The 70810-nt window shown below is 34.3% G+C and overlaps 10 protein-coding genes across 10 annotated transcripts; 5 read left to right on the top strand and 5 right to left on the bottom strand.

Moving 5' to 3' along the window:
* Window positions 1-21334: 21334 nt before the first annotated feature.
* Window positions 21335-23798, top strand: Ser7 (serine protease Ser7). The gene is made up of 3 exons (XM_020946402.2): window positions 21335-21610; window positions 21679-21827; window positions 22753-23798. Exons 1-3 carry the CDS (start codon window positions 21553-21555, stop codon window positions 23737-23739), a joined length of 1194 nt encoding a protein of 397 aa, XP_020802061.2. The 5' UTR covers window positions 21335-21552; the 3' UTR covers window positions 23740-23798.
* A 1458-nt stretch (window positions 23799-25256) lies between these two features.
* LOC110179056 (uncharacterized) lies at window positions 25257-26519 on the bottom strand. The gene has a single exon (XM_020946416.2). It carries the CDS (start codon window positions 25673-25675, stop codon window positions 25445-25447), a length of 231 nt encoding a protein of 76 aa, XP_020802075.2. The 5' UTR covers window positions 25676-26519; the 3' UTR covers window positions 25257-25444.
* A 2204-nt stretch (window positions 26520-28723) lies between these two features.
* On the bottom strand, window positions 28724-29648 carry LOC110179055 (uncharacterized). The gene is made up of 2 exons (XM_020946415.2): window positions 29411-29648; window positions 28724-29270 (listed from the first exon to the last, which is right to left on the bottom strand). Exons 1-2 carry the CDS (start codon window positions 29628-29630, stop codon window positions 29254-29256), a joined length of 237 nt encoding a protein of 78 aa, XP_020802074.1. The 5' UTR covers window positions 29631-29648; the 3' UTR covers window positions 28724-29253.
* A 3636-nt stretch (window positions 29649-33284) lies between these two features.
* LOC110179050 (uncharacterized) lies at window positions 33285-33855 on the bottom strand. Its single transcript, XM_020946409.2, has 2 exons — window positions 33467-33855; window positions 33285-33388 (listed from the first exon to the last, which is right to left on the bottom strand). The coding sequence occupies exons 1-2, from the start codon at window positions 33695-33697 to the stop codon at window positions 33380-33382; spliced, it is 240 nt and encodes a 79-aa protein (XP_020802068.2). The 5' UTR covers window positions 33698-33855; the 3' UTR covers window positions 33285-33379.
* Window positions 33856-34478: 623 nt separating this feature from the next.
* On the bottom strand, window positions 34479-37538 carry LOC110179048 (uncharacterized). Its single transcript, XM_020946404.2, has 2 exons — window positions 35476-37538; window positions 34479-34728 (listed from the first exon to the last, which is right to left on the bottom strand). The coding sequence occupies exons 1-2, from the start codon at window positions 36512-36514 to the stop codon at window positions 34664-34666; spliced, it is 1104 nt and encodes a 367-aa protein (XP_020802063.2). The 5' UTR covers window positions 36515-37538; the 3' UTR covers window positions 34479-34663.
* Window positions 37539-39469: 1931 nt separating this feature from the next.
* On the top strand, window positions 39470-41032 carry LOC110179062 (uncharacterized). The gene is made up of 3 exons (XM_086838201.1): window positions 39470-40174; window positions 40381-40515; window positions 40578-41032. The coding sequence occupies exons 1-3, from the start codon at window positions 39826-39828 to the stop codon at window positions 40949-40951; spliced, it is 858 nt and encodes a 285-aa protein (XP_086694327.1). The 5' UTR covers window positions 39470-39825; the 3' UTR covers window positions 40952-41032.
* Window positions 41033-41833: 801 nt separating this feature from the next.
* On the top strand, window positions 41834-42705 carry LOC110179057 (uncharacterized). The gene has a single exon (XM_020946417.2). The coding sequence runs from the start codon at window positions 42096-42098 to the stop codon at window positions 42582-42584; it is 489 nt and encodes a 162-aa protein (XP_020802076.1). The 5' UTR covers window positions 41834-42095; the 3' UTR covers window positions 42585-42705.
* Window positions 42706-44162: 1457 nt separating this feature from the next.
* Window positions 44163-44892, top strand: LOC110179058 (uncharacterized). The gene has a single exon (XM_020946418.2). The coding sequence runs from the start codon at window positions 44256-44258 to the stop codon at window positions 44757-44759; it is 504 nt and encodes a 167-aa protein (XP_020802077.2). The 5' UTR covers window positions 44163-44255; the 3' UTR covers window positions 44760-44892.
* A 3242-nt stretch (window positions 44893-48134) lies between these two features.
* Window positions 48135-48651, top strand: LOC110179054 (uncharacterized). The gene has a single exon (XM_020946413.2). It carries the CDS (start codon window positions 48158-48160, stop codon window positions 48521-48523), a length of 366 nt encoding a protein of 121 aa, XP_020802072.2. The 5' UTR covers window positions 48135-48157; the 3' UTR covers window positions 48524-48651.
* A 3401-nt stretch (window positions 48652-52052) lies between these two features.
* LOC110179064 (uncharacterized) lies at window positions 52053-67846 on the bottom strand. Its single transcript, XM_020946426.2, has 5 exons — window positions 67585-67846; window positions 52843-53021; window positions 52658-52774; window positions 52449-52598; window positions 52053-52382 (listed from the first exon to the last, which is right to left on the bottom strand). Coding segments are annotated over exons 1-5 (552 nt in total). The 5' UTR covers window positions 67586-67846; the 3' UTR covers window positions 52053-52277.
* Window positions 67847-70810: the final 2964 nt, after the last annotated feature.

Genomic DNA, 70810 nt, shown 5'->3' with positions numbered 1-70810 from the left:
AAGCGGATGCTCACACAAAATTAACCCCAGAGAGAGAGAGAGACTTCTTAATTCATTTAAAACTCGGCGCAGAAAAAATAATATACCCTTTTATAGGGTAACTTTTATTCCATCAATTTCTGTGGACAGGAACTACCATTTTATCGCTGCCATAAAAATTGCGGCTAAAAGATTTATAGACACCGCTGTAGAATTGTATTTTTCTTTATTTTCATGCATATGCAGTGGCGATTGCAGTTGGTGGACATTTCGGCTATTGGCCATTTTGGTGATTATTTTTAATACATTGAAGTCGTGGGTGGTCCGGGGTTTTTCTTCCCGCTTTTCCGCTTTTCCTGACCCGGACACACCCGCAGATAAAAGACTACATCGATCATGGCCGTCGGAGCGAAAGCAAAACCCATTCGGACCAGACCTGCAAATATTGCACTTTGACAAAGTGACAAATTTCCAGCCATTCGTTTATGCTGAATAAGAAATGAGGAGTCGACCCAGGGAATATCCTGTAGAAAATAAATACTTAATTTTAGGTTTTGTGGATTTTTTTACTGGTCTAAATTAATAATTTTCAAGTGCTTTAGTTTTTGTTTTACATAAAATTATTTTATATGAGTATAAACTTTAACTTAACGTTCAGAATAAATACAAAAGAGTAGGTTTCTTAAATAATTTATTTGTCTGAATTTAAAATTTGAAGGTGTTTTAGTTTCTCACTTTACCAGAAATCCGTTTAACTGAGTTTAAACTTTAACTTAACGTTTAAAATAATTACAAAATTGTAGGTTTCGTTTTAGTTTCTGACCTTACAATTTTTTTTTATTATTTTATTTGAGTTTAAGCTTTAACTTAACCATATTTAAGTGTCAAAGAATAAATAATGCAGTTTTCCGTTTTATATTTTCTTGTCTTAATAATAATTTGTCTTATTTATATTTTAGGCATTTCTTTGATTCAAATTCTGCAAATATTCATATTTACAAATTCACCTTTTAATTTTCTTGCTACTTATTTTATGCTGCTAAAACTTTTATCTCCCAAATTTTATGTTATATATATTTTGAATCATATTTCCTTGCTCTAAATATTTGAATTCTGAGCTATCAAGTCCTAAAAATTAGATTAAAAACAATGAAAATTCCTATTCCCGATTACGTATGGATTATGGCTTATGATGTAATAATATTCTGTGAATATCGGAGGGGCGGATGACTTTCTCGCAGCATTATCATATCCGGTTCGTTGTTGTATTTCTTGTTTTCTCGAAACCCGAATCCCTTCCCCCCCCACCAAAAGGCAGATGAGCCTATGGACTCAACCGACGGGTTATGCAAATACAGCCCCCTGAGATGAAACCACCCCCTCAATGGGGGGAGATGGGATCCAAACACAAGAGACTAATTAAATTATGGAAATTAAATTGAATCGAGCATATTTGTTGTTTGCAGTTCATAAATTTCCGCTGCTAAACTGTCCAGAGCAGCTAATGTGATGCCGTGTAAATCATTTTACAATAAAACGCACAGCACAGCAGAGCAGCACCAGCAGCAGCAGCAGCAACATGCACACTTAATTATGACATCATTAATTTTTAATAATGACAATTTTGCGACAATAAATCACTTAACTAACACAAATGCGCCCAAGCGGCCATATGCATGAAATTAGTGAACTTTAAACAATGCGAAGAGCGCGCCCTCTCGCATTTGAGTGTGTGTGTGTGTGCGGTGTATTAAGGGGTGTGTCAAGGGTGTGTGTGTGTGTGCACTGTGGTGTGGCATGGTGTGGATGAGCAAATAAACAGATTGACTGTCCCCATTGCCTTGTCCTGGCATTGAGTGATGGCGTCCAGGATGGGTATAAAGATGAGAATGGGTAAGGGTATGGAGGATGTGCAATGTGCGATGTGCGATGTGCGATGTGCGATGTGCGATGTGCGATGTGCTGCATCCAGACCGTACCGAGTGCCTTGCATGGGATGAATTTAATTAATCTCGCTACCGTCAGTTGCACACAATTGCAATTAACTTGCAACACTCGCATAATTACAGACGACCTCATGTTTTGCTACTTATCAGCATCAACATTGACCCAGCGACAGTGCAGACAAAGCCACAGCCAGCGGGAAATGGTAAAGATATTGATAAGATCTAAGAATACCCTGTTAACTTGGTTTTGAAAATATAAAAATTCTAGGGATTAACATAATAAAAAAGTATGAGTTGAACTCTCTTATAGTTCTTATTTCAGCCTTAAAAGTAACTCAAATTCAAAGAAAATATAAAATAAATATATTTCAGTTTTTCTAGATCCCACTTTAGTCTCAATATATTTTTTTTTTACTTTAAAATCTAGTAACTAAATGAATTATTAAAGTCATATATAAACCCTTAGTCGCTTATACCCTCTGTGAATGATATCCAAGGGACATTACCAACGACAAGCTTACCCTGACACATCGTTCTCGTCCTATCTGCCTCTCTATCTGACCGATTGTGTGTGTGCCAGTGGGTGTGCGAGTGTGCCAGTATGTGGGCAGTGGTTGGCTCATTGGTCATTTGGTTGCAGCTCGGTTGGTGTTAGCGGTTGCTCGTCATCGTCATCATCAGGGGCTGATTGCTAGTGTTGTTGCAAATGCAGCTGTTTGTTAATGCGTATAGAGCACAAAGCTGCTGTTGCTGCTGCTGCTGCCACTGCTGCCACTCCTGCTGCTGCTGCTGCCACTGCTGCTGCTGCTGCTGCTGCTGCTGCTGCTGCTGCTGCTGCTACTGCTGCTACTGCTGTTGCTGCTGCTGCTGTTGCTGCAGCTGCTGTTGCTGCTGCTGCTGCCACTGCTGCCACTCCTGCTGCTGCTGCTGCCACTGCTGCTGCTGCTGCTGCTGCTGCTGCTGCTGCTACTGCTGCTACTGCTGTTGCTGCTGCTGCAGTTGCTGCTGTTGCTGCTGCTGCTGCTGCTGCTGCTGCTGTTGCTATTGCTGCTGCTCCTACTGCTGCTGCTGCCTTGCGGTCAAGTGAGGCAGCTGCTGCAGCATCCTCACAGTCATCCCACCTTTCAATCAACCCCCCGTTTTCCGCCAATGTCGCTGCAAATTAACATTTTGTAACGCGTTTCGGTTTCTGCCGTGTTTTCATTTCACACTGGGAGTGTGTGTTCCTCAATGTGTGTGTGCGACATGCATTTGACACAGGAACTGGACAAGGCAATTGCCCAGACCACGCCCCCCTCTCGACCGAGACCAAAAACTATCCATCGCCGCCTTCCCTCAATCCATGCCAGTGGCAAATTTGTTGTATTTGTGCCTGATTGCCAAATCAAATATTTGGCCCATACACTGGCAGATATAAATTTTAATTACAGAAAATATTAAGGGATAATATACAAATATAAGAATCTAAAATTGATCAAAATCAATAAAAAGATATTTAAATGTATTTTATATGTAATATATAATACAAATATTATATGAACTCTTTAAAGATGTAATCTTGGTATTTGAAGTACGTTTTCTTTTTTAAGCTTTAAATATTTCATTTAAAATGCATTCAAATTCTATTAAATATAGAATTTAAATATGTTTTAAATATTGAAAGCACTTCTTCTTAATCTGTTGATACCTTAAATTTTAAATATTAATTTTAAAATGTGTTCAAATATCTTAATCTTCTTCATAATCATTCAATACGTTAATCATAAAATGTTATTTTTAAAAAATGTTCAAATTTCCTTAAATATTACATTAAAAAATATTGTCAATATTCCAGGTACTTAAAAATTTTCAAATGAGCTTAAAATGATTGATTTAGAATAAAATGAATTCAAATAGAACTTTTACTTCTTGACTTAAGTTCTTAAACCTTTTCCTAAACAAGTAGGCATTTTTAAAATATTAGTCCAGTGCTCTAATTTATATAAAAATTTCAATTTATTTTAATTTATACCATTTTTCTTACCGTGCACCCATCGCAAAGGTCAGCAAATAGGAAAAGTGGACGATGAGGTTGGCTTCCATTTCACACATAAATAAATAATACAGTTCCGAGTTCCGAGCGAAGGGTCGCACATTTTTGGATTTCAATTTGCCAAAAACTGTTTAAATTGCACAAACAAATTTTGTGCTCACAATCCGCTGATTGTTGGGTAAATTCTGTTGATTTCTTGTTTGCACAAAGGCTCTGAGAAAGACCACAAAAAAGTAAAGGAAATAAAGGAAATATCAACACACTCACACACGATGGGGGAAGCCGGAAACAAAGGGGATTTAGTGAGTGGGGAAGAAGCACCCAATGATAACCTATCAAACTAGACGATATCTCTACTGTAACTAGGCAGAAAAAACATATAAAAATAAATAATAATGATAATATATAAATCCTTAGCTGAGTAGACAGTTGTACGGCATAATGTAAATTTTTTTGGAGCTGCAACTCCACCGAATAATCCTATACATAGTACATATAGTGTAATTAAAAATGTACGAGATATACATACATATATTCCTCACATAGTGAAACCAACTAATGCTTTGTATGTTTAACGATTTAAGTAGCAAAAAACCAAGGCGAACACCAAGTGTGTAGTGTATAAAAAAAAAAAAATTAAAAAGAATGCCGAAAGGATATGGATTATGGATATAACCGAATATATCTGGAGAATCAGCTTGACCCCTTGTTGTGTGTTTAAATCCCCTCGAATATAGTGCTATATATTATTGTAACGACATGTGTAAAAAGATTTGCAGGCCACAAATTATACATATATAATTATATACAAACAGCCCTAAAACAATATATATATATATAGATATATATATATATGTATATGAGGACAACAAATATACGACTATATATACAAAAGTATTCCGTTTTTCCACTCTTTTTGTCTCTGTTTTGGGGTCTAATCCTTGGCCCTGGAGGAAATTACCTGTAACAGAGCAACAATTACTTATTTCCGAAAGCCTTCACCCCGCCGCTTTAATGACAAAAGCCTAAGGAGGCACAGGATAATGGCTGGCGTAGGGGGTCGCCAAATCCTGGAAGCGTGGCACAAGCACAGGTAAGCGCAAACACACACACAAATACACACACTCCTCTGCAAAAGAATCAGCAGCAGAAAAAAAAACTAATTTCCGCCACGTCCACCGTACAACAATAAAGCTGCGTGGTCGCCATTAGAGGAACAAATTTAAAAAGAGATGCAGGTGAATAATAATGAGAGACCTGGAAATACCCTGGGAATTATATATATACTATACATATATTTGAAAGGTTTAAATATTTGAAGTTTGTTATCAGTAAATAACTATAATCATTAATTAACTATGATCAGTAAGTATTAATAAACATTAAGTAACTATGATCAGTAAATAACTATGATATGACCAGTAAGTAACGATGACCAGTTAGTATGCATGATCAGTAAGTAACTATGATTAGTAATTATCTATAACTAAAAAGTATGTATGTATGATCAGTCACTAACTTTAAACATTTGTAAACAATGACTTGCAACTTTTGTAACACAACACATATCTGAGACTGGGCTGGCAGCAGTCACTTCGTTTGGGGGATGTTAGAACCAGTTGGGGATTATAACATATGTCGCGTGTGCGAGATTTGTTTTGGAACAAATTTAAAGCTATTTGAATGAAACTATGGAACTAATTCGTCCAAATAATTTTACTAGTATATAAATCGGAGCATGGCGAATCGGTGGACTTTATATATATTTAAATATATATAGCTGTCATAAGAACGATCGAAATATATATAGAATTTATATTGTATTATTTCCTAGTAATCGAATTTCAATCTCCAAGGGTATACAAACTTGTTTCTTGTCATTTTTATATATTTTGAATTAAACATTTAACGAAATTAAATTTCTAAAATTTAAGTTATATGTAAAGTCAAAATATTTTGGCTGTAGGTTAATCTTTTACAAAAAGAAATACTTTTAATTAGATGGTTACAACGTAGTGATCTCGCCATATCCGGCAGAAAAACGAAATGTTCAAATTTTTTAAAATTTTATAAGGGGATATATATTATACGAGTATATACATTTCCATAAATTTTATTTTTTTGAATTTTAAATTATATATATATATGTATATATTTATTAACATAACAAGAAGGTTAGCTATCTTCTTCCTGGTTATCCACATCTATTTCATTGATCAGATGATATTTTTGAAGTCGAAGGGCAATCACTATCACTATTATTATCGATGTTAACACTAGGTACCCCTAGGACAGACTGAGGTCGCGGCGAACGAAGTGCCTCTATTTATAGTTCCCGAGTCAAGAGAACAGCGAAAGTGAGAGCAAGAGTGAAAAAGTTGGGGAGAGAGAGATAGAGAGCAAGAAATATCTCTAGAGATACGCAGGGAGGGATAGAGCGAGAGAAAAAGAGAGTCTGAGATAGACAGTATGGGAGAAAGAGAGAGGGAGAGTGGGAGAGAGAGAGAGAGTAAGTGGGAGAGATGGAAGGAGAGTCTGAGATAGAGAAGGGAAGAGAGAGAGAAGGAGAATCCGAGATAAAAAGGGGGAAAGAGAGAAAGTTAATCACTGCCATTACAATATTTTATTATTATAAGAAGCTAACTTCGCCAAGCCGAAGTTTTAGACTCCTATTTTAGCATTTTTCTCTAAATAAAATATTTTCCCCAGATATATAACATTCGATTTAATTTCAGATTCTTATACCAATATCACATAAATTTATCAGGTTAATTATATAAAAGAATGGTCCCCAAACTGGAAGGCTGGCCTGTAATCAAAGCAAACAACATTTTATTTAATAGTTTGCTTTGGCTGGTGTGTTTGGGAAAATAAATAAATATAATAATAAGATGATATAAAAAAATGGATTTTCGTGTTTGGCCAAGTTTATGCGTTATGCCACGACGACGATAAAAATCTCTTTCATTTCCCATTTGAATTTGCCGCGCGAGGCATACGCGTCTTATCAAGGCATAAAAAAAGAGGCCGAGGACGAGACAACGGAAAGTAGCGAAATAAATGCCGGATATCCTGGCTTCTGGTGCGCAGCTTCCTCCGGTTGCCAGTTAGCCCCTGCACACGGACACCGGCGAGGACATGGACACGAATCCGGATGCGTCGGATACGGGGGGGCAATGAGGGGATTCCCGGTTAGTACTTTCGAACAGCCGTGTTAATAGGCAGGCAGCAAATTTGTTAAGCAAACGCCCCTGGTGGAGCCGGGGACTCCCCCAAGGTCCCTAAGTCTTGGCTTTAATAGATTTTCCTGCATTTCTCGATTTCTCCGTTGGGTTCAATGGCCAATACCGGCCCGGACTATCGATTATTTTTGCACAGCCTCCGATTTCTCCCTCTAATTTGCGGCTGCCGTTTTCAATTTCACGGGCAAACACAAGAGCCGAAATAAAAAAAAAAAACGGATGAGAGCTAAGCAAAGAAACAATAAAAAACATAAAAAACAAAAACCCAAAAGGAGACGATGACGTTCCCAGACATTTCACTTTTCCTCGCCTGCAATCGGATTACACATGCAAAGCAAAAAAGAGGGGAAGTCCCTCTCCCCCCTCCAGGCAGGAAAAACAAACACAAACGAAACACACAATTTCGATACTAAAAAAAAAAGCGACGCAGAATCAAATCGGAAGCCGGCGGAAAAGTTTCGGAAAAGCCAAACTTTGAATGCACTTGGATCGAATTGCCTTTGGCGGAAGGATGCTTGAAGGAAAATCCCAGGAGTTCGACTTTCACTCGTTATGGTTTTTTATGGGTAACTAAAAAATATAAGAAACTTAATTGGGATACTTGTATGATTTTTATTTTATTTTTTAATATTTTTAATTAAGGCTTTAAGATGGAGGAAAAGGGAAAATGAGACTCTTGATAGTCTTAAATATGAAAGAGCAACTTTTGAAATTAATATCTAAGAGTAAGCATTTAACTGAGTCAAAAAAATAAACATATGGAAATGATGTGCAATATAATCTTTGTAATTTAAAATAAAGAATTTGTATATATAGCTTTAAAAGTAAATAAAAAATTGCTTAATTATTAACCATTTGATAAAGTTCTTCTTTAAGAGTATTTTTCTAGCTCTTTTAAATTTACACACAATTAAGCTTATTTGCCGAACTGCCAGCAAAAAATAAATATTTCTTTCAATTTACCTTCAAAAAATACATAAAAATAAAGGAGAAAGATAATCCTACTCCTAGACACAAAAATAGGAAAACCTAACCAAAAGTCATTACAAAATTGAAACAAGATTCTCCTATGCAATATTTGTGATTTTCTTGGATGATTAGTTTTGTGGTATTTCAATTTTTCAGCCTCACTTTCGATTAGGAGGGGGACACTTCCTCTAGTCCAAGCTAATGGACTCCGATTTGGGTTCGGAATGAAACTGGGTGTGGAGTTGGGGAGGGGGGGTGGTAGTCCGGCAAATTGGAAATATGAAAACTGCAAACTGAAAACCGAAAAACTGGAACTCGGGGAAGTGGGTATTCGGATTGCGATTTGGTAGACGAATCAACAAGGACTACCGACAGGTGCTGGACGCTGGACGCTGCTCCATGTTGCGGCCTCGGAAGCCGGATGTTGCAGCTGCATGCAGGAAGTGGCACGGATGGGGGGTTGGGGTCCCAACAAAAGAGGAAATTAAAATATGCAGACCGAAAACCGCGCGTTTTGAATTTTCGCGCGTTTTTGGGCCACGCTTTTGCATAAATTGCAAACGGTCCTTCTGTCCTTCCCCCGAATTCTCCCCCGAACCGCCCCTGATCCTGCCCCCAGAACCGCCCCAGAGCCCCGCCCCATTTTGTGGCAGCGAAGCGAGAGGGCCATGTATCATCAAAATATGCAAATCTCGGGCATTCGGATTCGGATTTTGGATGCGGACTATGGACTATGGCAATGGGTTAGGGATTTCAGGGGGTCAGGGGGTCAGGGGTCACGAGTCACATGCCACGGGTCAGGGGTCGTTTGCCCCCCCCCACCCTTCCTGGGGAAACTACTAACAGTAAATAATGCCGGGCAATACGGATGAATGGGGCGGCGCCCCATCGAAACCTGGCCAAGAGTCATTGCCTACGGCTACAGGAATTTATACTTACAGCAGCTACTCCACTCACTCTTTCTCTCTCCCAATGGAACCTGGCTTCCAATCGGTCACGTTCCCGGCTAATCAGTGGCGTTGCGGTCAACAGGGGTCATCAGGGAGGGAGGCAGATAGGTGGAAGCCCTGGCTGGAGTCCTGGCGAAGGGAAACCAGTGCATATATCTCACCAGGGGAAAGGCTTCAACCATGACCATTACACAAAAATATTTGTTTTTCAAAGGCTAATAAATATTTAAATTTAAATTTAAAGAAATAATTAAGATTTTTTTTAATAGAATTTGAAAAGGTAAAGGTATCTTAAAGAGAGATCTCTAAATCTTTAAAATATATAACTATATATGTATCTTAACTATAAAAAAAACTTCAACAATTTATTATTTTAAATGCTAAGTATTCATAGCTTGCTTGTTAATATTTCCTCTTAATTCATTGTTATTTTAAAAAATCTAATCTTACTCCCTTAATTCATAATCTCTAATTACCTTAACACTGCTAAAACAAGAAAAATAAATAAAAATTAAACCCTTAAGTATCATAAAACTCCAAACAACTGACCATAAAACTTGACTTCCGTTTACATAATTCCCACCCGGCAGCAAAACTCTTATTATATGGCCCAGCACTTGAGACATTCGCATTAAATTTTACCACAAATACAATTTCCTTATGGCCTGCCAGCTCTTGCACTACATATATATATATTATAAATATATATATTTATATATATATATAGGGCCAGATTCCCGCCACGATTTATGCACATGCTCGGATACAGTGTGGCCCTGCCTTGGGTTAAGGTGACCAGAGGGGCATGTGGCAAAACGATTTATGCGCTGCCAGATAGAAATCGATTGAACCGAAAGGACCCTGGCAGGATCCTGGACAGGATCCCGAACGGTGGGCAGTGGTGAGTGTTTAGATTGAATGTAAACTGCACTTATGACAATGAACAAGTGACCCCAACTGCAAATGCCGCGGGGCGAAAGTCGTGCAAGGACTCGCCTCGTTCGTGCTCGCATCCTGGCATCCTGTTTGTTCTACAGTGGTACTTCATTTTGAATGTTTTGTAAATTTATTATTAGTTTTAAATTATTATTTTTTATTTACTTTGGGTGCTTAAGGAGTGCTTAACTTACTTTCAGAAGAGAGTTTTTAAAGTCCTAGAAATAAGCCTTGTTCTGAAGTTGTTTTGGAAATTTGTTTGTCTTTAAAGGAATCTATAGCTCTCTGAGTTAGAGTTGGAGGTTAAAGGTGATATTTAATTAAATTAAAATTTAATTTGTCAACATATATTTCAGTTGTTAATATTTATTTTATATAAATTAAGATCTTTTACCAAGGATAATCATTTTGTGTATTAAATATTATTATTGTGTGTATAATTTGAACTCTTTCTTAAAACAATTTTTCAAATATTTTTCAGTAAAGAAAAAGGCTTAAAATGAAAGTGAAAGACTGCAAGGTGGAAGTGGAGTTTGTTATTTTATTAATATTTTTTAAATAATTAAAAATTTCTTGTAAACTAATAACAAGAATTGTTATTTTGAGGATTAAATATACTTATAATTTTAACTCTTTCCCAAAACAATTTTTCCAACATTTTTCTGGTGTCTTTGTGTCCCATGTTGCACCTGTGTTTTTAGCAACTGTTTTCCAGGTGAGGTTCCATTTCAGCCTGTTTGTAGTGTGCAACCTTTTGCACCTTTCTCGTCCTTACTTGCCCCAACCATTCCTTCCATTACCTTCCTTTTTTGATCCCATTGGGGAGCATCAGGAACAGGAGCAGTTCATGGCTGCAGCAATTTCTATTTCTTTTTATGATTTATGGCGCTGAAATATTAGTTTTGCTTATTTCATATAGCTCAGTTTCTTCTGTCCCCTGACCCTGGTTTAACCCTAGTTGCTCCTGCCTCCCGGTGGCAGGTGGCAGGTGGCAGGTGGCAAGTGAAGAAGCAGCCACGTCTGAGTTGCATAGCTCATTTTGTGTCTGTGTGTGTATTAGAGAAAGCGTTTATAATAATCGAAGGGGGAAAAAGGGGTGGGAAAAACAGCCTGGAAAAGTCAGCTCCGGTTGCGGTTCTCCAGATAAAATTGTTTCGACCGAGCTGCGTTGCCATCTTTGCAATTGATGCAAAAATCCTTTGTGCCGAGTATCTATGTGAGTGTGTGAGTGTGTTCGGTCCTTTCCGCTTTCCCGTTTTTCCGTTTCCCGTATCCTGTGTCCTGTGCGACCGTGTGCCAGTGTGCGTGAGTCCTTGTGCTGAATGTGTTAATAAATTGCCACTTGCAGCTATTTTGCAGCCATGGCAAATTGGCTTTTATGCAATTGCCAATCGCTTGGATGCCACAAAGTGTGCACAGCCCAGAAGTCACTCTCCAGCTATGTATTGGTAAGAGGGGGGAAGGAAGGTGGATTCAAGTGTTTGCCATAAAATTTGATTATGACCTTTGCCCCGGTACTCACTTCCTGGTACCTCAAAAACACTAACTGTCTAAGCCCAACTCCATTTGCCACTCAGTCATACGCAAATTGACACGGCGAGGCGAGGCACGCTTGGAGATGGCATCGTGATAGTTAAGGAAAAGGGAGTTAGGATAAGGGAAAATTCAGGGGAAAATTCCAGGAAAATTGGGGAAATAATAAGGATTAATAAATGTCTTATAAACGCTTCAGATGTATGGTTGTTCTCAAAGGAAAATGTAGCAAAATATTCCAAAAAATTAAAACAGCATGGATTCATTTTGTTACACTTTGTAATATTAATTTTGCTTAAATAGTTTTTTAATACAGTTTTTTTTTAATAAAATTTGTTCCTCTTCAAGAGGGAAATTCCAGGAAAATCGGGGAATTAATGAGGATTTTTTAAATAAATAATAAATGCTTAAGTTGTGTGGTTTTTAATAAGAGAAAATGTATCACAACATTTCAAGAGGTTAAAACAGCTTAGATTAATTTTGTTGTACTTTTTAATTTAATTTTGTTTTTATATATATTTAAGTCGTTTTATAATATTTGTTGTTTGTTTATAAAACTTAATCCGTTGAAAAGGGAAATTTTCAAAAAAGGGGAAAGTAATGAGGATCCGTAAAATATTATAAATGCTTAAGTTAAAAGATTTTTCTTAGAAGAAAATGTATCACAACTGTCCAAGAGGTTAACCAGCATGTATTAATTTTGTCAAACTTTTTAATTTAGTTTTGTTTTAATATTTATTTAAGTCAGTTTATGTTAATAAATTCTTGTTTGATTCAAGGGAAAAATTCCAGAAAAATCGGGACACTTATGTGGAATAAAATGGGTATAATAAAGCTGATTTTGAATGGTTTTTCTTTCAAGAAAAACAATATAAAAGCTTTCCAAAAACATCATGTTTTAATTTTGTCATACTTTTTAATTTAATTTTGTAGTATATAATAAATATATTTAAGACAGCTTTTTCTATAAAATTGTAACTGCGTAAAGGGAAAAATTCCTAGAAAATCAAAGAATTAAAGGGGAATTTATAGAAACTAATAAAGGCTTAATTTTTATAGTTTTTCCCAAAAGAATATATACAAAAGCGTTCAAAGGAGTTTAAACAGAATGTATTATTTTTCTTATAAATTGTTATTCAATTTTGCTAAAATATTTATTTTTGTTTATAAAATTTCTTTGCTTATGAAATAGTTTAGTTTTAATATAAGTTTATATGATTTTTCCTAAAGGAATGTTTATCAAAACTTTACAAAATGTTAAAACAACATCTATCATATTTATCATACCTGTTAATTTATAATTTTTTTATATATTTTTAAGGCACCTATATTTTTATTAATTGTTCCCCCTTAAATATTTTCAAATTATTTATAAAACAAAATTTTTTCCCATATATTATTTGCCACCTCTAAAGGCCTCTCTGTTTGCCTTTCAACTTGCATGTCAATTGTCGCTTTGAGCCATGACTTTTCCTTTTACGTGCCTCTCCTCTCCCTGACTTTTCCTTTCCGCTTTCTTCCTCGACGGCGACTCATTAAAAACGGCGAAAGTTTAAGGCCTACTAAACACTTTTCCCCCCAAGCCCCCCGGAAAAACGAACCAAAAAAAAAGAAAAGCACACACGCAAAGGGAGTGTTGGTTGTTATGCGTTTTCCGTCGCAGTTAACATATTCATTTTGTCACACCTCGAAATATGAGCAGAGTCTCTGGGGAAGGGGAAAAGCCGGAAAAGCGTAACGGAAACGCAGAAGGTGCGTGTCAATAGGTTGATGTGTTTATTTGCCAAGGAAAACAAAAAAAAGAAAGCTTCGGGCGACAGGAGATAATCGATGCGAGTGACAATTAGGGCCAGGCACAAGAAATTGCAGGAGGAAAATGGAAAAAACGAAAGTGGAAAGCAGACTTTTCACAAAAGATCATTTCTCTAGAGAGAAAAACTGAAGAAAACAAAGCTTAGGGAAAAATCGAAGTTGAAAATGAAATTTAATTTTATGACTCATTATTTTACACACGCACACACACCTTCTTGGGTACATAGCACATAAATATCGTTTTGCTTGGATATATAGAAGGCCGTTAAATGAGCTCCGTGAGACATTTTTGTGTTACCCCTCTATTGTCAACAACCCAGCCCAAGTATCCAAAGAAAAAAACAAGAAAGGAAGCTAACTTCGGCACGCCGAAGTTTATATACCCTTGCAGATAGAAATTCTATGACTTGGAATCCATACCATATAAATTATATATATTTGTATTAAAAAACAATGAAGTAATACCTGCTTTCTTTTCATTCACTTATACATATTATATTTGCAGTTTAACATTCACAGATTTGCATTTTTCCTCTACATCAAACGATCGTTTGTATGGCATCTATATAATATAGTCCTCCGATTTTTTTGAAGTTTAACACAAAGTTTTAGACTGAAATAAGGCTATACCTCAAATTTGATGAAAATCAGCTTAAAACTGATAAAGCTATAAATTTAATTGTATTTATTTCTTGATCGTTCTTATGGGAGCTATATGATATAGTTGTCCGATTTTCATAAAATTTTTCACAACATTTTAGAATAATATGAAATGATTATATCTTAAATTTGATTAAATTCTGTTGAAAACTGAAAAAGTAATAATTTTTTCTATAAAAATTTTCCTATCATTCCTATGGCAGCTATATGATATAGTCGTCCGATCCGGCCCGTTCCGACATATATACGAGTAAGAGTAGAATAGAAGACTAATTGCAATGTTTCACTCAGATAGCTTAAAAACTGAGAGAATAGTTTGCGTTGAAACGGACAGAATGACAGACGGACAGACGGACAAACGGACAGAAGGACAGAAAGACAGACGGACAGACGGACAGAAGGACAGACGGACATGGCTAGATCGACTCGCCTGTTGATCCTGATCAAGAATATAGATACTTTATATGGTCGGAGGTGCCTTCTTCAGTGCGTTGCAAACTTCTAACTAAAATAATAATACCCTGCAAGGGTGGGTACGAATATAAAGAGAAAAATAAAGTATCCAAAGAAAAACTTCCCCTAGAGGCTTCCCCTTCTCTCTCTTGATTTTAGCCTTGTTTATTTGGCTTATTTATTTCGTCGTTTTATGCACACTTTTACTTTTACTTGGCCTTAACAATTGCCGGCCTCCTTTGTGTCTACTCCAGTGAGTGTGTGTGTGTGTGTGACACTTGTGTGTGTTGTGTGTGCGTCATGCAGACAGGAGGTTAGGGAGGGATTGTGTGTCAGCCGGGGGGAGGGGGAAGCGTGTCTATTTAAATCGAAGCAAAATCAATTTCGGGATTCGCGTTTTATGCACAAAGGCAAACATAAAATGCGCGCATGAAGAGAGCTTAACCTTACCCACCATAACACATCCTTCTCTCACTCTCCTTTCTAGGAGGTTATCCTTCCCCCCCCCCCCCTGGCAGGATTCACCCACTCAAAAGGCAAGTGGAACGGCCTGAAGTGGTTTCAGTAGCTGATGCATTCACATTTGAGCACATTGTTGACAATTGAAATGTTTTGTGTGTGCGCTCGTGTTTGAACTGCTTAACGGGGGGAGAACGGGGGACCAGAGGCGTCGTTTTTCAAAGGGGGAATTTAAAAATATAATTATATTAAGTGGAGTGTTATTAAGTCTTTATACAAATATTTGAAATATTAGGGTCAATTAATGATTTTTTACATTTAAAAAAACTTTTATCAAGCTCTGGGTGGCCTTAGTCTTAACAAAGACTTTATAATAAATAAGATGAGTAGCGCTAGATGATATTTAAGGTACTTAAAATGTAAATGTTTTTAAAAAGGCTTATTTATTTAAACATATATCTTAAGATTAAAAAACAAGTAGCTTATGCATCTTTTTCATTTTAGTATATTATTTATATCTTATCTATTTTAATATATCTTATATAATGTTCTATAAATAAAAAGAAACTTTGTTCATAAAAAATTAAATTTATATATATACATATAAATTAAATCATATATATTTAAATTTTAAAATTAATCATATATGTATACCACAATATGGTATCATTAGTTATTTACCCTTAGAATCTCAGAATCTACTGTATTTTCGTATATTAAAATATCTGATCAATTTTAATATATTTTATATAATCTTCTAAAAATAAGGAAAAGCTTTTTCCTTAAAAAATTCGAATAGATATTTAAACATATGCCTTCAGTACAAAAAAAAGTTATATACCACAAAGTACCTTAAGTTATTTATTCTTAGAATCTCTATTAAGGGCGTTATGCAACTTATGCATTTAATTATAGTATTTAATATCTTATCAATCTTAATAATATTATTTAATTTTCTATAAATGAGAAGAAACTTTTATCCTAAAAAAAAGAAAAGTATATATAAATATAAAAACATCTTTATCTTTAGATTCCGATATATTTTTAAAAGTATGATGTATCCTAGAATCTCTGCTTGAATATGTTCTTTATGTATCTTATTTTATTACAAATAAAAAAAACAAGATTAATATAAATTATTATAATTATTAATTGTTGTTTATTTTAATAACTTAATCATCTTAAAATATATAATCTTTTATAATTTATTATAAATAAAAAAAATATATATATCAATATTAATTGTTGTTATTATAAATTGTTGTTTATTTTAATAACTTTTTCATCTCAAAATATATAACCTTATATTATTTATTATAAATAAAAAAAAAATATATATAAACATATATCTTTTTATTAAGGAAAAAATACTTGTCCTTATTGACTACTTATTCTTAAAATTTCTGCTCAGCTAAACCCCTTTTTTCCGTACCCCCCTGTGTCTGTGCCAGCTGTTTCACCTGTGCCTGTGTGTGACCTTTCTTATACTACTCCTTACCCCCCTGAAAATACCCCCCTTAAAACCCCCCCTTAAATGAGATCCCTCCTACTCCACCCATCTCTGTGCTTGCTTGTGCAAAAATAATCGCATTTCCGATTCGCGATTTGTGATTAGCGTGCGATAAACATTTCGCCTTCATCCTTTGTGCGATTTCTTTATGTTTGCCACCGATTTCTCCCGAAGCGGGTATATCCCAGATGTACCTTGGACTCCACTTTACTCCCCTCCCAACATTGCTTGTTCGAGCATAAATATTACGCGTTGATTTTAACTGAATTGGAAACTTTTATTTATTTACTTTTCTTGCGTTGGGTTTTTGTTCGATTTTTTGTTTATGCGGCGATAAAAGTGTTTCCGCTTACCGGCGCAGGCCTCGGCTCTCCCCCCTTTTTTTTTTGGCACGATGACGACTTGAATTTTCAATTAAAAAAACTTTGCATGGGGAGTCGCAGAAGTGGGGACATTTTTGAATGGTTATTCATAAGCACGGGGGCCATGAATCAATGCTGAAAAGTCCAAAGTCCAAAACCGAGAGGGGGGTTAATGGGGGGCAAAATGGTTGTCTGGCCAAGTGACAGTCATTGTAGCAGAAATTATTCCACTGGAATCTTATCAGAACTCTCGTGAACTTTGGCCCCTCACCCACGCACAAAAGGTTAAGGGGTTCGAGGTAGTGAGAGCGTGAGTCGGCAAAAAATAGCTAAAAATATCTAAAAACTATGAAAGATATTTTACCTGCACAATTAATAGAGTTAAGATAAAGATAATGGTAATGTAAGTATTTTTATGTCAAGGTTTTGGGCACTGAAATTACTTTATACGATAGTTTCTATTAGCCTCCCTTAAATAAATTGATCAATATTATTCTTAGAACTCTAAATATTCGTTTTTAATTAGTTTTTTTATTTTTTTGCAAGATAATGGTAATGTAAGTATTTTTATTTCAAGGTTTTGGGCACAGAAATTGCTTTATGTGAAAGTTTCTATTAGGATCCTTTAAATAAATTGTTGAATATTATTCTCCAAAAGGTATGATCTTCCAAGTTTTCTAAGAACTCTAAATATTCCGTTTTAATTATGTTTTGGGCACTGAAACTGCTTTATACGATAGTTTCTTTTAGGATTCCTTAAATAAATTGATCAATTTTAGTATCTTAATGGTTTGATCTTCCAAGTTTTTTTAGAACTCTAAATATTTTCTTGTAATTTGTAAATAAACTGAATTTTTCCTTTCCAAATTCCAGCTTTTTTCTAGCTCGACTTGATATATTTTCAAGTCGTGAGTCACGCTGCCATATCTAAGCCTCTGTGCATAGTTTCGTGTTGCTGACGGAGGCGGCAACATTATCACCAGCAACATTATTCATTATCGCTTACCAGCCGCTGCTCCACTCCCCCCTTGGCCCTTTTTGGTCATTTCAAGTCGGTGACATTGCAACAGATACTTCTGCTCTGCCTCAAAGTTGGCTTCCTGCTTTCTGCCTCCTCGTGGCCCCGCCTCGAGATCCTGTTCAGGACGCCACTGGCTTTCAAGGAGCTGAACTGCGGACCCATCCTTGGGGCGCTTTTGAGTCCGAGTGCCTGGACAAAGTTTTGCATGCTGCAGAAATAAGAAATAAAAAACTGAAATAGAATAATAATAAAAGGAAAGGAAGACTACTTAAAAAAGCCGAAATTTGTATACTCTTTCTCACATAGAAAAGATATGATATCAAACGTTATGGAAATTTATGTATTTCTGTTTAAACAAAAAAGAAAAATCCTCTGGAAGTAATTACATAATTTTAATGATCTTTAAATTCCTTCTCTTACTTTTCAAGTTATAAGTTACACTTATCCTTTCAACATCTGATTGTCAAACATCTAACGAAAATTATAATACCCTCTCCTAGGGTATCAAAACAGTTGGACAGGCGGGGGAAAAAGTGTATGCAAAAGGAAAAGCCAAGGAAAACGCATCTCGATGGGCAGAAAAACTTCCGTTTCGAGTTGTGGCCTGGAAATTGGCAACTCCAATCAAGCGGAAGGATCCATAGGAATTCGGCTTGAAGGTTTTATTTATTTTTTTCGAAAAAAGGTTCCATAAATACAAAATGCATGCTGGATGTATTTTAGCAGCTCATAATCCATAAAGATATAGTTTCTAAGAACTTGAAAAATCTAATAGGAACAATATATATTTGGAATTTATTTTAGTTGAGATATTTTTGTTGTTATTTCAAGGTTTTTGAAAAAGTAATTTACAAATTAATGCAAGTTAAGTTTAAGCATTTTGTATATTAATTTTTTTAGGTATAAATAAGTATAGGTAGGAATGAAAAATTAAACAAAATTAAATTCAATATAATAATAATATAGCATTTTTATAAAAATAATTAAATACAATATAGATACTGTACTATGAATTAAACTAAATTAAATTTAATAAATGTATAGAACTCGTATAAAAAAATATATATAATATAGATACAATACTGTAAATTAACCTAAGTTAAGTTTAATAAAAGTATAGAACTTGTATAAATAATAATTAAATATGAAAGCGAATGCTGATATTTATGTACAATTACATTGATATTTATTTAGCTTTCTTTATTTATTGGTCTTTCTTAACTTTTGTTATATTTTATTTTCCTTTATGAAAATGATGTTTTCCTATTCAATTAAACAATTTTTGTATTAGATTTAACATATTTTTAAATCTTTCTCCCATTTTCTTTTTTTTTCAGTTAATAAAAATTATGTTTTCATATTTATTTAAACATTATTTTCATTAGATTTATTTTTAGGTCTTTTATAGAGTTTCTTTTCCTTTTTTCCTTTATAAAAATAATATTTTCTTTTTAAACATTATTTGTATTAGATTCATTTCAAAAATTTTTCACATCTTCTCTTTTACTTTCTGAAACACATTTTCCTAATTGTTTAAACATTATATGTAATAGAAAAAATAAAAGTACTACTGGTATTCCAAACTTTTTGTCAGCCAATTAGAATATATTTAAATATTAAATAAATACTGGGATTTCTAAAAGTAAATTCTTAAATTTTTTAAATCTTATAATCTATTTATCTATAATTTAATAATCTAATCTATTGGTATAACATTATATCTTTATTATAATCTTATAATAAAAGTACACAAATATTAAGACCCTTACACAGACCTAATAAAATAAATACAATAAAAGTAACACTAAAATTCAAAATATATAGCAAGATTTATTTTTAATTCCATTAAATTTACACTATAAATAATTATTTATTTATTATATTATACTATCTTTCATTTGAAATATTAAATAATCAAATAAAGTATATTTTTCCGAGGTATTTACCAAGCGACTTCCTTGGACTTTTGCAATTATTATTGTGGCTGTTGACCGTGCAGCTGCAACATTTCAAATTTCGTATCCTGCGTGCGGACATATCGCCCCAGTTTTTCCGATCTACCTCACCCACCCCCCCCCCCCTTCTTCCACAACCATTTTCTTTTTCCCCCCTTCCATTTTCCCCATTCTCAACAGACAGACTTTTCTCATAGCTGGCACAGTTTGGAGCCTGGAATATTTTGCATTTATGCAAAAAGGCAACACAAAAACCGGGTCTCAAATGGAGCATAGAAGAAGCTGCCGAAGAAGAAGAAGAAGAGGCGCCATCTGCCACGCCCACAAGGGGCAAAAAAAAAAAAAGAAAACAAGTTGCAACTTTTGTGCGGTTTTTGCAGTGACATTTTCATAGATTTCACTGGGAAATCTGAAACCAAAAGTTATCAAATTTCTATATAAATATGTATATATATATATTTTATTTACTTTTTAGTTTTTTGTTATTATTATTTGAAGAATTTATTTCCGGCAAATGGAAAGCGAAAGTTTATAGTTATTATAAACACGACTTGTATGCAAAATAAAAACCACAGCAAAGCCACACTATTAATTACAAATTCCGATACGCACCAACTTAGTAGCTATATATCATCGATCGCATCGGGTATTATTCTATTGATTTCTCGATCTGGGGTTTTGCATCCGCCTTGGGGTTTTTTTTTCGCCAGAATTCTTCTCAAGTAATACGATGCCTTGGAAATGCCACAGCAAAAGATGCAACGCGAGTTATCAGGGGTTCAAAACTTGTTTCAAATGCAACAAACACAAAAATATAATAAATCAAGACGTTTATTTTATGCATTTTTATCAGCAGCACCAGAATATCGAAAGAGTATATATTTATAAATGTTTAATGGAAATATAAACAAATGTTGCTGCCTTGATGCATCTTCTTGTCATAATTTTTCATATAGCTGAATTTGATGGTTTTTATATATAAATATTTAATAAATAAAAGAAATATTTTAAAGTATAGCAAATGTAATTTAAATTTGATTAAAACTTTTACAATATATCATTTAAAATGCCTACAAATTGTCTTAAGAAATTCTTTTATAATAATCAATAAAGTATATTTAATATTTGTAAATTCTTTAAGACACTTCAATTTCTTTAACTTTATATTCAAAGATTTATTACTTTTACCTTTTAGAGTCTCTATAATTTACATAATTTTCCTTGAAACTCTAACCCCTAAAATTTCCCATATTTAATTACCTTATCAAACAAATTTATTGCATTTTTATTATTAAATTATTTTTGGCCCAACTTTTGATGGACTGATAACTGTGAGCTTTCAAAGAAAACAAGCATAAATCGAATTGCAATGACTGTTTGTGGATTAAATGGCTCACGTTGGCGAATAATTATTATATATTTATTATTATTTTTTTTTTTTTATTGAGAAGAAGGAGGGACTGGGGCGCGAAACGGGTTTTCCCAGCAGCGGCAATCAATGAGAATATAAGCTTTATACGTTTATAATGTGCGCCAGCTGGAAAAGCCTGAGATCTCGGAGCGATCTCTGAGGTCGCAGAGCGAGGCCGCCGATAGCCAATTGATCAGTTGATTGTTAGCCATCGGGGAGACTGCATCAAGTGAATCTAGAGAATCAATCAGAGCGGAAATCAGAGCTGGATTGGGAAAATCTCGAAAAAATATACAATCAAAAAACTAAATACTCCTCTAAAATGCTTTACATTCTCCTTGTGGCTTTTCTGGGCCTGGCTCAGGCTCAACGTGTGGGCAGTAAGTGCTTTATAAATCAAGAAAAAGTTTATAAACTAAAGTATTATTATATATTTAACCCTTTTCAGAGGCCATGATGCATTTTGGCAATTGCAATTCGGCGGAATATGGTCGTGGCACTTGCATTGAGAAAACAGACTGTGATTTTTATGCCGTGGACAAACTCACAGACTTTGAGAGTAAAAGGCAATGTTTCTCCCGCCAGCGACCCGATCTGGTAAGAATTATGGAACAATATGGTATATATAATATATATATATATATATTTCCCCAAACACGTTTTACCTCCCAAGAGAGATCTTCTTCACTTGAATGGGTTTATTTATAAGCATTCTTTAGTAATTGTTTAGGTTTTTTTATTTTTTAAAAGTCTTTGGTGGGTTTTAGTCTTTGCTTTAACTTAAATTTACAAACTTTAACTCTTGAAATATTCAATTTACAAGTGTATTTAGGTTTATAATAATTTCTAAAAGGTTTAAAACGATAAATGTTAAAAATGTAAAGAAAAAGACTAGGTAAGTCTTGGATAATATATTTGTTATCAAGAAAATTAACTTTAATCTTTAATCTTTCTCTGCATTTGTAATTTATATTCCTTTATCAAACGAAAGCCACATCCTTTAACTTAAATATACCTTTATTTTTCTTTCTATATATTATAAATTTAACTCCCAATCATTTCTTAAAACCAATTCAAAATCACTTTGCCTGGGTACATTTTTGGACATTCTCGTAATTGTTTAATTATTTATTTTAAAAATTGTTTGGTGGGTTTTAGTCTTTGGGTTAATTTGAATTTAGAGTCATCAAACTTTGAGATATTTAATCTAATAGTGCATCTAGGCTTGTTCTTTATATTACTTTAAGATTTAGTATGAATTCATTGTTTTAAATGTAAAGAAGAACTCTCGGAGGCTATGTAAGTCTTTGATAAAATATTTGTTATCAGGAAAATCAAGTTTATAGTTTAATCTTAAATCTAAGTCTGCATTTGTAGTTTCCTACTCTTTTATATTTATATTTCTTTCCATATATTAGACATTTCACTCCCAAATCAATACTTAAAACAGTTTCCTGAAATTTAAAAGAATTTCTTTCATATTTTCCTATTAATTTCTAATCCAAATTCCATCTCCTTTTAGGTCTGCTGTCCCCGTGAAACCAACTATATCCCCTCCTTTGGTGCCAGGATAAACAATGGCACAGCTGCCACACCTTTACCTCTAAGGACATCTCTCAGGCTAGTGCCTGCCCCTGCTGGTATGGATTCCCTGCCCCAGCATCCGCATTGTGGCACCTCCTTCTCATCGCGTGTTTATGGCGGGAAGGAGACAGGACTCTATGAATTTCCCTGGACCACACTCCTTGAGTACTCGGTGAGGGGAGGTGGGTTGGATTTTCCCTGCGGTGCTGCCTTTATTGCCCAACGTTGGCTTATCACGGCGGCGCACTGTGTCGATGCTCAGATAGTGGGATCGGGAAGAACCCTTGTGGCAGCTCGTTTGGGTGAATGGAATCGTGATGAGGATCCCGATTGTGAAACCAAATTGGATGGCACACGATTTTGTGCCCCAAAGCATGTCCGTGTGACCATCGATCGGATTCTACCACATGCAAATTTCCAAAGATCAAATCTCACGAATGATATAGCATTACTCCGGCTGTCACGTCCCGTGTTGTGGCATCAACCGGAAATGCAACATGTGGAGCCGGTGTGCCTGCCCCCAGAGCGTGGAGCACAGGCCAATCAGCTGGTGGGATCCGCTGCCGATGTCTCCGGTTGGGGCAGAACCGAGGTCAGTGAAAGTAGCAAGGTCAAGCGCAAGGCCATGGTGACCATTCAAGCGCTGGAACCATGCCAAGAAGCCTTTCGGGCCAAGAATGCGGCCGTGGATGAGAGGCAAGTGTGTGCCGGTGGCACTTTGGGTGTGGATTCCTGTGGCGGTGATTCCGGTGGACCACTTACAGTGGAGGCAAGTACACCGAGGGGTGATCGATATGTTTACCTGGCCGGTGTTGTCTCATTTGGATTGGATCAGTGTGGCAAGTCCGAGTATTCAGGGGTCTACACCCGAGTGAGCAGCTACATGGATTGGATTGAGGAAACTATCCGAGCGAATAGCCTGTAAAATAACATTATATTATATACACCTTTTTTTTGTGAAAAATAAATCAATTTAAATTAAAATTTGAAATTTGAAATTTTTATTTAAACTTCAATTTTGATTTCATCCTTATCACCGTCTTTAGTTTCAAAAGCACATCATCTTCGTGTGTGACTCGAGGATTTCCCTCCTTCCCGTCGTGAATCTTTTATGCTTTATTCATCGGAGGATCTATGGCGATCCTTGGATCCCTTTGGTTCCTCGAATTTCTCAGCCTCTTCGGGTGCTTTGGGCATAATCCGTCGTTGCATGCCACGAACATCGTCACGGACTTGCTTCAAAAGTCTTCCCATTTCGGTTACCAAATGCATCATGTAAGCCAAACGTGGTATCAATGATTGCTGCTTGGAGAACAGGAATTTGCCCTTCAACACGAGATTCTTTTTGCCACGAGGATTCGACATGCTTATGGTTTACTTTAAAATTCAAGCGGTACAAAATAATTCAGTTTGGGATATTATCGAAAAAATAATTTGAAAATTGATGCTCAAAGTACATGAAACAATTTGAAACTGACCTCTGTGGCAACTAAAACAAATAAACACTAAAGTCAAGGAGCATTAGTTTGAATTTTGGACAGCTAGACACAAGATCCGATAAAAGAAAAAATTAAATACATAATAAACAAAGACTGAGAAAGGGTTGATTTGGTAGGGTTTTCCCCTCCGAAGTGGAGGTTTTCCCTCTTCAATGTTACCCCGCTTACGGCGTCATAATGTCCACTGACGTCACTGATTTCCGGCAAGTAATTTAGCCAAACATGTTTCCAATCTTGATTTCTGCTTAGATTAAAACCATTTGCTCATGTCACCGAAAAGTTTTAAATTAATGAGGTCTTGGGGAGCCCTGAGATCATCACTCTCACTTGGTGGTTATTGATTTTCATTGTTATTAACATACAATGGTTTTTATGGGGAATAAATTATTGTTACTAAAGGTTTAGGTTTGCCAGAAAAATGAATAAGAATATAAAATATAGTTGTGAGGTTGTTTACTTAAGTAGAAGGCTTTAGAATTGCATTCCAGCAAGTTGGTATAAAGATTTAAATCAAAGTCAAAGGTTATAAGAAGTTAAACTGTGAAAGGAATTCAACTCTTCATGTTTTTGCTGTATCTATATATCTATCTGTATCCATAACAGTTTTCACTATATATAGTATATATATTAGTATATATATATTAGTATATATTAGTATATATTAGTATATATTAGTATATATAAGTATATATTAGTATATATTATTACAATATACATCCCTCTAAGGAATGTTCTTGATATTCCAACTTAACTTGTTGTCAACTGGCTTTTCCTACTACTCTCTCTTATAATATTCACAACTATCTGACTCTAATTATTATTTTTCTGGTGAAACTCCCTCTGATTGATCCAGAATATATAATTTAACATATATATATCTCCATACTTTCAAAGATACCTTTAAGATACCTCAGCACGTTTTCCAAGCAAAACATTACATGCAATTCTTATCTTTATCGACATTGGTTTTGTTTTATTATCACTTATCACTATTAGCAAACTATAAATAAATAATGTAATAAATACTTCGAGCGTTACATTGTGACGCAACTTAGACTAAAATAAATTAGCTTACAATAAAGTTTATTTATAAAAAAAAAGAATTAATAGAATTCGTGGAGATTTCACTGCTCAATTGCTGCGTCCGAAGATCAAGGCCCGGCGACAACGATCCCGATGATCTCGCATCTTTCCCGCGGGACAAGGTTTGGCCAGCTTCCGGGAAACAAGGAGTTGACTGGTTAAAGTGCGACTTTTGGGGCTATAAAACACCAATCGACGGGCTTCCGTGGTCCTAGAACTTTGACACAAGATCAAAGCAATGATCACAAAGGTGAGAATGAGCAGGCGTTGCAGTTGCATTTTGTATATCCTTGTTGAATTTAAGCTGGAATTTCCTTTGATTTTCGTCTTATATATCCGTGACTTTTCTGTGTTCTGGTTTTTGTTATATTTTTATAGGTCAATTCGCTGGGGAGTCGCTTTTATTACTGAGCCCGCTCACCGATATTGCGCCCGCCGATATTCAACGTCGATAGGTAAAGACGGCGACCGCCCGCCGGCCGCGCTTATTGATAAGATAAGTCCCCCAGCGAAAAAAAGGCATTCCGCTGGCATGCGATAAGATAGCTCACTCTCTATAGCCATAGCCCTCGGCCATATCATATGTATAGGTATTGTGTATGTCTCTATAGCTATAGGCTATAGTATTGTCTACGGATTGCCCCTGGATAGCCCCGATTTTCTTACTGGTTGCTATTTTGGTGCCTTACTACCACGCCGTGCCGTATGACGAAAGCGCGGGGGAATTTGTTTGTGGGCTCTCTCGTAACCATTTGAGTAGTAAAATTCCACTGTCATGATTCCCCACGTTTCTGGCGAACTCCAAGGAGGCACTGCGTCACCATGGATGGATCACTGACCAGCGCTCTATATATCAGTGACGCCGCTTCCGGTCGGTCGGTTGGTCGGTTGGAACGGGGGACTTGGTTATGATCTATGGCCTCTTGACAAGGTTCAGGTTCCCAAATCGCAGCCTGAAAATATGCCATATTATGTGGGTATAATTGTCAAGTAGATTTTTTGGTAGCATAAATCATTAGGGAATTTTACGTGAAGATAGTAAAAATACCAAAGGCTCATTAGACAGCATTTGTTCAGAATTTTTGTTAACCTTTTTGATAGTGCTAATGGGTCAAAAGCTAGCTTAGATCAGGATACATTATTTAAGACTTATTTCATCAGGCAAGGTAGCTATAAAGAGTGATTTCTCTGGAATACTTGAGAAGTTTCTTATTTGAATATATAAATACTGCCTAAAGCCATATAAAAATTTATAAAAATAGGAAACATACTTTAGATTAGTCCAGGATTTTTCTGGAATTTTTTTCTTTAACAATTTGGTTTAGTTAAACAACGAAGATTTGGATTAATATATATCCCATCTAAAACATTAATTTTGACTTAAAACAAATATATTTTAATATAATTTAATGTTAAAAATTTAACTGACCTAGGCAAAGCACTTAAAGGCTGCGTCAAGTAGCTAAAAATATCAATGGCTCATTAAGATTAAATTGATATTTGTTACCAAGCAATTAAAGGGAAACTATATTATCAGCGAATTCCCGTAAACAAAGTTAGTAATAAATGTGCTTGTAAAGCATAACAATTTCTTGGAGAATTTAAATTGTCATACACAAATTGTAATCTAAATTTATAAGTTAGTTACATTTTAAAGAAGTCAATATATGATAGTAAATAAAATTTCTAAAATTAAAGCTTGAAGGCTTTAGGATCTCTGGCTCTATTAATTGAAATAACGAATAAAATTCCTTATTTCAATTAATATAAATAATATAATATCATAATAAATATATATAATAATATATAATATTATATATTAACATATAATAACATATAATAATATATAATAATATATTGTTATATAAATAATTTTATTAGTAAATAAAAAATCGTATTATTAATAAATTAGGAATATTTTTTAAAAATATAATTTAATAATAAATTAATTATCCAGTTAAAATCAAAAAATAACAATATAAAACTTTCTTAAAATAAAGTTTAGAGGACATTTTATAATCTCCATGACTTTAATTTTAATTCTTTAAACACTAAAAAAAAAATAAATTTAATAAATGATTAAAATGTAAATAGGTTCAAGAATAATATTATTTAATAGTAAATAAAATAATGCACAATTAATTAATTATATTTCTTTAATATATTTTATGATCTAAAAAACCCACAAATTTTTATTTTCCCTTCTGGCAACATCGATGGCTCCTAATCCAGCAATTTCTGCCCATCCCTGAGCACATTTTGGCAGTTGTGAAATCGGAATTTCATTCAGTAATTAGCTCAGACTCCGTTGACATGTCGATAAGGCGCTTGATGAATTTGATTTGGAGCCGAATCACCTGCCAGGCTCTCCGATTACAATTAACGTGCTATTTTTTGGTGAGAGGCCTCTCCCCCTTCCAAAAGCTGACGTAGTGGTGCAAAGTTTGCCGGACGTCTGACCAGTGAACCTGGCTATAACCGCCAATAAATATATAATTCGGTAATACCATTCACGAGCGGCCCTTGGATTCGGATCGAGCGTAACGGCACATTCGAATGATCGATAGATTGACGTCTGACATTTATCGATACAAACTCTGACGCATGCAACATTGGGTTTATATACACCGAACATTGAGGGGATTACGATGAGGATTGATTGGGGTTCATATTTGGTGAGCAATTGGGCTATGAATATTTAGGAGAAAATATTTAAAAATTTAAGATTTTACTACTTTGGGTAATGAAGAAACAATATAAAATAAATACATATATGTATATATAAAAATATAGAAAAATATTTACAAATATATATGCAAATAATATATTAATTTAGGGCCAAATCGGGGCTCTGATCTAAAGACTGACATTAAGAGAAAATACATTTGGTGTCAATTATTTTAATGTATATCTTTATATTTTATTTAAACATATATAAAACAATTTATCAATATAGATTTTTATCTAAGTTATAAAGCAAATTATTGCTTATTTTATATTCTATTGTATTTGAATATCATAATTATGTGTTATGTTATTTAATATTTTCTATATTATATATTTTACAAAATTAAATCAATAAAAAATTTATATATTTCCTAAAACTTAAACTAGGCATAGAATTATATTTTATTGTTTTATATATATAATACAAATTTAAATCAATAAAAATGCTTAAATTGTTATTTCAGTAAATTTTATTATATTTCGTTTAACTTAAACTAGGCACATAATAAATGTAAATGTAGAATATACATAATTTAATTTTACTTTCAAGCAATTAAGTAGCAATTAATTATCAATTTAAAGCCAATAAATACACCCCTTTAAAAACCCCCATTTAAAATTAAAATTAAGATACAAAAAAATGACTTCCAGGTGTCTTAACAAGTAAACAATAACCAAGAATAACCACCTGCTAAGACCGATTAACGTACAGATAATAATAAGGCGTTTTGCGTCAAGTCGGCATTATAATTGTTAAATAAAAAATATTTCCGAATCCACTCGAGTAGCTGATATCTCACATATGAGCCATTATAGAAATCCCCCCATGCGGGCATTAATGCATTATTTAATTGATAAGATACTTTTTGGCTAAGACTGCGGATAATTGGCCAAGTTTCTGTGCCGCAATGCGACCTTCGTTGGAATGCCAGCAGAGTGAGAGAGAGAGAGTGTTGCAACTAGAATTATCAGTTTAAAATTGCATTCCATTTGCTTTTTGTTTGTATTTTATTGTTAGGCATTTTATGGCATGCGAGGCAGATAAATAGCATAAATAAATAGGGTTTTTGTTTGTGTTGAGAGAGTTGGAGATTCGTTCGATGGTGATGGAAATTCACTTCGATTCACATTCAGCAGTGCACACCATCTGCAAGATAGAGATAGAGAACGATTTTAGCGGGACGCGGCACATTTTCTTTAAGTTTTTTTTTGTAATCTAAGGTGACGCACTGTTAACGAGGCGTATACGTAATGCGTATACGTGATATGGTCATATATATCACCCACCTGCATTGTAGGCAATGATGCGACGACAATTACCCCGATGATCATGCATATGACACTTGGGGCAGGGCTTCTCCATCCCATGTGTGGCCAAAATCTGTCCACGATGGATCCCATTCGGTTTCAGGAAGATCACGCGACGCGATTCGGTCGGTGCCGGAGCACAAAACACAATGACAGCCCACAGGCAAAGCGAATAGAGCAACAGTTGGTGCATCGACATCTCTCCGGTTTTTATTTGTATTTTATTTCTCTTAGATTTCACGACCAGAAAGGCTCCGGATTTATCACAAAAAAAAATTATATAGTGTATATAATATATATAGCTAACCAGTGAGTGGCTTGCTCCAATGCCGGCAGTTAACTGATTTTATACGAGTTTGGGGTAGCACTTCTTAAGTGCTCTGCCCGCTTGTCTTTTCATTGAATTGATAAAACCGTCACAGGGTGTTCCAATTACCAAAACTCATTCGAGTTGGGTATATCAGTAATTGAAGTAGTGAACCAAATGAGTGAACAAGTGAACATTTTCACGAAATGAGTGAACAATTGAGAGAGTAGTTGAATAATGAAATAGGACAATGAGTGAACAAGTGAAGAGAATGTGTAAATTATGTAAATGTCATTAAATGAGTAATTAAATTAATGAGCAAAGGAATTAACAAATAACTGAACAAATTAGTGAACAAAAGGGTAATGAAATCAGTGAACAAGTTGGTGCAGAATGGGATGATCAAATCAATTAAAAAAATGCGTAACAAAAAATTAAATTCAATTCAATTAAATTAAATAGAAAACGGAGTGAACAAACAAGTAAAAAAATGATTAAATGGGTTAACAAAGGATTGAATAGAGAGAATAGTGCGTGAGTAGAATAGAGTGAATAAAAGAGTGAAAAAATTGCTTACAAATTAATGATAAACGGAGTGAACAAAAGTGTAAACAAATAAGTGAAAAAATGGGTGAAGAAATTATTCAATAAATGGGTGAACACGGGAGTCTACAAAAGATTGAATAAGTTAGTAAAAATAATAAGTTACAAATTAATGAATAACAGAGTGAACAAATAAGTGAAAAAATGGGTAAAGATATGAGTGAACAAATAAGAGATAAATGAGTAAGCAAATGAGTGAACAATTAGTGAACAAATGGGTGATAAATGAGTGAACAATTAGTGGGTTAACAAGAAAGTAAGTAAAGGATATAGGGAATGAATTGTAAGGATAAATAAATGGGTGAAAACATGGGCTATAAATTAATAATTAACAGAGTAAACAAATTAGTGAAGAAATAGTCAAACTTTTGAGTCAATTTGTATACAATTGAGTGAACAAGAGAGTGAACAATTAGGTGAACAAGTAAGTGAAGGAATTAGTGAAGAAAAAAACAAATCGGTGAATAAATAAAATATAATAACATATAAGTAAACAAATGAGAGAATATATGAGTGTACAAAAAAGTGATCAAGTGCTGAATAAAGAAGTGCATAATGCAGTGAACAAAAGAGTGAACAAAGAAGTGAACAAATGAGTTTAAGAAATATTCTAATTTTAGGGAATATGTGAGGTTCAACTCTTTTTCTGTCCACTCCACTCCAATACGTCAGTATTTGTCACCCTGTTTTTTCGGTTGGGGACTGCTTCTCGGCCTCTCGGTTTCTTCGGGGGGAAATCTTATCTTTTGCCCCCATGCCATTTGCAATCTGTGTAATTGAGTGCTCCGCCTTTGCCCAGCACTGATTTCGTTGCCGAGCGACAACGCTCGTTTTGGATATCTATTTGAGCACGGGTCCCGATAATACCCGATACAATACTATCATCATCATCATCATCACCATCATCAGGGGCAGACCTTACTGCATTTGCATAGGAAGTGGCGCAATTCGATGGGCTTAACCCTCTTTTGGGGGGTGGGATTTTCCGAGGAGGGGATTTTTCCCAGCTCTTCTCGGAAGCTTTTACTACCTTTTGGCGGAACTCTTAAATCACTTATGGAACTAACAACTATAAGCGGTTGAGGTAATTTAAGATAATAGAGCTTAAGAAAAATATATAGTGATTTTTTTATACGAAAAGGTAAAATAAGCTGATTTGAGCCTCAAGCAAAAATGGAATTTAGGTTTTAAGTAAAATAAGGTTTAATTTTAAGGGGAAAGAATTAACATTTATTGTAGATATTTTTAAATAACAAAGAAAAGAAATATAAACAATTAATAACAGAACTAATATAGAAAGGAATTTTTATAAAGCGTTCTACTAAATTGTTAATTAATTTGTAATATAAAAAATATGTAGAATGTAAGATATTTTAACAACCAAAAAATGATTTATTTTTAGGTTCTCCTAAAACACTTTTTCTATGTCATATTTTTTGGCTTCAAAAATATTTAAAAAACCTTTTCCTATTTTATTTATAAGCAGCAATATTAAATATTTAAAATTCCCTCTTTTTGGGGAAATCGCAAACCCCATAAACAGAAATAACCCTGTATTTTTTAGAAATGAGAAAGTATGCCCTTTTTCTGTGCCTTATTTTTAGCAATTAAAAATATTTAAAAAAAAAACCTTTTCCATTTTATTTATAAGCATCACTATTAAATTTTAAAATCCCCTTTTTTTTAATTGTTCAGTAATTATGTTAACTAACAAAACTCTTTTTTTTTGGTAAACCGCAAATCCCATGCCCAGAAATAACTCTGTATTTTAAGAGTTGAGTAAGAATACCCTTTTTCTGTCTCTATTTTAAGCAAATAAAAATATTAAAAAATAAGAAGCACTATTAAATATTTAAAATACCGTTTTTTTAAGTAGTTGCCAAATAGATTAACTAACAAAACTCTTTTTTTTTGTTTTGGGAAATCGCAAACCCCATGCCCAGAGATATCCCTGTATTTTTAGAGCTGAGTAAGATTTCCCTTTTTCTGTGCCTTATTTTAAGCAATAAAAAATATCCAATTAATAACCTTTTCTTTATTATATATAAGCCATATTTGGAATATTTAAAATTCCCTCTTTTTAAAGTATTCAGCAACCCTGTATTTTTCAGAGATAACCCTGTATTTTTAGAGCTGAGTAAGAACGTGGGTTAATTTGGCTCGTGTTCTGTATATTTTTTTCGGTGATTTAGCCACAATCACTGCCTGATCGTTGCAGATAACTGACTTGCCGCTGTGCCATGAACTTTGACAATTAGATCCTCGGTGACTTTTTTAGCTTCCGTAACGATCACCGAATGAGCCATACGAATTTCCGTGTAAAAGAGCCAACGTTTATGCTTCGTCATTGGGGGTAGGGAGTGTGATGATGACCACGCGACTCCCCTTTCATTGAGCATTTAACATTAAGACGTCACAGATTTATTTAACGATTTGTTGTTTTGTCTTATCGCAAAATAATGACACTCGTTGCGGTGAAATTTCCCGAAAATGTGACCGAATAAGGGTCGCCGAATATCTGGTCGCTTCTCTCTCTATAAATATGTGGCTGAGTCAGAGGGTTGAGGTTCCTGTTATCTCCCGGCAACCTATATCTTGTATCTTGTACTGTGTATCTATGTATCTCTGGCGTCTGCGGTATCTATGGGTGGGTGGTACACCAGAATTCGCAGAATTTCATCATAATACATGTGATGTGACGTAGTTTCAATTTCATGACAAGGTGCAAAGGGTTAACATTCCCTTGCATCTGGGGTTTTCTAGGGTTTCTAGGGAAAATACTAAGAGTCAGTAGACATAAGTTCAAAGTCCATCGGTTTACTGCGCATTTTACTCAAACCTCAACTCTCAATGATTTCATTTTGAGTTTAGAGTTTGAAATAGGAAAGTATCTTGTAGATGCAGGGGCAATCTTTTTGGTTCTTATCTATAAGATTTACAAAATTTGTTTTGTTTTCATTTCTCTTTAATCACAGACTTAACATAAACACACAAAAAAAAACCTAAAAATAAACTAAGCTAATCGGAATATTCCATTTTTAGACAATCTGCATGGAAGAGATTAAAAAAAAAAAACAAGATTTTGTAATTGTAAATAAAATTTGTTGACTTTAATTTCTACTCACCCTTCGGCAACGTCCATGATGATCACGAATGAAACCATGTCGACAGCGATTGCCTCGCGTGTCAAATAACATGGATTTGCCCAGCAAATCTGTCTCATTTTTGGCCGCCTTTTTTGATTGTGTGGCATTCAGGTGATTAAAATAAATCACTTTTCCGGTTCCGCTGCAGGGAGAATCCTGAAGGATCAGGAGCAGCACTAGCAGCGATAGAAGCGACAAAAGCGATCGCATCTCGAGCCAAGGGTTCCAATCGCACTGAGCTCTCTTTTGCGTTGAGAAATTCGCACTGGCCTCACCGATCCATCTTATCAGCCCTGATTAGGTTGTTTGTTTAGCCACAACGAGTGGCTGAATCTCGCCAATGGACACACTTCACTCCCAAATCTCTGAGGGTCTATTTGGATTGGATTTATTCAAGTTACTCCATAGGAAAATATGGCAGACTTTCAGGCAGTGCGAGAGATTTAATATCTAGAAGACTCTTGGGCTGATACTTTAGATACTCTTTCATTACGAAAAAATTAAGTATTTCTAGCAGGGAATCTAGTAATCATTAGATTAATTAATTTAAATATATTAAATATATTTGAATCACTTTTATTTCCAGCTGATTCTAAGACAAAGACAAAGATTCCCAATCTCAAATTTCCACCAAACCCTTAGCAAATATCAAGTAGTTTCTTCTGTCTTCTCTCTCCCTGAATCACTAATAAAATATTATAAGAACAAAAACCAAAAATACCCAGCCCTTTAAAGCATTTTCCTTGACTAAAAATACACTCACTTTTGATTGAAAAGGTTGACAGACCTTTTTGGCAAATGAGATTTCCACAAGTGCCTAGGAAATTTTTAATTGGAAAACTGTCAAACAAATGCCACTGACAATGTAAAAATTGCATTTCTAAATGGTTTTTTTCTTGGCACAATGAGAAACCCATTTGATTTAACGCCAACATTCATAATTTTTATCTTAATTAATTGCAAATTTGTATCAGATTAAGAGGCACTTGTCTGGTCTTCAAAATATTCTTTTTATTTTTCACATGTTCTATCGTCTTACATCACAAGGAGGAACTGTATTTTCTGTCTACTCTCGTACTGGTTTCGTTTTTTTTTCCTGAATTTTTGGTATTCTTCAGGATCAATTCTTCTGTGGCTTTCTTCTGGTCTTCTGGGGGAGGTCTCTTTTTCTCTCTTTTAACGAGCTGTGGCGCCCGGCGCTGCTCGGTAAACACAATTATCAGGATCCACGGTGATGAGCTCTGGAAACAGAAAGAGAAAAAATCTTAAAACTTGAATTTGGATAGCTTTATTTGTAATTTTTATTGATTTTTAAATATTTATAATGATCTTTTATTATATTTTTAAGTAGTAAGAGCTTAATTATTAATTCCAAGAGCTTGATTCAGGCTTTTTAGATCTTAGTTAAACTTTCTTTACTATTTTATATTTTACCATGCAGTTAGTGAAGAATTTAAGTACTTTAAATTCAACTTTTTTAATTTCCCTTTTTAATTTCCCTTAACCTTTACCTTAACTTAGCCTTAGCTACCTTATTTCCCTTAACCTTTACCTTGTCTTAGCTTTAGCCACCTTATTTCCCTTAACCTTTGTTTTAACTTAGCCTTAGCTACCTTATTTCCCTTAACCTTTGCCTTGTCTTAGCTTTAGCTACCTTAATTCCCTTAACCTTTACCTTGTCTTAGCTTAAGCTACCTTAATTCCCTTAACCTTTATCGTATGTAAGCCTTAGCTACTTTATTTCCCTTAACCTTTATTCCGAGAGATTTATTGAGGCTTTTCAAATATTTGTTAATGATTCCTTACTATTTTAAATTTTACCAAGAATTTTGTGAAGGATTTAAGTACTTTTAATCCTACTTTTCTAAAGGAATTTCCCTTTCTAAATTCCCTTAACCTTTACCTTATCTCAGCCTTAGCTAACTTATTTCCCTTAACCTTTAACTTATCATATCCCTAACCCATATAAAAAACCTTTTCCCACTCACCCTGAGCTGCATCCTTGCCACAACTGTTTTGTCCCTGATTCCTTGGCCTGCCACGTGATCTTCGTGGCTCCCGTTCCAGATCCCTTTGCTCCTCCTCCTCCGAGGTGGACACTGTCCTCTCTGGCACTCTCCTACGTGGTGTCGTGGCCTGCACGACTCTGCTACCCATTTGTGGCTGATCCTGTTCCTGTACCTGATGCTCCTGCAGGATATTCTCACTGGAAGAGTGCTTGGGTGGCCGGCGGCGTCGATTCCTCAATCGCTGTGAGCTAAAGCTCTCCTCACGGATGACCAGTGTCCCGGCCTTGCTGGTCCGTAGGTAATAACGCGGCGCCTTGGTCACCTCCTCCTCCTGGGCAAACTCTGGCGAGGAGTGGCGACCCTTGGAGAGGCTAAATCTTTCCAGGATCGAGCTATGAGAGCGACGGTAGCGTCTCTTTTCCCGGGGACCCGAACTGGAAGAGTTTAGCGTAGAGGTCGAAGGCGGTGTGGGATAGGTGGGTGTGGGTGTAGGAGTGGGTGTGGGTAGATCCTCCAGCACCTCCTCCTGGAAGCGAACACCACGCAATGAACTGGACCTCCGTGAACTGGAAGATGGCTCCCAATTGGGCAACTCGTGAGTGCTAAAGTCAATGCAACTGCCATGAGTTTTCCGCCGTCTCTCGCTTTCCCGACTCGAACTGGGCGTGGGCGTTATCGTGGGGGTGGGCGTGGGCGTGGCTTCGGCTATATGCAGTCCATGGAAATTCCTCTCCAAATTCGAGGTGGCCGAACGTTTGCGACGTCTCGGTGAATCCCCCGATCTGTAGGTTTCCTCTCGCAGACCTTGGGCATCCACCAAAAGGTTACCCGTATGATCATAGAGCAGGATCCGGGGCAGGGCTATGTTGCTGCAACTCCGGGAGGTGCTCAGCTCCCAGTTCCAGTGAGGTGGCTTCTTTAGCTTCAGACTCAGCAAATTGGCCAGAGGATCTTCCTCCTCATCGTCCTCCTTGAGAGCCTGAGTCTCCTCGTCTTCGCCTTCAGCTAGCTGGGACATGGCGGAACATGGGCCAAGGATGATTTTTTCCCTAATATATATTTATATATATATTTTTGATTTTTGATTTTCTGGTACTCCTTCCACCTGTTGGTTGAACGTTTCTGTTGCTGGTTCTGGCTCTTTACCCTTCTCCGGCGGCTGTGATCTTTTGGCTGCTTTTGGCCTTTGGCCAATTTATTGTTTATCTCAACTATGTGTGTACAGGTGGCGCTCGATAAGCTGTATTTGAACAGTCTTCAATCAGTCGTTATAATGTTTATTTATTTACGGAAATATATAGTGTTTTATGGGTGTTATTCAGTTAATTTAAATCAGCTTTCTTTTGGTTTAATTATTTACAAAGTAATGCCAGTTTTTTAAGTATTTTTAATTACTCTCTCTCTCTCTCTCTATAGAAAGAAATATATATTTTCTATAAATTTTTTTTAAGTTTACATTTTCACTTTTTTGTATTTATTATTAATTTAATATTTTCACTCCATTATAGCCCGTGCTCACTGTGGGTTTTCCTGCCCACGCTTTCAATTATTTTTGGCTTCTTTTTTTCAACATTCTCTTTATTCTCTTTTATGTTTTTTCTTTTGCTATTTTTAGGCGATCCGCTCCCAGAAACTGTCCGTTCCCGTTTGGATTTCCCAATTAACCAATTTTCCTTCGACTCCGAGAGTTTTCCCCACAGATCACACTGGTGACATTTGGGGCGCGGGGAGCGGAAAAAGACGTTGCAACACCGACACACTGTGCCACTTTTCTTTTATGTGGCACCAAAAAGAAAAGACACCGAAAAAAACAAGGGGCGGAGGGAGCGAATAAAAAACTATCTTTATGGGGCAGGCGGCAAACAAACAAACAAACAGCTGCCGTCCCGCTCCAACTGGCGTCGCGCGCCTTCCGTCTCTTTCGTTTCGGTGATTCCCCCGATCAGCTGCGCGATCTGAGAGATCTTTCGCTTGGATCTCTGGTGTTCCGCCCGCCAACGTGCCTCGCAGCCAACTGTTCGCAGCGGCAGCATCTTGCCTTTGGGCCCCCCAAAAATGAGGCACCTCCTCCACGGAGACCGCCTGCGCCTCCACCAAATATCGAGAGAAGGCTAACAGCCCCCCTTTTTAGCCCGGCCCCCTTCGGAAGCCCCACCACTGGCATTCCGCATATTTCACGCTCTCACACGGCGAGTGAGGTTACTAAGTTAGAGGGAATATCGGTAGTTAGATACCCTTAAAGATCGCAAAAATATATAAAATGTACTTAAAAATATATATTTCTTTTACATTTTGTACAACAAAAATATTCAATTAAACTTGTAGGTCAAGGTAAAGTATTTTTTATGGGATGGTAAATATTTTAATACTAAAAGTAAAGTTGGTTTCTAAAACAAAATAGTTTCTAGTTGTATTTATTATTTAAAAATTCATTTTTCGTTAAGTAAAAGATCCAAAAACTATAAAAATTACTTCAAAAACTATTTTTTAGACATTTTGTAAGCTTAAACATTACTTTGGAATAATCTACTTTGTGCTATTATTATATTATTATAATTATAATTTATAGATTCATTTTTCGTTAATTAAAAGATCCAAAAACTATCAAAAATACTATACAATTTTATCTTTATTTTTTTATGGGATAGATAATATTTTAAAACTAAAAGAAAACTTGGTTACTGGAATAATCTAGTTAACACTTAATTCATTGTTATTATTAATATGTAAAGATTACTTTTTTCTTTATTAAAAGATCCAAAAACTATAAAATTTACATTACAAAAAATATATTCCTTATACAATTTAAAACAATATTAACTTGGACTTGCAATTTTAGGAAAATTAGTTTTTATCGAGTGGAAATTATTTTAAAACCCATGGATACATTGGTTTTTTGAATAAAATGGTTTAAAATTGTTTCATTGTTATTATTATATAAAGATTAACTTTTCCTTATTTCAAAGATTGAAAATTATAAAAATTACTTAAAAAATAAACTATTTCCAATATTATATTTACTTAAACTTGTATCTCAAGTAAAAGTATTTTTTATTGGGTTGAAAATATGTTAAAGATCAAAGTAACTTTTGATTTGGAAATATGCAAGTTTATACCATCCTTTTAATTGTTATTATTAAAAGATTTAATTTTCCCTCAATTAAAATATCCAATAACTACAAAAATTACTTTAAAAATGATTTCTCACTATATAATATTAATATAAAATATTAATTATTCAAGAAAAATTATTTGTTTTCGGATAGAAATTTTTTTAAATCCTAAAGTTACTTTTGTTTCTGAAATAAGCTAGTTTATACTATTTTTGTTATTATTATTATTTAGAGAGAAATTTTCCTACATTAAAATATACTTAGATTAAGGTTAATAAGATTACTTTTAATTTTAATATTAAATAAAAATTCCCTCAGACTCATTCCCAAAAATCTACTACTACTCTTAGTCAGTTCTTTAGCCCGATCATAAATCTTAACCATAAGTCCATACTAACCGCAGATCAAAGTCTTAATGCCTGTCCCAAATTTCAGTGTGCTTCTTCACATAAAATAAAATAATAATAAAAAAGACAGAAAGAAAGAAAACAAATTGTTGTTTATCTATCTGGCCGAGTCGAGGAAAATACACGGTTTTCTGTTATGTTATTGGGAAATGACTGAAACATATGTGGCCGCCGTTGCTCGGCTAATTTGCACACACTCTCTTATAGACACACACACTCGGTTCATTTTGCCATTGAAAAATGACAAACAAACTGAAAAAAAGTCAAGAAAAAAAGAAAAAGAAAAGCAAATAAAGCAAAAGAAAATGACTTTTAGCATATTTTTCATCAGCTGAGGGATCCTGCTGACACTTGCAAAGTGATTCAGTTGCCGAGAATGCTTAGAAAGCAATGAGATACAATTGGGAAAGTATCAATTACATATCGGGTTAAAAGAATATATATAAATTTTCTTATTTTTAAAGAGTGTATATTATATATAATTTAATTTTAATATTATATTCGTTATATATTTTAAATAAATTCGAAGCTAATGCTGATATGCCCCATTGACTTCTCGACAGTGTGCCAAGTTCCTATACAATATTTTGTGCCATTTCCACAAGGCCTCTCTCCGGGACTTTTCCCTCCTTCATGGCAATTATGTTTGCGGCTAATTTGTTGGCCAAAAATCTAATTTATGCGGACATTGATGCATCGTCACGAGGCGTGAGCCGCAAATTAAGGGGGTCTAAGTCTGAAAGTATGCAACACACACGCGATGAGCTCTCACATACATATTGCCAGAAGAAACGAGATGTGATGAGAAGATGAAGGTCAGAAGGTTATCACAAACGATAAGCTTCCGCGACAGTCGAGCCAGAGTAGTTCCATTAGCTGGGAATAGTCGAGCTGCAGACAACACCATGAGCAGATCCCTCATCCTGATCCTTTTGCTGGCTCTCACCGGCCTGGAGGTCCTGCAGGCTCGCTCTCTGCCAGACAGGCCACACAGGAGGTACATAAGGAGACGTGTGTCACCCACAAATCCGGAGGTGGAAATTGTAGAGGTCAAGGATGTATATCTCATCCAGCGACCCAAGAAGGTAGTCACCACCATAGACGAGGATGAGATGGACTGGCGCATACGCTGTGACTTTAATCCAAGTCTCGATGAGTGTGGGTTTTTTATTATAACAATTATATCATATAGAATATTTAAATTGTATAATAATTGAGCAAGTGATTCATTTCATTTGCCAGTAATCCAAGTAATTCAGTATTTTATAAGATTAGATGAAGCTACAGCATCATGTTCTTGACGTAAACAAAAATTCCCACTTTAGAATTCGATTTCTAAATCAATATTTTCTTATTTTTTTCAGGCAAAGGCTTGGTCAAAAAAACAGTTCCAGCAACAAAAACCACCACCACTACTACTACACTGAGACCTAGAACCACAACCACCACTCCCAAGCCAATTTTAGATGATTGTGAATTTAATCCCACTCTTGAAAAATGTAAGAATCTTAGGGAAATATTTTTACAGAGTTTAAAAATTCTTATTTAAATCAAATTTCAGGTGCTCCTTCAACCACAACAACTTCAACAACAACTTCAACAACAACTTCAACAACAGATTCAACAACAACAACAACAACTACAACAACGGAAATGCCTGTGATACCGGAAACCACAGAACCCAAAGAAGAAGAAGAAGAGGAAGCCGAAACAGAAATGCAACCCGAACCTTTACCCGAACCCGAACAAAAGGAGCCTGGTTATGAAGCCACACCAAATCCAGAGGATGATATTGAACTGGCAGAGGATACTGGTGACGATGATTTCGATACTGAAATAGATTATACCGATGATACTGACGATGATGATACCGATATTAACAATGAGGAAGAAACTAGATCCATTGGCTACAATGATCCGTCCGATTGGAATTAATCCAAAAGTTTGTTTCCTAAATTAAATTGTAATAAAATGGGAAATTGCGGAAATAATATTGATGTTTTTTGTATTTCTAAATGCCTAAGGTAATCAAATTCTAAAAGGAAATAAACAGATCTTTATATGCTATGCAGGAACTATCTTAGTTCTTTATTATTTGTATGCCTCATCTCTCAGCTATTAGTAGCAAAAGTTGAATTACTTTCAGCCTCGCCAATTGTTATGCAATCACTTGTAGCTCGTGCCATTGTGGGTCAATTCCAGATCAGTGCGTTTGTGTGCAAATATCAATTGAATGAATACTATATACTATATTATATGTGTGTTCTATAATCTATTTATATTCCATATTTGTCAGAGCTTCCGGCTCGGTGAAAAAAAGTGCGTAATACGCTTCAAAATGTCAGAAGAAAACAAACTTGGGGAGATAATAATAATCGAGTGGAGAGAATTGAATAGGAATCAATAATAGTTTGGGCAGCCTTGACCTTTGCTAGATCAGTGTGACCAATGACCAATAATCTCCTTAAAATGCTTTTTTAAATAAGGTCACTTTATAATCAAAATCAAGTTAAAAACGATGAGGAATAAAACCCAAAGACAGGCTACTTAAAGAACCCTGATGTCAAGGACTAAGTGTGACCAAAGTGGTATATGTTTTTATGGCACCCTTGCGTTTTTTAGGTAAACTTAGGAATTATAGTTGAAGGACTTTAGACTCTTAAGGATCAGGGATATATACACTTAAGTGACAGCCTTGACCCGACTATCCCAGTGTGACCAGCTTGTCTCCGACAGCCAGAGATACTATATCTCTTGTCATATCTTTGTGCAAAATGATCTGTATCTTTATAGGGGTCTCTCCCTTTTGTCCAGATGAGATAAATCAGCGCACAATTGGGCACGATATGCTGATGATTGTTGTTGCTCGCAAATTGAATTACCGACGGCGACAAGTCGAGAAAATGCGAGGCAAGTGACAAGTGACACACAAAGGCGACGACCGAGGCGAATAAAATGCCTGAAAATCGGGGCGCGCAGGTCAGTCTCAACCGAGAAGTCAACGTTCAGTCTGGTTTTCAACAGGAGCCAAAGGAACCACAGCAGAAGAAGAATAACTTGGAAATTAAGAATCTAAAAGATGCATAACCTGCAAGGATCGTTCGTCCTCCTTCTCCTAGCTGGAGTTTTGCTCCAGGTTCAGGCAGGTCTCTTCGATTGCGAGGATAAAATACCTGGACTGAGCGATGTGGGTGACAAGATCTCTGAGATCACCGGCAGCAGCACCAGTTCCGAGCATGAAGTGAGGGATTTCTTCAAGAACGTGGGCTGTCACATCAAGGAGGGTGCCAAGAAGTTGGGCGAAAAGGCCAAGGATTTGGGTGCCGAGCTCAAGGAGGGAGCCCAGAAGCTCGGGGAGAAGGCCAAGGTGCTGGGCAGTGATCTCAAGGATCGCTTTGATGATTTCCGTGATAAGTTGGCCAAGGATTCGGCGGAGGAGATGAGCAAGGATCGTGGCTTTCTGGCCAATGTGGAGATCATTAATCCGGACATCCTTAAGGGCGAACAGCAATGCGGCCATGGACATATCCTGGATGCCTTGGGCAACTGCAGCAAGTTGAGGAAGTAGTCCTTGAAATTCCTGTCCCTCGTCCTGTAAATATTTAAGTTTGTATTATTTTTTTTTTGTTCTCTTGATTTCCTTCCATGTGCTTTTTTTTGTGTAAATAAAAAAATGAAAGTGAATTGAATTGTGCGTGATTAATTTTGGGAATGTGAGATGACAAAGCTTCGAGTTGTGCAACGGGGAAATGTAACATATTTTATTCTATAGCTACAATTGTACCTGAGAGAGGAATATATAAATACATGTATATCTTATGGAATAGCTTTTGTTTTCCTTCCTTTTTTTTTTGTTGTTTTTACTAGGCCTTTTATAAAGTTAAACAACATTTTGAATACTTTAGTAACCTGTTAAATATGAATTTAGGTATTTTTAATTAATTCGAATATTTTTTGTAATTCATTCTATTACTTATACAACATGTTACCTATAGCTCTATTTCATTCTAAGTACGAAATTTAATATTTATAAACAAAGTCTTTTGATTATGATTAAATATTATTATAAGCTCAAAAATCTGAATTATCTAAGCGTAAATAAAAGGTTTCTGAAAATGCATTTACATTATATTGGAATATAGAAATAATAATAATATTGCTAGAAAAGTAGGAATAATTAATAACAAATCATTTTTTATCGTATAAAACTCTCCAAAATCTTGAACAATTTTAACAAATTTTAATTTATAGGTATATTATTATTTAGTTAAAGCCCTGAATTAAAGGAAGCTCTGATTACGTTAGCCACTAGTTTTATGTTTTGGTGACTAATACCGAACTATTAGTCATCGATTTTTATTTATATTTATTTAATATTCATAATAGAGACCTTAATGTTAGTTTCTTATCTATTATGTAAAAATTTTGAATTTAATAAAATGTATAATAAAATAAATGTATACTAAATAAAACTCATATTTTATTAGCTGGATGTGATAATAATAATTGTAATGTTTGAATTAATTTAATTAATTTAATTTATTTATATAAATATATTTAAATGGTTTAAAAAAGTCTCCATTACAGAACTACAAACTTATAAGTAATTAAACTAATAAAAATTTAACTTTAAGCCAATAAATTAATTATATCTAAAAGGCTCTCATAACTTTAATATACCTCCAAATATTGTATCCATTAAAAATATCTTCCTAAATAAATGCATTTCCAAAAGAATAATAAATAAACAAGCAGTTTTATTGTGTTTCTTATGTAATTTTATTCCAATGACTAATCGCAAAAAAAAAAAAACTAAACCCCTTTAAGCTTCTAGTTCTAGTTTCTTATAAACATAAATAAATAATTTAATTCCCCAATTGAGGCAGACGTGACGAGTGATGATCCAGCCTGATGGATTAGTCACCATTGCAATTGCCTCAAGTGTTTCAAGTGTATCAGGTGCATACATTTCTCTATTCCAAATTCTGGAGAATTTCTCTATAAAATTCTCTGAGATCTCTTTGCTCTTCGAGAGAGTCGAAAAATGCATTTTACTTGCCCGACGACTTTCTCGCCAAGCCCAAAAAGACATCGATAGCGATACCCAAAGAACTTGGTCAAGTGGCGGCGGCTGCAAACGGGTTTCAGTTGCGTTTGGTGCCTCAACGGCGACGGACTTGTATACACGACAATCGAAAACCTATATCCAATATCTTGTTCAATTTGCATTATCCAAAAGATGACTAATTCCTTGGTGTTTTTAGCCCTTGTGGCCTGCCTCTGGCTAAGTCTTTTTGGCCAACTTCAAGCTGCCTCTATTGTCTGCGGTGGTGAGGCCAAGGCTTTGGAAGGTGGTGACCTGGAGACACTGACCACCACTCCAAGTCCCAGTGAGGTCAACAAATTTGTGCATAGTTTGCAATGTACACTGGAGAAGGCCAAACCCTGGATAGCCAACATTGAGAAGGAGGCCAAAATACTAGAGGAAAAGGCTCGAGATGTGACTAGATCGTTGTTCCAACGTTTCAATATGCTGGTCACTGTGCTCACTCTGCCAGCCAACTCACATACCGAAAAGGATAAGATCAAGGATCCCGAGGAAGTGTCCTCCAGCACCAGCACTACCATCGAGACAGAGCAACCTTCAAGTTCTATTAAAAATGAGCTCAAAGAAGAGATGACCACCTCTTCGCCACCCGTTAATATGGATTGGATGGAGGATCATGACAATGAAGTAGTGTAAATTTTGTGGTTAAATACATATATTAACAAAATATTTATATAAACTAAATAAAACTGCTAGCCCTGGGGCAAAGCCATTCCTATTTATTGTAATTATCAAGATAGTTGTCATTATTAAATGTCAGCAAAGTAAATATATAAAGAGATTATTATTCTAAAAGTCTGTGGAAATAATGCTGAAGATGTTTCCCTTAACCTTTTTAGATACTTTTTTGCTTAACTATAAAAAAATACTTATATTCTCAACATACAACATAACATTTTCTTCAACTTTTACCACTTTGTAATTGTTTACAAAACAAACAAAAGAAACACCTGATGAAGCATAACTTGATCTCTGAAACTCGTTTTCAAAAGCATTTTGGTTTATAGTTCTTTGAGCTTCATTTTCAGCGACAATGAGTCATTGTTAATATGAGATTCTTACCTGACTTTCTCCTCTGTTCTGGCCAAAAATAAACGGAAGCCCTGCTGCAATCTTCGTCAGTTGGAGGAAGCCGGTTTTAATGGTGATCTGCGGTCAAGTGATTCAGAGTTTTGCCTCTAGAGATTCACTTGCCAATCTCCAGTCGATGAAGATGCAGCTCCTGTTCAGATTCCTCCTCGTTGTGGTGCTTCTCCTGGTTTCCGTATCATCTCTCCAGGCAGTGGCCTGGTCAGGATGGGGTTGCTCGACGCGGGATCATCGGGGATGTTGCTTCAATGGGCAAAATTCCACTAAACTAAGACCACCCTGTGCCCCAAAATTAGAAAAGAAACTGGAAAGAGCTTCAATTTAAAAGAATTACTTGTTGTTTTTAATTTAAAAATAAAAAAGAGTGCCACAAATGTATTTAAATTATATTTACAAAAGTTTCTAGTTTATTTTTCCCTCGAAATTAAAGTTTTAATGTGGAATTATAAAGCCATAAATATAACAAAATTGTTCACGATAATCTCTCAGGTGCGAATATTATTTGATTGAGTGATGAAATTGTGTGAAATAATAATAGCACCTGCGTGACATTTGCATTATTATATAGTTCATGATTGTAATTTAAAATTTACAATTTGTAAAGTAATTTTTAGGAATTTTGTTGTAAAAAAAGTGCTATTGTTATTATAAATAAATATAATCTATTTATAATAATAATAATATTTTTAACAAGAAATAAAGAAACTTAATATAAACACATGGAAATATGCAGAGATCATGTTAATTAATGTTTTTGGTTCAATTTCTATTGCATAATAAATAATAATTTATCAAAGACAAAATTCCCACTGAGCTGTTCTAAGGCAGGAATTTAGCTAAAGTAAAACTTAAGTAAGTTAAAATTTTTTTTTATTATTTAAATGAATATGTTTCTTTATTTTCATAAGCTTTAGATTGACTTTAAACAAATATTTATACCCTTGCAGGGTATTATAATTATAATTTAACTAGAAGAGAAACGGTTGTTAAATGTAGAGGATCAATAAGTATGTTTCAACAGAAAGTAACTATGATCAATAAATAACTATGATCATTATGATCGGTATGAACATTAAGTAACTCTGATCAGTAAGTGACTCTGATCAGTAAGTAACTATGATCACTTATTAACTATGATCCGTAAGTATCAATGAACATTAAGTAACTATGAGCAGTAAGTAATTATAATCAGTAATTAACTCAGAACAGAAAGTATCTATACCAGTAAGTAACTCTGATCAGTAATTATCTATGACCACTGAGTATGTATGATCAGTTACTAACTTTGAACACCAATAAACAATGACTTGCAACTTTTGTAACACAACACATATCTGAGACTTGGCTGGCAGCAGTCACTTCGTTCCGGGGATGTTAGAACCAGTTGGGAATCATATGTCGCATGTGCGAGATTTGTTTTGGAACAAATTTAAAACTATTTGAATAAAACTATGGAATTATTCGTCTATATAATTTTACTTGGATATAAATCGGAGCATGCGGAATCGGTGGACTATATATATATGCATATATATATATAGCTGCCATAGCAACGATAGAGGATCATTGAGTATCTTTCAACTGCAAGTAACTATGAACATTAAGTAACTATGATCAGTGATTAACTATGAACAATAAGTATCTATGACCAGTAAGTATCTATGAACACTAAGTAACTCTGAACAGTAAGTATCTATGACCAGTAAGTAACTCTGATCAGTAATTATCTATGACCACTGAGTACGTATGATCAGTTACTAACTTTGAACACCAATAAACAATGACTTGCAACTTTTGTAACACAACACATTTCTGAGACTTGGCTGGCAGCAGTCACTTCGTTCCGGGGATGTTAGAACCAGTTGGGAATCATATGTCGCATGTGCGAGATTTGTTTTGGAACAAATTTAAGACTATTTGAATGAAACTATGGAATTATTCGTCTATATAATTTTACTAGGATATAAATCGGAGCATGCGGAATCGGTGGACTATATATATACATATATATTTATAGCTGCCATAGGAACGATCGGATAATTTTAAGAAAAAAATGTTATAACTTTTCCAGTTTTCAAAAGATTTTCATCAAATTTAATATTTATCCATTATATATTAATCCGGAATTTTGTGTAAATTTTTATAAAAATCGAAATACTATATCAGATAGCTTTCAAACAAAATCGATTTTATTTTTAAATTAAGAAAGGGTCTCTCTGAAAAATATATATGAAGTTCTTTTACGATTAAATTTTAAGATGACGCTAAAACTAATTTTTATTGTAATCGATTCCTTAGTGATCTCGCTTTTTTAAGTATTATTTAGCTACTTTTTTTAGAGTTATCATAGAGTAATATATGATTTCATTTTAAGATAATTCTTAAGGCTTGAACCACAATTAATTTGTATTGCAATTGATTCCTAAATGATCTTGTTTTATTAAGTATTTTGAGCTACTCATCTTACTTCTTATCAATTCATATAAGATTTTCTTTTAAGTTGAATTTTAAAGCTGAAACTACACGTATCATAATTTGTTTTAAAATTGATTCCTAAGTGATCTTGCTTTATGAAGTATTTTGAGCTATTTATTTTAGAGTTCTTTTTGAGTTATCTGAGTAATTCTTCCATAAAACTGAATGCATTGTTTTTTTGTCACTTTTTTTAGCTTCTATTACAACAAACCTAGGAGTAGTTTGCATTGAGTGAGGCCGGTCATTCGTTCGAAATTCGAATACTAAACAAAACATCGCACACGAACGCAACTTGATTGAGATTTATTACCGGAGGAGGGGCAGCTCGGAAGCGGAACCTGTTTCACACTGAGAGAAACCGGAGGTGGGGCGGGCAGGGGGGAGGAATAATGTTCGGATCAGAGAACGCTATCTGTGAGAGTTGCGACCCAACGACGATTCAGTCGTGAATTCAAACTGAAAGCGTCGAGATGAAATCGTTTGTGGTTTATTCTCTGATTGGACTTGTGCTCCTGGTTGCCATCGCCGGAGTGCGATGCGATTGTGACGATGAGAAGGCGCCCGATGAGAGTGGCTTTACGCATTTCTTCAAGAATTTGGGCTGCAAGGTCAATCAGGGGGCCAAGGATGTGGCGGATGCTGCCAAACCCTTCGCCGATAAGATTGGCGAGGGAGCCAAGGATTTTGGCAGTTCGGTGGCCCAGAAATATGATGAATTTAAGCACAAGTTGACGGATGAAGCCTCCACAACGCCAAAGGCGCCGGTTGCCTATGATGCTCCCACCGAGAAGGTGCCACTGGCCCCCATTGGTGGATCACCACCACCAGCCCTGTGAGGAGTCCTGAAATCCTGGAGGAGTCCTTCAGTCCCTCCCTCCCTTTGTTGCATAATATTTCATACTTTTGTTTTATATTTTTTTCTTGTGATCTATATGAATAAATGCGTAATCAAGTGATGTTGGAACTCGTGATCTGTATTTTGCGACTTAATTAAGAGCGCTGATAAGACGGGATTAGCTGGGAATCACAGATTTGCTAATTAATCAAGACAGACATAAGGCAAAAATAAAGAAAAACCCCCCAGGTCAAGGAATATATATTGGAATATATATTTATAGATAAGCAAAGTGATCAGAGTTTAGAGTTTAAAGAAATATAAACGAAAATATTCATGAAAACTAGTTCAAATATAGGAAAAGCACATATAACTTAAATAGAAAATGTTGAACTTATATATAAAAGTAAATCTACATATTACTCTCTTACTCTCTTATAGATTTAAAAACTAAAATAGCAAAGTTTATATTATTATAGTTCGATTTTCATTATTATTCCCACCAAATAAAATAAACCCAAACTTGAACAAAAAAGACCCCCCTCAAAAGTTCAATGTTCTTTTTAGCCTCTTAACAAAAAGAACAAATATATCACAAAAAATAAAAACAAGGAAATCAAACAAAAAAAAAACAAGTTGAGTTATTGGGAAAAATGAAAACAAAGGCGGTGACTTTTAGGGCAATAAATAAGTTGAAAAGAAAGCAAACCGTAAAGTGATTTACATTTGAATCGTAATTATTCAAAGTGATTCCGCTAAATACAACAACTTGTCTCGAATCGTGTGCAGAAATGTGAGACATTCATTTTGGGGATTGTGGATGGCAAAATAAAATAAAACTCTTCCCTTGAAACTCACTCTAAACCCTCAATCAACCGACATGAAAATTATATAGACGATGATGATCAGTCACCATGACGAATAGAATCTATAATTTTAAAGTGATTTCTCACAGATTGTTTACGATTCGTACAGAGATCGGAGGGAAGAGAAAGAGATCATTGGGAACCAATTGTTGAATAATGATATATATTTTAAAGTGAACTACATTTTAATGGAGGCGTTGGAGTTGGTATAATAAGGGTATATGATATGGTGAATCCATCACAATAATAGAGCTTTTTATTTAATTAAATATGATTTATTTCGTAGTAGATCTTGATGTAAATTTAAAATAAATTAGTGTAAATTATCAAAAATTTTTATTTTCAATTTGATAGATTTTTAAATAAACTTAGTTTTGTTTAATACAAAAACATATAAACATATTCAATTAAATAGATTTTTAAATAAACTTAGTTTTGCTTAGTGACAGAACATGTAACAAAAGCTTAAACTTAATAGATTTTTTAATCATCTTAGTTGTGTTTAATACAAAAATCATATAAAAATATTTAATTAAAAAGATTTTGAAATAAACTTAGTTTTGCTAAATGACAAAATATATAACAAAAGCTTAAAATAGACCTACTAAAACCATAAGATAAATAACATCTGATTCTCTCTTCTTAGAGACTTAATCTGGGATTTACTTAACTCTTCTCGCCTGTATTTATTTTATTTTTAATTACAGAATTCATTTACTAATTTTTCCAGGGTATTCTGTAATTCGTTACCATTTTATTTGTGTTTACTTGCCATTTGTCATTCGGCGCTTGTTTACCTTTTCGGTCAGTTTCTATTTGATCGACTTGCCTTCGTTTAGCTAATTTATTTATTCACTTATGAGTGCGGATGTCCCAATGACACTAAGTCGTATTTATTCGTCTGTATTTTGTTTGTATTTCTGTTTAATGAATGCCAAGACATTTCCCGAATGACAATGCTCGTAGAGAACTAAATTTCCCGATCGATTGATCGAATTAAGACCCACTAATTGAGTTTGATCGATTGGACCTTATATAAAACCCTGATTAGATTGGATATTACTCAGCTGATTTACTCAGAGCTTCCGCATTGCTATTGCTAAAGTTTATTATTATTTTTTGTCAGAGTTTAACTAAAACTGGAACGCCTCGTCGAGTTGTTAAACTAATTGTTCTATTGTGCAAATTACTCTTAATTGCAAATGCGTCGCAGTCCCGAAAAAAAGAAAATGTGAGACAATTAAAGCAATCAGCACTCGACTCACATGTCACAATCAACAGAATAATAAACATTTTATATATAAATCAGATTATCACTCTGGAAACTTTGAGTAAATGGAGATTTGTCTGCTTTGTATGTTATTTTATTTATATTTTTTCAAAGGGAAATAGGCAGAGAATATGCTGTTAAAGCAATTATTATTAATGCCCCGCAATGTGTCAGTTTACACAATTGTCTGAATCAATTATTTATTACAAAAATTTGATGCTTAAAGTTTGATCTATTTTTATTTATATTTCATATGTTTTGCATTGAATTTCCTCCTGCTTTTAAAAATACAAAACTTAATATGCATCTCCCAATTGGCTACAAGATAATCAAATTGTGGAATAAATATTAAAGTGCAGAGGTATCTGTTTATCTCAGAGATATTTTCCATTCCCATGAAATTTTCCAACCCCACGGCAGCTGCATTTTCGATAAGTTTTCCGGCTGGCAAACACTCTCTTGGTATTTTTTGGCTTTTCCGTTGTTTTTCCCCCGGCAGAACTTTGCAGACGGACCAAGGCAGGTTGCTCATACGCACAGTTGCACCACAAGGCTGTTTAGGGGGGAGTTTCCGGGTGGTTTTCCCAATGCTTTTTCCAGAGGGGGGATAAGGGGCTAGCAGGATCCGACAGTCATTACCGCCAAAGTTTTGTCGGCCAACGTACTTTCGAGACAGCCATCTCATGGGCATCGAATTATGACACTTTTAGTGGTTTCTGCTAACTATGCGGGCAGAGAGAGAGAGAGAGAGAGAGAGAAATGGCAAAAACAGGACACAGGACACAGGAGCAAGGAGCAGTGAGATCCTTGCTAAGGGCCAGACACAAAACCCCCAAAAACTGTCTTTGTATTTTAGCAAGTTTTGCCTTTTTGGATTTTGTTTGCAACTTTACTTCGATTTCAGGCAACACAAAACTTGCATTCACATAACAGAGTCATTCTGGGTTACAATTTCACTGGGAAATCATATGAAAATCATCTTAGATTTTGTAAATTTTATTATTATTATTAGTAATTAAAGATAGACACATCATATCTTAAATGATATGCAACTTTACTTCGGTTTCAGGCAACTCAAAACTTGCATTCACATAACAGAGCCATTCTGGGTTACAATTTCACTGGGAAATCATATGAAAACCATTTCAGATTTTGTAAATTTTATATAAATAATTAAAAATAGACAAATCATATCAAATATATATTTTATTAGGTCTTTAGTTTAGTTTAAGTTAAGTTTGCAAAACAAATCCTTGCAATTCGCTTTTAGTTTTTCTCTATTCCACACAATGTTTTCATTTCCCCATTTTCAGTTTTTGTTTTCTGCTCCGTGTTTTGTTTCTTTTCTCTCTTTTTTAATTTAAAAGTTTATCAATAAAATTATGACAGAAAACTTTTTAATTTGACGCACAATAGTCGTAGACATGAATCCCCATGCGTTTGGGGACAACACACCTCCACGACCTCATCCTTGTCCTCTCATAGTTTATTTCGTTTCAAAACAAATAAATAGGGGAAAAAATAATATATATATATATATATAGGGTAGTCATCAGCCTATCACAGAGATAACATTCAGGCACGGGGGGCGTACTGGAACACAAGGAGAGGGGCGTGGCTCAACCCTTAAGGCTTTTCAGTTTATTCTTCTTCTCAACGGCCAGACTATTGGCAAACTGTTTGTCCGCCTCGGCTTTGTACTCAGCCAGATTGTAGCTTGTGGCCTATAAAAGGATATTGGAAACAAATAGTACACAAAGAGAAAATCATGTATATAATATTTGATTTACATTTAGAGCGGTATTGAATTCCTTCATGGCCAGTTTCTGGAGTCCACGGAAGTTCCTGCCCAAAATGCGACCCAGTTCGTAGCGGGAAATTGAAAACGGGGTAGTGGTTTCCTCGCTATTACTGCCCGTGTCCTCTCCACTGAGCAAGGACTATGCAAATCATAAGGATATTTTTTATATATATAAATCTATTAAAGATCCCAACTCACATTCTTTTCTGTGGTGATCCTGGGACTACTGGTAGGCTTTTGAGGACCAGGATCACTAAATTGCTCATTTACTACATTGTATATATCATTCAGGGTATTGCGAGTGTCCGTGTATTGCTAAAAGTTTAGAAAATTAATTAAATTTAATTACTCTTAGTTAATTATAAAATTTCTTAGTTACTCACATCAACTATAAGATTCTTGGTAATGACCATCTTTTGAAAAAAGTCCCAAATGATGCCACGCTTATGTCTCACATGGGGCAAGTCCTTTGAGCCATGATCATAGTCCTCTCCATGCACCAGGACCAAACTCATCAGCAGGATGCTGCCTATTACCAAAAGTGACCTCAGTTTTTCACCCACTGAAAGAAAGAATAAAATATATTATTATAGTATATTTTCCATCATTGTAGTGCCTTTTTTAAGTGATTAATCCCTTTGCAAATTGCATCGATCAATGGCTGATTCTGTCATCGAACCAGAGAAATAGTGACAGCAATAGAAGGGACACGCCCCCACAGAGGCGGTGCATAAATCATGTTCGGTGACAGCTTTGGAAAAAAAAGGGAAAAACCGAAATTGAAATGGAAATTGGACCGACGGAAAGCGAGTCCCAATAGGAAGCAGAGTGTGGCGAAAACAAAAGTTAATAATAAAAGAGGTTGAGTTTTAAAATAAGGAAAAATGTAACATTACAATAACTTTTGCAACTTTTGTTATCAGAATATGATAATATATAAGATTTATTTTAAAGAAATGTAATAAAAAAACGATAAATAAATGCAGATAATCAAATGAATTGAAAAATAAATGCAGAGAATTAAGAAAATCAATACAATAAAAGGCAGACAATAAAATAAATCCTTAATAATAAAAAAATCAATACATAAATGCAAATAATCGAAACAAAATCAATATTTAAATGCAGATAATCAAATAAATCGATAATAAAATGCAGAAAATCAAATAAATTGATCAATAAATGCAGATTATTTAGTAAATCGATAAATAAATTTAAATAAGCATATAATAATATAATGTAAATAATAAAATAATATAAATAAATGCAGATAATTAAATGCTAATCTTAGCTAAGCAGATAATCAAATTAAACTGTAAATAAATACAAACAATCAAAAAAATCAATAAATAAATTCCGATAATCAAAAAATAATCGATAAAGAAATGCATTTAATAAAAAGAATCGATAAATAAATGCAGATAATTAAATAAATTGTAATAATCATATGAATCACTAATTAAATGCAGTAAATACAGAAAATCATATAAATAGATAAATAAATTCAGATAATCAAAAAATAATCGACAAAAAATGAATAAAATAAATAGAATCGATAAATAAATGCAGAAAATCAAATAAATCGATCAAAAAATCCAGATAATTAAGGGTTAATAAATCTCTTGTAAAAAGCATAACAAGACTCTCATTTTGTCTTGATTTTCCCACCCTTTCTGTGACTTCTAAGACGAATTTCCACACTCAATTTAAATACAGTACAAATTGAAAGCAATGGTAACGAGGGGAAAAGTGTTTTTCACTTTGCATGTCATTAAGTCGCCCAGCGCCAGAAAGTATGCAACAGCAAAGGCGGTACAATCGAATTTGCAATATTTTGTCAACTTTTGGGCGCCAACACACAATTCTCAGCAAATCGTGTAAAATTCCCATTTTCCCCAGTTTTCCCAATTTTACCCCCCTTTTTTGTTTTTAATGCACGTAATTAGGAAAATTGCACAAGTAGCTTAATAAATTTTTACATTTTAATTGCATTTTTGCCAGCATAAAACTGAAATATTCAAATGGAATTTAATGTGGCTCTCTATATCCGTATTATTGACACAATTTGGCCAACTGTGAGTGTGTGTGTGTGTATTTGCGTGTTATTTAAGCCCCTCTGGGCTAAAAGAGTTAATAGAAAACAGCAATTGGCCGCGGGTAAAGGCCAAAAACTGTCCGCTTAATTGTTTGCCCATAATTTCCAATGCAATGTGAAAATAATTTAAATTATTTCAATGCCAATATACCGATTCAGTTGTAGCAAAAACAATGATTATATTATTATTATATTTGCAACATTTTGCTGGATTTTGTGCCCGATTATGTTGCAATTGAAAATGCAATGGGGAGGAAAACCTGGAATGGGGGCCTTGATAAATTTATGTGCTAAATATAAATGGCACAAAATATGTAAAAATTTTATGGAAATTATTATTTGAATCTTTTGGGGTGTTTCCATTTCAATTTTTACGCTTTCACATCACTTTATTTTCTCCCAATTACCATAAATTATTTAGCCTCTTTATTGAAATGATTTATTCATTTTTCTTAGTGTTTTCCAGAGGGACAATAATGAACAAATGAATTCGATTGGATCGCCGATTATTTTCCCCTTGTTACTGTCCCACATTATAACGGGAAATGTGATTGATGACGTAATACACAAAGCGAAATAAAAGCTGCTAGAGCAAGACTAAACTTTCTAAGAAAATCCTTGATATCCTAAAATATATTAATAAGGTACAAAATGCATTTAAATATATATTTATTCATTTCATAATATAGATTTAATTAATTTTGTAACCGAAAAGGTTTAAAATTGCTTCTAGAAAAATATGTACTTATTTTTCTAAGCATTTTATAGGTATGTAGCTTAAATTACATTATTATAATTTTCCCAAAAATATGGAAAATCTTTAATTATAAATTTCTTTATTATTTGCCTAATTAAAAAGTGTACTTTAAACTTCGTATTTGCAATGTTTTCCCAAAGTATTAGCTCGTTACCTTGGCAACCAATTTCGGACTCTTCTTTCGTAACTACATCTACCCATCTTTTTCCCTCTCACACATACATATGTACATATGTTTGCATGCATGACCCGGTATTGCTGAGCGGGGAAGTCAATTGCCTTTGGTAGACAATCGTTTGATGCTTTAATGCTACTCAAGTGCTCAAACTCTTTTGCCAGGCGAATGATGATGCAACAACAACAACAACAGCAGCAACAACAAATGGTAACAAAAAAAAAATATAAAAGAAAAGAAAAACAACCCGAAGCAGAACGAAAAAAGCACTTGAAGTGAAAACTTTTGCTTTTTCGAGAGCGTTCTATGTTCTCCCCCTCTCTCTCACGCTCTTTCTCTGGCTCCCATCAAAAGCAGTGCCATGAAAATGCATATAACACACACACACACACACACACAGTCGAACATATGCATATCCTTATTCCCATAGATTGCCTGTTGTAGCGTACGGCAATCAGCAGGAAAAGCAGAAGGAGCTGTACTCCCGAAAAAATAGGGGAAAAAAAACTGTACATATAACAGACAAACATTTCATTGAGTTGAGTTTTGCGAAAGAGTGAGGGAGAGAGTGAGAGTGAGAGAAGTGGGGCCCAGGGGCTGCTCTTGAGCATCTTTGAAGTAAGAGTTCGGGCTCCCTGCTGCATCGCTGCTCCTCTCAACTTCTCTTAGCATATGAGTGAAGTGATTGCTTAATTGCCAAAATTCATTGCACAGATTGATGGGGAGGCGAAAAAAAGAGAGGTGGGGGAATAAGAGTACATAAATGGGAGTGAAAAGTGAGAAAATGGCAAATTAAATGCTTTATGGAGAGCGTTACTCAACGCAAAGCATAGATCAATGGAAACATATTCAATGAAAATATACAGTAAAGGAACATTGCTTAAATATTTAAATATTTAATAATCAAATTGAATATAAATAAAGTTATTTGGCTATCAATTTTTTAATTTTTTATCAATAGCCGCTTCTGATCAAGATTAAATATACTTTTTAATGTAGAAAATTTCTCTTTTACTGCATTGCAAACTTCTGACTAAAATGAAAATACCCTGCAAGGGTATAAAAAAAGAAAGCACTTAGCAAAGTTCGCCTGTAACAGTGAAAACGAAACCTAAAAGAAAGCCAAGCTTGAAATCTGTAACTGTTGTTCTTTGCCTTGGCTTTTGCTGTCTTTAGGAAAGGATACTCTATCTCCCTCGGCCTTAGCCCCTCTTCTGATAACCCTTTGCACTCATCCGTTTTATGACCCACCCTCCCTCCCTCCTTCCCTCTCTGGCAGTTGTTGTGCCTCCCACTAGGTTTTGTCGCCAAGTGCCATCTCGCTCTATCCAGCCGCTATTTGCTTTGACAACTTTGTCGTCCGCTTTATCTCTCTCTTTCTATCCCTCGTCTAAGCTCCCTCTCTTACCCTCTCACCTGAGCGATTCTTCTCCTTCGTTGTGTTGTCATTATCAGCGTCTTGGCTGTTATTGTTGTTGCACCCGCTGCTTGAGCATTTTAATTATGCCCTAATGGCGCATAATAGCTGTCCCATTCCCACACCCACATTTACTGCTGACTCTCATTACGCTCGGACTAACGGCGCATTGGCATTTTTTGGGGCGCCCCGCTTCCTTTGCTACCCAACTTTGTCCATTTTTCGACTAGATTTTCTGTTAAGTTTGCCTACTGCACCCTCCCCCCACGGTCTCTCTCTGGCTTTTACTATTTCTCTAGCTCTTGGTCTTCTTGAGCCACTCCCACTCTCTTCTTCACCTTCGCTCTTTGTCTTCAGGTAAATTTGCACTGGCCCGCAGCTGGGCAAACCCTTTTTTCGCTGTCCAGATGCCCTGTAAAGAGAGCAATCAAAGCCATATTGGTTTTCACTTGACGGTGGTTCATCTTAAATGAGGTTTTTAAAACACATATTTAAATTACAGACTCCCTAAACTCAATTTAAGTAGAATATTTTTTATATATGTATATAATGTAATAACTTTAATTCCTTAAGTGAAGGGTATCATTAAACGTTTATCCCTAATGCCGTATTCGCCCAATGCCTCTTGGCTTCTTCCACTATTTGGATGATGGCATTGCCAGCTCTCTCTCTCACAGTGCCGCTCTCTCTGGTCCCTTCTTCATTTTGCTTACTTTTGTTACCAGTTTTTCGGCAATTCTCATTGCACTTTTGTGCACGCTTTGATTATTTTATTGCCCATCCTCCCCACAAAAAACTTCACCCTCTCCTCCTTGTTCAAACTTCATTTGAAATTAAAACTTTTTCGGCTAAGAGGGAAAGGGAGAGAGGAGCAGCAGTGGGCGGCTATCGCATTCTTGATTATGTTTTCCAACTGGCTCATCAACTGGCCAACAAAACTTTGTAATTATATCAATGAGTGCCGGCCGCAGGGGAATTCGAAGGGGCGTCGACGAGAGGGGGGCGAAAGGGCCATTTAAATCGCACTTTCCGTTGGCTAGCCAAAAATCAATCAATTTTCGTCTCTGCTCTCAAAATATTTTTGCATGGCATTTCAATTAAATTTGATTTGATTTGATTTGATGCAATGCGATGCGATGCAACTGGATTCGATTCTCACAGCTCTCTCAAGCTATTGGTCTTGCACACTGTGAGAAATATTTTTGCGAAAATCCTATTAATGCGAAAAGTTATGAAAGAAATAATTTTATATTAGAGTTTTTTTCTTCTAATCGTAAATAAACTTGCGGAATATTATTATCTAGTCAAGTGAATAAACTTTTTCACATTTAAAATTTATTTACATTATAAAATGTATTTAATTTAATATAACAATTTAATAATTTGACTAAATTTAAATTTTTTATAATTTTAAAACTTTGTATGTAGAACTTTTAACCCTAACTAGCACAGAAAAACTATATGAATAGAAAATAATGCATATTTGGCTTAGTTATGATATTTAAAAGCTTTTATTTACTTATTTAAAAATTTCGCTTTAATACACATAGAATACACATATATTTTTCTAGATTTGAGATAAATCGCCATACAAACTAAAATTAAAAACATTTTTATAGAATTAATCAAAAGTTACATAAATTTAAGGAAAAAAAAACATATAATCAAGATAATCAGTCAAAAACACATTATATAGGAGTTAGTTTTTATACTTTTCTAAATTAATACTTATAAAAATAAGAATTTAATAAAAGTATTAAAATTTCGTATGCAGAATGCAAATAGAAATAAATACATTTTTGGCTTTGTTATGATATTTGAAAAATTTTGATTAATTAAATAGATTATTATATATTATTATATATATATTATATAAAAATATCAATTTAATATACCTAGAATACACAAATATTTTTTTGGACTTAAGAAAAATCGTCATATAAATTATTCGCCCGAAAACTAAGAAACTTTATATGTTCCTTAAATTAATACCAATAAAAATTTTACTTTATTAAAAGTATTAAAACTTTGTATGCAGAATTGTTAACTAGCACAGAAAAACAATCCGAATAAAAATCAATGCATTTTAGCCTATTTATGATGTTTGAAAGACATGATTATGAAAATAGATTATTATATATTATTATATATATTCTATAAAAATATCGAGATAATATGCATAGAATACACATATATTTTTGGATTTGAGAAAAGTCGTCATACAAAATAATCGACATAAAACTATGAACATTTTTCTAGAATTAAGAAAATATTTCCATTAATATACGAAAAGGAACCATAAAATCAAGACAAGCCGTTAAAAACACAATTTTTATGGATTAATTTATATATTTTCCTTAATTTAATACTTGTAGGTATAGTAGAGCCAACAAAACAATTAAAAAATGTCATATATGTACAAATGTCTGTATTATTCAATTTGCAATCAACATCATAAACCACAAAATATAAAACATTGAAAAAGGAAATTCGATGAAATTTTTAACCGAATTTATAGCTTATTTTATTGAGTAGAATTCAAATTGTCAAAATTTTATAGAAATTTAATATTTTTTAAAATTAAAGCCCAACATGCTAGTATTCTAATGAAAGGCAAGATAAAAATTTTCCATATTTAATTCATATTTAGCTTAGTTACATAGCTCGCAAACCACTGTGCAGCTGCAAATCACTGTGCAGCCGCAAAAGAACTGTTTTTTCACAGTTGAACACAGAATTTGCTAGCAAGAGTTGCATGACTCATACAAACTTTGCTCGCTAACAGTTTTTTTTTTCCTTCTCTCTCGCTCAGCTCAACCAGAAACCGTTTGATCGGCGACAAGCCTTTTGCGCATGCAGGTGTTGTTGCATTCGTATGCATACGAACAGTTCCGAAGTTCCTTCGTGTCACTTTGAGAAGACCCTTTCCGATGACGTATGCACTTAATCGGTTCTTTAATAAGTCTCTCTGAGCGAGCTGCACTCATTAAGCGGTGTTCGGTAAAAGAGTGCGCCTTACAAAGAGATCGCTTAACAGAAAACCAAAACAAAGAGAAACTATGCAGGATTTGTTGTTTTTCTCTTAAGCAGAGCGTAAGGCAAAACGGTTAAGCTATGCTTAATTATGAATCCTTGATCCGATGGGTAGTTTTCATGAAGTTAGCTTCCTTTCTTTTAATTTTATTTATTTATCTATCTGTTTTGGCTCCTTTTTAAAAGACCCAAAACCAGATTTCAAATAAATTCTCAACATTTTTACTGTACATTTTAAGATTTTCTATCTCCTTGATTTTTCTCAGTGTACGTTCCCCAATTTCTCCCTCTTCCAATCTCTCTCTCTCTCTCTCACTATCTTTGCCAATGTGAGTAAACACACTTGCACAAAGCCATACGATGAGAGCAAACGAGAAAGCAGGGAAGAAAGGAGAGAGGAGAAGGAGTTTGTGGGTGATGTGACGATGTGCCTGCCATATTGTTCATGTAACTAATGATACAATCACATACATACACGTCTGAGAGAGAGAGTGAGGGGGGGAGGCAGTGCGACAATTGCTGCCTTGGATCTCGCCTCATTTTGCATTTGCATGCTAAGTACCAATTAAACGAGACTTAAGAGCGATTTAAATGTCCTCGATATGTTGTCACTGTGTGTGAGTGGGTATCTGCGTGCGTGTGTGTGTGTGTGTGAGTGTGTCTCGAGTCCCCCGGGTGGTACAGTGGCGCCCACAAGTGGAGATGTTCTGAATAAATTAGCAGGCATTTTCACAGAAATTGGGAGCAAGCTGATTATTTAATTTGCTAATTTTATATTATATTATATTATTATAAATAATTATTAAATTAAATTATAAATAGAAATCTAAAACTTTGTTTTTTTTTTATACTGATTTTAATAATATTAATGCTTGTTTTGCATACAAATATTGTGGGTTAATTTTATAAATATTTTTAATAGATAATACTTTTTTACCACAAAATCTTAGCTTGGATACCACTGTGCTCCAGAACTGGCAGCATAAATTATGCGAATCGATGGCTCCTTATCAACATTTGTCACTGCAGCACACACACACACACACACACGCTCAGTTGTCCACCTGCGAAATGCATTTACCATTTTGCCCCTTTTGCCAATTTTCCCATTTTCCCAAAGCACCCCCCCCCCCCCCCTTTCTCACCACTTTTTGGCCCAAAAACATTTTCCTGCACCTGACTGCAATTCGATTTTCATTTTGGCAATTTCAGTTTCGGTTTCAGAGTTTCGATTTCTGTTTCTATTTCTGTTTTGGTTTCGTGCACAAAATTATCGAGTTACAATTTTTGGGAATTTGCGATGATTACACACACACACGCATCCTCTTTCTTCTTTCTCTTTTTTTGTGGACCATTACACCCTCTTCCTTACCCTCCCTTCTTCGTCGATTGATTCAACCCGTTGAGTTTTTGCTTGGCGTAATGTAATGAAAAATAAATAAATCCAATGTGGCCATAAACCTGAGCAGTCATAAAATGTGTGTTTATTGAAATTAAAAACCTGGCCAAAAGGAGGGAGGGCGAAGGGTTAGGTGTCGAGATCATAAAACTAAAACAGAGACACAAACTTGACCGAAACTCTTGCATAATAAATGCTAATAAAGCTTTACGATGATGTGGGGGAGGGGGACGGGGGAGGTGGCTGACCCAAGGACATGCACACACACACACACACACGGTACAAAAAAATAGCAACAACAACAAAAAATATGTTCCATTTGCCGCCCCCACGTAAAAGTTAAACAACACGAAATTCCATTAAGCGAATGGATTGCCATTCATAACTGTCCTCGGGAATGTGTGTGTGTGTCTGTCTATCTGTGCATGTGTGTGTGTGTGTGCGGGAAAGTGTGTTCGTGTAAACAAAAAAAAAAAAAAAACCCCAGGGCTACAAAAGTTGTCTGAAAATGTGTGGCAAACATTTATTGATATGCAAAGGGGATGGTTTAAAGGGAGGGGGAAAAAGGGGATTAAAAGGGAAATATATATAAAGGTTAGGAAAATTATGGAAAGTCTTAGGTAATTTTCTGTATATTATTAGACAAGAAACTGGGGATATTATTATTATTAAATTAAATCTCTTACAACAATTAAATTGGGTTATTTACCAATTAGTTAAGCCCTATAAATTTGTTTAATAAATTGTTGTTGTTTTTCAAATAAAACCATTGTTTAAATAAGCCTATGTAATTGTTTGTTACATCTATTATTGAAATAAACACACTGTCTAGTTTTAGTTTTTAGTTTTAACTAATATTTTAACAAAAAATAAGCTGCGTATTTAACCACACAGGAAACGGAAACAAAACAGATCGTGTGTAAGTCCAGTGTGACCAAAGCACATACTTAAGGATTTAAACATACCAAATATGGTCACGTTTTTTATGTTAGTTATGATATCTATGAAATGGGCACACTTAAAACACTTTAAAATGTTTATTATTATTAAATTCTGCATTTATACCATAATATATATAATTTCTTAAAATATAATAAAATCTAAGCTAAATAAGGCTTCAGCTGGATTCCAAGGAAAACCCAGAAACCAAACCACATGCCACCACTAAAACAGAACCGCCAGAAGCACACACAAAGGCACACACATACACACAGGGAGTGCACACACAAACAAACAAGGATACACCTCCATTTCGTTGCCCCTCCTCCCTCAATGCCCCCCTTTGGCTATCCCCCTTTTTGGTGTTCTCCCCCCTTCACTGGCGCATTGCTTTCATGTGTTTACTTTGGACATCGCATAAAGGTGACCAGACTCTGTGATATGTCATTTATTTCCAACGCCGGGCGCGCCCGCCATTTGTAAACTCAACCGGAAAATTGCTTTTCTCAGCGCGTAGTGTACGGCCACGCCAGTTTTCCCTGCTAATGGCCGGCTACAACAACAAAAACAAAAAATACAAGAGAAAAATTCCCAAAAAAAAATATGGCATACGTAACGAGATAAAAAGCAAACGACAAAAAATATAAACATAAGAATTTAAAGCTACATAGTATAGACAGAAAACTATTTACTATTGTAATTAAATTTTGCAATCGTTGTCTATTTAATTGTTTTGGCATCAATATTATACAACAAGGGTGAGTGTTCGTTCCGTCTGCTTTTCCGGCCACGGGGGCGTATACGTGACGTCCGTGGCGAGCTCATAACTCATAATACGTATACGCCCCATCGTCTTGGCCCGACTTTGTACGTGCCAACTGTCAAAAAAAGCGGCATCCCGCAGCGCCAGGATACAAGTCAAGTCAATAAATAAGCCATACATACATATTGATATTGGTGCTGGTGGAAAAAAAAAAAAACTTTAAGTTATCCTTATACGAAGTTTAGCGTATAATTTTTAATCCCACTCCACCCCACAGCTCTTATTTCTTCAATTGCAGCTGCATAAATACATTTGTTCGATTCTACTGATTCCATATGGCTCGATGATATTTATCCGGCAACTGTCGAGTTTCCCACAGCAAAATGGGTGGAAAAACAAGGCCAAAAGGGGTGGGGATGGTGGTGAATGAAAAACCGAAATTAGTTGAGATTTTCAGTCAAGTTGTGCATCGATTTAGTTGCCAAGAGAAAGGGTTTTTATGCAGAATGATACATTGAGTTTGAAAAGTAAATAAATTAATAGATTTTCATTTAGAAATATTTTCAATAAATTTATATTCATTTATAGTTAGTTAAAAAAGTTTCTCTGTTTATCTAAAAACTTTAATCAAAGTTAATTAACTTGTTAATGATTCGGTTTAACATTTTACATAAATTAAATACTATCACATGAGGGGATTTGAAATGTTTACAACATTTCTTTATTGAAAATTAGAAAAAAAAAAACAAACAAAAGCACTAAAAATAATTGGTTTTGGGTTTAAATAAATAATTTTTCATATAGAAATATTTTTAATAAATTTATACTCATTTATAGTCAGTTAATGATATTTTTCTGTTTATCTAAAAACCTTAATCAAACTTAATTAACTTGTTGATGATTTGGTTTCATATTTTACATAAATTAAATACTGTCACATGCGGGGATTTGAAATGTTTACAACATTTCTCCATCGAAAATAAAAAATAAACAAAAGCACTAAAAATAAAAATATTTTTTATCCACTGACATTTCAATATTTGCTATGACTGAATAAACAAACATTTCCCTTGGCTAATCAATTTGTATCTACCTGCATTTGGCGATGACACTCAGAAAATGTGATTGGATAAAAAAAGCAATAAAAATAAACCCTCAAAGTGGAATTGAGAAAAAATAACAACAATAATAGTAAATGCTAATCATGCAACAACTATCAGCGACAAAAAAAAAAAAACAAACCAAAAATAACAAGAAATCAAATAATAAAAAAACAAAAACGAATTCGACCTTGACTTTCATACCACAAAAACCCCGAGTAGCGACGACAAACCCCAAGGTCATACGCCGGCTCTTGGCCAACTCTGACTTGGTTTTCTCTGATTATTTTGGCCGGATTCTTTCGACCAATACCGTATATGCGTTTGGGAAGCCGGTGAAAAAAAAGCGAACGACATTGACAGGTGGTAATTGATGGGCGAGGGCCGGACCGAAGTTGGGTTTCTTTTTTAGTCAATTGTCTTCACGGCTTGTTTTTTTTTGGCTTTTGATTAGCATTCAATTGGCCAGCTCAAAAATTCGGGCTTAGAGAGTCTCTGTGGGTTTTCTCAAACGTATGATTAATGCGTACGTGAAGGTAATGGCATTTTTTTTGGCGGCCAAAAGGGAACGGTTGGGAAATTATTTAAGTTTATGTTAAGTGAATTGCCTTTCTTTTGGTGCTAAAATATGAATTTATGAATAAACTCTGTTTTTGAATGCTAAAATATTATAATTAAAAATTATTAATTTAAAACATTTTTGTTGATGGAAAATATATATTTCTATTACCTAACATAAAGTTAGGGGGTGTAAAAATGATCATATTTCTTTTGTTTTTTAAATATGAATTAAGTAATGAAGATTGTAGATTTTGTAGAATATTTTAATTTTTTCTTCTGTATGCTAAAATATTATTATTAATAATAGTAAACTTTTCTTGGTGGAAAATATATACTTTCTATTGCCCAACATATGGTTAAGTTATTTAAAAATGCTGTGTTTCTTTTTTTTTTACTTAAATATGAATTATATAATGAAGATTTTGTGGTTTTTAGAATATTTAAGCTTTGTTTTCTTGATGCTTAAATATTATCAATAATTATAGTATAATTTTCTTCCTGGAAAATATATACTTTCTATACCCTAACATAAACTAAAGGGGTTTAAACATGCTTGCCTCTCTTTTGTTGTTAAAGTATGAATTATCTAATGAACAATTTGGGTTTTTTGGAATATTTAAACTTAACTTTTTCGTGCTTAAAAATTATAAATAATTTTAATAAAATTTTGTGGATGCAAAGTATATATTTTCTTTTATCCAAAATATATTAAAGGGACTTAAAAATGCTTTTATTTCTTTTTTTTTGTTAAAATATAAATTATTTAATTTTGAGGTTGTAAGAATTTTTAAACTTTGCTTTTTAAATGCTTAAATTATATAAATTATTGTATTAAGCTTTAATTGATGAAAAATGTATTTTTTCTTGTTTGTAAAATATAATTAACTGATTTAAAAATGCTCGTATTTCTTTTGTTGACTTAAATATGAAATATTTCATGAAGAATTTTGGTTACTTAGAATATTTAAACTTTGCTTTTTGAATGCTTAAATATTATAAATAATTTTTGTAAGCTTTAGTTGATGAAAAAATATATATTTTCTATTACCTAGAATATGGTAAAGTAATTTAAAAACTTGGGGTTCTTAGATTATTTCAATTTTGGTTTTTAGTTAAACTTTTCTTGATGAAAAATCTTCATTTTCTATTACCCAACGAATTTCCCCCTTAAACATTTACTTTATTGCTTGATTAATTTTGATTGATTTCTTTGGTTTTGGGATTTTCCGTGTGTGTCATGTTGTCTCTGCTTTAACATTTCCTTCAAACTGCGTAACTGAAAAATACCCATTGCGTTTTTTTTACCACTTTTCCAACGCTGTCTATCAATTTAACAGAAATTGCACATATTTGTCATGATATGTTAATCTGTTGGACATGTTGCATAATCAATGCAGCAGCCAGTGCAGCTTCGAAGGCGAACGCGTCAATTTACTAAAAAAAAAAAATACTAAAAAAAATAATAAACTAAACTGAACTCGACTCGAGAGAGGCGTCGTAAAGCGGCATTTCGCGGCAAGTGAGGCTTGGCAATTGGGTCAAAATTGTTTACACGCCGCTGCGCATGCGTCGCTGCCTTCCAAGACAACAAAAATTTATAAGAAAAATACATAAAAAAAGCTACACAAAAAAAATCGCAGCAAAAAGCGGTTTAAAATTCACCAACAGAAAATCCAACTCGCATCCATTTTTTATTTATTTGCCTTTATGGCCCGTGTGGAATTTTGGCTTTTTGTATTTTTTTGTTGATCTTTCAGTGTCTCAAGGCCGTTGAAGATTTCGTTTGATCTGTTGACTCTACCAGCATCTTGTTATCGATGAGATGCTCACCTGTCGAAGTCCGTGGGACCCCAAGAAAAAAACTAGAGCAAGGGAAACCGGCTTTTCATAGAGATAAAATTAATGCATTGCAGGTACGAACAGGAAAAGAAAGACCCGAAAATATGCATGCCTTTTCATAGGTGTTTTCATGATTAATTTGGGTACAGATAAATGCTTTTGAAATAATATTGAAAAAGATAACTTAAAGTAGGGCATAATTAATGATGTTTTCTGATTAATGTATATTATATTATATGTTTCTTGCTATTATATTTCATTATCACTATTACATTACATTGTTTTAATTTTTATTTTTATTTCAATATTATTATTAGATTAATTTTTTTTTAATGCTTTTTAAATAAACTTCAAAAAGACTAAAAGTAGGGATATTAATGATGTTTTCAGACTTATAGATACATTACAGATTTATAGACACATTATATGTTTTTTATTTTAATATTTCATTATTACTATTGAAATATATATTTTTTAAATGCTTTTGAAATATACTTCAGAAAGACTTAAAATAGAGCATTTTTAATAATGTTTTCTGAAAATTTTGTATTTTATTACATTATATGTTCTTTATTATAATATTTGATTGCAGTTATTATATTAAATGTTTAGAATAGTTTTCCAAAATTCTCTCACACAAAATCCTTAACAAATTTTTAAATATATTACATTTTCCTCCTCCCTGCTACCGTTGCAAAACACTTTTTTGTTTCCAAATTTTACCAATTTCAATTGCACACATTTTGGCATATATATATATATATATTTTTTTTTTTTTTTGTTTTTCCAACACACACTCGTTAAAATTCTTGCCCAACACACACACACACACGCGTTGAAAGGCAGAGGTCAGCGGTGGGTTAACGTTTGCGCCGCTTGCCAAACTCAAGGCAGCCAAAAAAAAAAAATACAAATAAAAATAAAAAAACATAAAAACCATTTATATTTTTATTTCCAAAAAAATATTTGTAACTTGAAGTGCAGCACGACCACGAAAAAAATAAAAATAACAACGAAAAAATGGGAAAAACAAACAATGAAACTCACTTTCACGTGGCTCGCTAATCAATCGGCCAATCAATCGACACTTGAAAACAGATCAATAGCTTTCGAGTACGAAACCGAAACCGAAATCGAAACCGAAACTAAATTGAATTTGAAAACGAAAACGAAATCAAAATTGAAATTGAAACTGAAACAGAAATCGAAACTAAATTGGCGGCCGCTTGAAAACTCCACCGAATTCACCGGCAACTTTGTTAACTTGGTTACTTGGTTTTGGCGCACGCGAATGAGTACTAAATTGTTTAAACTTTATGCAGCCTCAAAAACACTACAAAAAAACATATAACCGATGGCGTCGACTGAGGCTGAAGCAGCGACAGCAGCAGAGGTTTTTTTTTTTGTTTTCAAAGAGCAAAACGAGGCGCCAGCACAGTGGTTGCGATTAGATAGTTTTGCGGGGAACCTTTTTGATATGAGCAATGTTTATATATAAATGAAGTGGTTTATATATAAATATATATATAAATATTTGTATTCAATAGTTAACAATTTTATGGTATGCTATATTTTTTAAAGGACCTCTTTTATGAAACATTAAACGTAATACTCAAGTCCGTCTTTTTTTTTATACCCTTAGAGGATATACATATAAAAGTTGGATATTTAATCATTTTGGTTATTAAGGGAAAGTAAAAAGGAGTTATTTTCTACTCCATAAATCATAGATATTCTTGATCAGCAAAACAGGTAAGTCGATATCCGATGGAAAAAATGAATACCATTAAAAAATTATGAATACAATTTTCAAAAATGAAAAACTAATTAAATTTTATGTTAAAAATGTTGATTTGATATTCTTATTAAACCTAGCATAGAAAATTATTTCGAACGGATACTAATGCTTTTTTTCTTAGTTTTGATTTTCGCAAAAAATTAATATAAGAAAATAATAAATTTAAAGTTCCTACAATGCTCATATTTAATTTTCTTGATGGTACTTCAAGCAATTAATAACTAAAATTAAAATATTTGTATATTTCTTATGTGTGTATAAATTAAAGTACAATGAAACACTGAAATAAAATATTAAAAATGTCAAATTTAATAAAATATATAGCAGCTTATTTAAATTAAATTCCTTATGCTGTGTTAATCTAATAAAAACTAATACAATAGAACTGTAATTAAATTTGTAGATTAGATGTAATTTATTTCAAATTCGGCCCCATTGGCTAATTGCAAACTTCGGCTAATTCAAACTAATGGTTGTTTAAATTACTTAATGCAAGTGTTTATGGAACATTACTTAGAACTTCAAAGAATCTCTTTTTAATTAAATAAATTATATTTAGGTATGCTTTTTCTTAGTTTTATGTAAGCATCTAGGCCCACTGTGCCAATTCAGGCTTGAGAAGTGCAGCCGGAGTGACGACGTCGCCGTCGACCGCTCACGAAGCTGTAAAGTAAACGCTGTAAACGGCACAAGCTGCAAATGCTGTTTACAGCAACAACAGAAACAGCAACAACAGCAGCAACAACAGCAGCAACAACAGCAGCAACAACAGCAGCAACAACAGCAGCAGCAACAACAGCAGCAACAGCAACAACAGCAGCAACATGAGCAGCAGCAACAGCAACAACAGCAGCAACAACAGCAGCAACTTGAGCAGCAACAACAGCAGCAGCAGCAACAGCAGCAACAACAGCAGCAACAACAGCAGCAACTTGAGCAGCAGCAACAACAGCAGCAACAACATGAGCAGCAGCAACAACATAATCAACAACAGCAACAAAGGCGCGTAAAGAGCTCAGCTGACACGGCTAAAAGCCGCTGGGCATTGCATAAGAGTGAGACCAGTAAATGGACACTCGCACAATGGGCCATGGCCGGGGAATGGAGATCAGAGATCAGAGATCACAAACCAGAATCCAAAAGCCACTGTCCCAAGTAGAACAGAGTCCAAAAACCTTCTCAAAAGTCATAGATCAAAGGGGAATACCCCTTGGATTTTAATTAAACTTGGCTAATTGCCAAGAACCCAAAAAGAGATTAGTTTAAATAAAACAAAATCTGTTCACAACCCAAAAAGCCATAGAAACCCTTGCTTTATTACAAAACTAAGAGCTTAAGTAAAATTTAAGAAAAATCCCAATTAAACAATAGCTTAACTGGACTGAATTTAAAGCCAAAATAATAAATTGTGCTCGCAGAAATATAAATGCCGAAAAAATAAGCGAATTGCCAACAAAACTCGTCCAGCAATTTGTAAAGACAGAAGCCAGTCAGGTGCAATTTTTTGCTTTTTGTTACAAAAAATAAAAAGCGTAAGCTACAGCCATGATTTTAAGCTTTGTTGCTTCTGTTGTTTATGCAATAATCGCACTAATTGAAACGTTTTGTCAGGAGCCACAACAACAATTAAAATGGCAACAAACAATGGTGATAACGCCATCAAACACAGGGACTAAAAAACAAAAGAAAGAAATAGCCCTCTCTCTCTTTCTCTCTCTAATTGCCATCATTTTTATGATAGTGCAAAAACAAAAATAAAAAAAAACAGTGACAATTTTTTGCACTTTACTTTTTGGTTAAAAACTAAAAATTTTTTGTGATATGTTTATCACACGAAACGAGACCGAAAAGCAAGCACCAGAAATTAAATGAAATAAAAATAAATATAAAAAATCATCATCAACAATTTTCACTCCGGATGCGTTTGGCAATGTAAGTTTTTGGGTTGTTTGGACACCGACATTTAAACACCGGAACTGAAATGGAATGAAAATTGCAACAAAAATTTATATAAAACAGATACCAGGATACCTGGTAAAATGTATAAATTTGCCACAAATTTAGGAGTTTCTTGAACCTTTTAAATTCCTAATAAATTTGTCATAAAATAAATGCTAAATGTAAATTTGTAATCCATTTTACTTAAGGTCAGACATCTTACTTATTTCAAAGACCATTCATTTCTCACTTTTCTGCAATTAATTAAGTAAAATGTCGTTTGTTTGTGTTAAGTTTTTTTCGAGGCTTGTAAACGAGAGTAAAATGGCACAAAATGCTCTCAATTAAGCTCTTTGCATGTCTGCGTTTATTTGTGTAAACAAATACATCTTTATTTAATTAAAATACTAAAAATAAAAGTAAAACTGACACATTTGCAGAGATAAACTTTTATGGCATTAAATGCAAAAATGCCGCTAAAAGCACATGCAATAAACTAATATAAAAAAAATCACTTCCCATTTTTTTTAGGGGGAA

The sequence above is a fragment of the Drosophila serrata genome, unplaced genomic scaffold (genome assembly GCF_035046125.1).
Source record: "Drosophila serrata isolate PLE 108 unplaced genomic scaffold, ASM3504612v1 contig_347, whole genome shotgun sequence".
NCBI classification, from domain to species: domain Eukaryota; kingdom Metazoa; phylum Arthropoda; class Insecta; order Diptera; family Drosophilidae; genus Drosophila; species Drosophila serrata.
The sequence above is the reverse complement of the archived record's forward strand: the minus strand, read 5'-3'. Positions and strand labels throughout refer to the sequence as shown.

What these genes read in the sequence shown, in the direction of transcription:
- LOC110179050 (XM_020946409.2), bottom strand. Translation starts at nt 33,697, where the DNA reads ATGCGATCGCTTTTGTCGCTTCTATCGCTGCTAGTGCTGCTCCTGATC.
- LOC110179064 (XM_020946426.2), bottom strand. An exon ending in CCAAGAATCTTATAGTTGAT is followed by an intron (nt 52,775 to 52,842) that starts GTGAGTAACTAA and finishes CTAAACTTTTAG; the next exon opens with CAATACACGGACACTCGCAA. An exon ending in AATTCAATACCGCTCTAAAT is followed by an intron (nt 52,383 to 52,448) that starts GTAAATCAAATA and finishes ATCCTTTTATAG; the next exon opens with GCCACAAGCTACAATCTGGC.
- LOC110179054 (XM_020946413.2), top strand. Translation starts at nt 48,158, where the DNA reads ATGAAATCGTTTGTGGTTTATTCTCTGATTGGACTTGTGCTCCTGGTT.
- LOC110179055 (XM_020946415.2), bottom strand. Translation starts at nt 29,630, where the DNA reads ATGTCGATGCACCAACTGTTGCTCTATTCGCTTTGCCTGTGGGCTGTC.
- LOC110179062 (XM_086838201.1), top strand. Translation starts at nt 39,826, where the DNA reads ATGAAGGTCAGAAGGTTATCACAAACGATAAGCTTCCGCGACAGTCGA. An exon ending in TAATCCAAGTCTCGATGAGT is followed by an intron (nt 40,175 to 40,380) that starts GTGGGTTTTTTA and finishes TATTTTTTTCAG; the next exon opens with GCAAAGGCTTGGTCAAAAAA. An exon ending in TAATCCCACTCTTGAAAAAT is followed by an intron (nt 40,516 to 40,577) that starts GTAAGAATCTTA and finishes ATCAAATTTCAG; the next exon opens with GTGCTCCTTCAACCACAACA.
- LOC110179056 (XM_020946416.2), bottom strand. Translation starts at nt 25,675, where the DNA reads ATGCAACTGCAACGCCTGCTCATTCTCACCTTTGTGATCATTGCTTTG.
- LOC110179048 (XM_020946404.2), bottom strand. Translation starts at nt 36,514, where the DNA reads ATGTCCCAGCTAGCTGAAGGCGAAGACGAGGAGACTCAGGCTCTCAAG. An exon ending in TGGCAAGGATGCAGCTCAGG is followed by an intron (nt 34,729 to 35,475) that starts GTGAGTGGGAAA and finishes TTCTGTTTCCAG; the next exon opens with AGCTCATCACCGTGGATCCT.
- LOC110179058 (XM_020946418.2), top strand. Translation starts at nt 44,256, where the DNA reads ATGACTAATTCCTTGGTGTTTTTAGCCCTTGTGGCCTGCCTCTGGCTA.
- Ser7 (XM_020946402.2), top strand. Translation starts at nt 21,553, where the DNA reads ATGCTTTACATTCTCCTTGTGGCTTTTCTGGGCCTGGCTCAGGCTCAA. An exon ending in TCAGGCTCAACGTGTGGGCA is followed by an intron (nt 21,611 to 21,678) that starts GTAAGTGCTTTA and finishes AACCCTTTTCAG; the next exon opens with AGGCCATGATGCATTTTGGC. An exon ending in CCCGCCAGCGACCCGATCTG is followed by an intron (nt 21,828 to 22,752) that starts GTAAGAATTATG and finishes ATCTCCTTTTAG; the next exon opens with GTCTGCTGTCCCCGTGAAAC.
- LOC110179057 (XM_020946417.2), top strand. Translation starts at nt 42,096, where the DNA reads ATGCATAACCTGCAAGGATCGTTCGTCCTCCTTCTCCTAGCTGGAGTT.